General features: G+C 45.5%; 2 non-coding genes across 2 annotated transcripts; both read right to left on the reverse strand.

Moving 5' to 3' along the window:
* Window positions 1-36,642: 36,642 nt before the first annotated feature.
* Window positions 36,643-36,717, reverse strand: TRNAP-UGG (transfer RNA proline (anticodon UGG)). Its single transcript has one exon. It is a non-coding gene; the product is annotated as a tRNA-Pro (tRNA).
* A 13,073-nt stretch (window positions 36,718-49,790) lies between these two features.
* On the reverse strand, window positions 49,791-49,863 carry TRNAK-UUU (transfer RNA lysine (anticodon UUU)). Its single transcript has one exon. It is a non-coding gene; the product is annotated as a tRNA-Lys (tRNA).
* Between the last annotated feature and the right edge of the window lie 18,983 nt (window positions 49,864-68,846).

Genomic DNA, 68,846 nt, shown 5'->3' on the forward strand with positions numbered 1-68,846 from the left:
ACACCTTCTATCATAGATCCGAAGGCAAGATATTCGTTGCTAAGAATGGATCCTTTCTAGAGAAGGAGTTTCTCTTGAAAGAAGTGAGTGGGAGGAAAGTAGAACTTGATGAGGTAATTGTACCTGCTCCCGAATTGGAAAGTAGTTCATCACAGAAATTAGTTCAAGTGATCCCTACACAAATTAGTGAGGAAGCTAATGATGATGATCATGAAACTTTAGATCAAGTTACCACGGAACCTCGTAGGTCAACCAGAATATGGTCCGCACAAGAGTGGTACTGTAATCCTGTTCTGGAAGTCATGTTACTTGACCATGACGAACCTACGAACTATGAGGAAGCAATGATGAGCCCAGATTCCGCGAAATGGCTTTAGGCCATGAAATTTGAGATGGGATCCATGTATGAGAACAAAGTATGGACTTTTGTTGACTTGCCCGATGATCAGCAAGCCATAGAGAATAAAATGGATCTTCAAGAGGAAGACGGACGCTGATAGTAGTGTTACTATATTCAAAGCTCGACTTGTCGAAAAGGGTTTTTGACAAGTTCAAGATGTTGACTATGATGAGATTTTCTCACTCATATCGATGCTTAAGTCTGTCCGAATCATGTTAGCAATTGCCGCATTTTATGATTATGAAATTTGGCAAATGGACGTCAAAACTGCATTCCTGAATGGATTTCTGGAAGAAGAGTTGTATATGATGCAACCAGAAGGTTTTGTCAATCCAGAGGGTGCTAACAAAGTGTGCAAGCTCCAGCGATCCATTTATGGACTGGTGCAAGCATCTCGGAGTTGGAATATACGCTTTAATGAGTTGATCAAAGCATATAGTTTTATACAGACTTGCGGTGAAACCTGTATTTACAAGAAAGTGAGTGGGAGCACTACGACCTTTCTGATAAGTATATGTGAAAGACATATTGTTGATCGGAAATGATGTAGAATTTTCTGGAAAGCATAAAGGAGTGTTTGGAAGGAGTTTTTCAAAGAAAGACCTCGGTGAAGCTGCTTACAGATTGAGCATCAAGATCTATAGAGATAGATCAAAACGCTTGCTAAGTTTTTTCAATGAGTACATACATTGACAAGATTTTGAAGTAGTTCAAAATGGAATAGTGAAAGAAGGAGTTCTTGCCTGTGTTGCAAGCTGTGAAATTGAGTAAAGACTCAAAACCCGACCACGGCAGAAAATAGAAAGAGAATGAAAAGTCATTCCCTATGCCTCAGTCATGGGTTCTATAAAGTATGCTACGCCGTGTACCAGACCTATTGTGTACCTCATCATGAGTTTGGCAAGAGGGTACAATAGTGATCCAGGAGTGGATCACTGGACAGCGGTCAAAATTATCCTTAGTGGAATAAGGAAATGTTTCTCGGTTATGGAGGTGACAAAGAGTTCGTCGTAAAGAGTCATGTCGATGCAAGCTTTGACACCGATCTGGATAACTCTAAGTCTCGATCTAGATACATATTGAAAGTGGGAGCAATTAGCTAGAGTAGCTCCGTGCAGAGTATTGTAGACATAGAAATTTGCAAAATACATATGGATCTGAATGTTGCAGACCCGTAGACTAGAATTTATCTCATAGGCAAAACATGATCATACCTTATTTGTCACGACCGGTTTTCCAATAAAAATATTTATTGAGAAACCGATCCCTTTTACGGACCAGTAGAGAAGAATCCTTCTCACTGGTAGACAAATTCTTGATCACAGAAGAAAAACCAGGAGTACTAAATATAATACAAGGTTGAGCGGAGACTGCTCAATAATTTATTACAAGCATGCCAATAATACATAAAGGCGGATAGGGTGGCATAACTACTAGCTCACAATAAAAGCGGTGGTGGGCATATCACAGTGAAGTGGGTGACATGACTCCTGAATCTAATAGCTCTTCGAGCATCGGAGTGAGGCTCGAGGATACTTATTGTGGGTGGCGGAAGCGTATATAATACAAGTGACCAATATCCAGGATCGCACGGGACTGACTGGGATTCCTCTAGGCATCGGACTCACTATCAAACTCTTCATCCAAGAGATCGCCTTCGTCAACATCTAGCCAAATCAACAAGCCAGGTGAGTACTATGAAAGTACTCGCAAGACAGTTCGGACATAAGATATAACAAATGTAAACATGATGCGTATGAACAGGTTTACAAAGCGCACTCAGAGAATGAGATAGCAATTGCATGGAAAAATAAAAGGGAAGTCGGGCGGTAGTCCTCCCGAAATCCCAATGTAATACTGAAGGCCAATCAAGTGTCTGAATGACTCCTCGAAAGGATACAAAAGAAAATAACAATGCCGCAGTCGGGCATCAAGGCGATACCACATAAAGGGCTTATAATGGAAAATAAATGACAGTGCGTGCCACAGTCGGACATCTGAGCGACATCACATAAAGGGCTTATATTGAAAGTAAATGACAAGAGTGCCACAGTCGGACGTCTGAGCGACATCACATAAAGGGCTTATATTGAAAGTAAATGACAAGAGTGCCACAGTCAGACGTCTAAGCGACATCACATAAAGGGCTTATATTCCATAACTTAATATTTCAGTGGCTCATAAATTAAAATCATTGCAAGGGAATATTCAGGTACGAGATAAGATAAAGGTTAGTCCATCCACATGAATAACAATTCAAACGGGTATACCACTCAAGCTTGTTCACCGGGGATTTTACCACGAGGACTGACATAGATATGGATATGCTGGCCATGGTCCTTGACCATGGACACGATGACTCGGAAGGATTTGACTCTGCAGAGTTTGTACTCTTAACCACAGCCAACGAATTTCAGTAGTCACAAGGGACTAGTTACGTTTACGGTGTTTTAGGAGGAACACATCTAACCAGTACACACCCATTCAACATTCCGATGCCAGGAATCACCCTCGGCAACGTTCAAGAAAAACTTTGAGACGGGGAGGCTACAACCTCGCGTAGCATGGGATCAAATTTATATACGCGCGCTCTAAGGGGTGCCCCCCTCTCGGTCCCAACCGGAAACACCCATGCCCCCTGACCGGATGACTGGCTTTAATCCAGGGCCATGGAACCCTCATCCCGGCCCCTCTATTTGGTGTGTACAAGGAAAGAGGTTAACCACTTACTAAACCGTATTCTTTGCAGAAAACATGTGGCAGCACGAAAGGGGAAGAACGATAACGTGACTCAGTCCACGTTAACGTCGGAGTTTATCGGATGACGTAAGGCTGGCATGCTACAACAATACCACCTTACTGCCTTTCATGTCACCACATGACTAGGCCATCTCTCATCAGAGATCACAGTAACTTCGGGACACCAGGCTAGTTGCCTTGCAATGCAACGCAATACTCACCAATGCTCACATGACATGCATAAACCATTCAAGCAAACATGCAAAACACCTATCATATCAAAGGTTCAAACATGCTTGCCTGGTTCGGAGAAGTCGGAGTCTAGCTCGGCGAAGTTCGCGGCTCCGTCACCTCCTCCGGAACCTACGGTATAACGAAACCGTACACTAACGTGAAAATCATAGCGTGCATAAAAATTGTTCCAATTTTTTTCCAAATAGATACTATAAAAAACTAGACAAAAATACAAGACTGACAGAAAAAGAATCAATCAAAAAACATCTTTCATTAAAAAGATATAAGGGTTTTAGTCCAGGGACTGATCTGTGATGAAACAGAAAAGATCCAGGGACTTGTTTGAGAAAACAGAAAACGGTTCGGAAAGAAATGCGCCAGCCCAAAGAGAAAGCGCATTTTGCCCGAAGGCGCCATTAGAAAACGGTTCGAGGGGGGGGGGAAGAAGAGAGGCTGACGGGGGGGGGGGGGTCCCACCCGTCAGGTTTAAAACTCCAACGGAGCTCGCCGGCGCCCGAAGGCTGCGGTGGTCGCCGGCGTTGAACCACGGCGAGGCAGAGAGATTAGAGGGTACCAATAGGTTCAGGGTTTTCTTCCGCGTCGGTGGGTGGTGGACTTGGCCGTCGGAGAGCACCATGTCGACGGCGACACTTTCTCCGGCGGACGGTGGTTCAGGCGATGGTGGAGTACTCCGGTGGGTGCTGCAAACTCCAAATTGACGCGCGGGTCAGAAGAGTGGATGTACTAGGAGGCTACTGGCAAGAGTTGAGGGGTAGGGGTGCACGCACGGGAGTGAATCGAGCTGGATCCCGTGGCGGCCGAAGTTGGGGAAGAAGACTCCCTCGGGGCTCTTCCAGTGGCTTGGCGTGGTATTGGAGGTGTGTAGAGGTGGTGCGGGTTTGAGTTCAAGCTCGGGGCCCCCTTTTATAGGCGATCCGAGGGGGTGGCCGTGAACGGGATAGCTCCGGCGTGCGATTACGGTGAGGCAGAGGTTGGGCAGGGGATTTAGGAGGCTAGGCACCATCAGGGAGGATCACTGGTGCCGTTCCCCCGCTAAACCTCGGTTGGGCTAGGCGTAATGCGCCGGTCCTCGACGGGGCGGCCGTACGGGCACGGCGGCGGCAGAGAGCCCGCTCCGCGCCTACCAGTTCACGATGACTGACTGCAGCGTGCACGGGTGAGTGGGTGGCCACGCGGCGGCCTCCGGTGGCTTGGGCGGCGCTGGACGGCGCCGTCCAACGCTGCGCCTCTCTCTGGCAGCCGCAAAGCCGCTGCTACCGTCGCTCACGGGGTGGCGCACCTCCTCCTGCTCGTCGCCGATGCCCGCAAACCTCCAGGCGATCGTGCGGTGCAGGGATAAGAAGGAGGGAACAGGGAGCAAGGCGCCACCGAGGCTACTGGCGAGATCGACGAAATGTTCTGAAGAAAACGACATCAGCTCCTGAAACTGTTTACTGAACTTCTGAACTTGACAGAAATAGTGCCCTGCAGGTGTTCGACGAAATGATTTGGCATGAAGAAATTTTTTTCTGGAGCTGGGACTTGGTGAGGTGACCTCTCAATGCATCCAGAGGCTGCCTGAATTTTCTCAGATTTTTAGGAGGAGAAAACAATTGAATTTCATCAAATTCGGCAAATATGGTCCAAACTTGCAGTAAGCACAATTTGAAATTTTTGAACTGGAGACCAGTGGATCATCATGGATCTAGGTTGAGGGCTCTAAGGACTAGACAGGGAAATTTGTTTGGAGGCCAAACTCAAAGTAAAAAAGGTAGCTCCTTTGTAAATCTCCAAGAGCTAAAGTAGAAGGCAGAAAATATTTTTGATAAGAATTGAATGGAAGAAAAATTATGGGGAGGTTCAACTTGCTGGATTTGAAGTATAGCTTGACACAAAGATGAGGAAAGGCTTTTGGGAGGGGATTTCCACTCATGTCATGGCAAGAGGAGATTTTGAACAGGGAAAAGATCACTCCAAAAAGCCATAGGGCTATTTAAAAGATTTTTCAAAAGAAATTTCCCAAATGAAAAGCATTTGGTTTTGAGTCCTCATAAGATGGAAAAACCTCCAAGGCAAAAAATCAAGTCTTGGGTGAATCCAAACAAAACACTTGTCATAAAAGAAAGTTTTTGAGAGGGAGAGTCTTTTAGAAGAAAAAAAAATTTAAATCACCTCCCTCAAATCAAATAAAAGTTTGAAAAAGCCAAATAAAATTTTTTGGGTGTCACATATTCTCTGTCCGTTTTTATCCCATTTGGATTCCGTTTGATATGGGGTTTCTGCGAAACATAAAACATGCAACAAACAGGAACTAGCACTGGGCACTGGATCAATATGTTAGTCCCAAAAAATAATATAAAAAGTTGCCAAAAGTATATGAAAATTGTATAATATTGGCATGGAACAATCAAAAATTATAGATACGACGGAGATGTATCAGCATCCCCAAGCTTAATTCCTGCTCGTCCTCGAGTAGGTAAATGATAAAAAAGATAATTTTTGATGTGGAATGCTACCTAGCATAATCTTGATCATGTAATCTAATCATGGCATGAATATTAAGACACGAGTGATTCAAGGCAATAGTCTATCATTTGACATAAAAAGAAAAATACTTGAAGCCTACTAATAAAGCAATCATGTCTTTTCAAAATAACATGGCCAAAGAAAGTTTTCCCTACAAAATCATATGGTCTGGCTATGCTCCATCTTCACCACACAAAATATTCAAATCATGCACAACCCCGATGACAAGCCGAGCAATTGGTTCATACTTTTTAATGCGCTTCAGCTTTTTCAACCCTCACGCAATACATGAGCGGAAGCCATGGACATAGCACTATAGGTGGAATAGAATATAATGATGGGGGTAATGTGGAGAAGACAAAAAAGGAGAAAGTCTCACATCGACGCGGCTAATCAACAGGCTATGGAGATGCCCATCAATTGATGTCAATGTGAGGAGTAGGGATTTCCATGCAACGGATGCACTAGAGCTATAAGTGTATGAAAGCTCAAACCGGAAACTAAGTGGGTGTGCGTCGAACTTGCTTGCTCATGAAGACCTCGGGCATTTGAGGAAGCCCATCATCGGAGTATACAAGCCAAGTTCTATAATGAAAATTCCCACTAGTATATGAAAGTGATAACTCAAGAGACTCTCTATATGAAGAACATGGTGCTACTCTGAAGCACAAGTGTGGTAAAAGGATAGTTACATTGCCCCTTCTCTCTTTTTCTCTCATTTTTTTTGTTTTTTTGGGCCTTCTCCTTTTTAGCCTTTCTCTTTTTTTTGTCCGAAGTCTCATCCCGACTTGTGGGGGAATCATAGTCTCCATCATCCTTTCCTCACTGGGGCAATGCTCTAATAATGATGATCATCACACTATTATTTACTTACAACTCAATATTACAACTCGATACTAGAACAAAGATATGACTCTATATGAATGCCTCCGGCGGTGTACCGAGATGTGCAATGATCTAGCGTAGCAATGACATCAAAAAAGGACAATCCATGAAAACATCATGCTAGCTATCTTACGATCATGCAAAGCAATATGACAATAAATGCTCAAGTCATGTATATGATGATGATGGAAGTTGCATGGCAATATATCTCGGAATGGCTATGGAAATGCCATAATAGGTTGGTATGGTGGCTGTTTTGAGGAAGATATAATGAGGCTTATGTGTGATAGAGTGTATCGTATCACGGGGTTTGGATGCGCCGGCGAAGTTTTCACCAACTCTCGAGGTCAGAAAGGGCAATGCACGGTACCGAAGAGGCTAGCAATGATGGAAGGGTGAGAGTGCGTATAATCCATGGACTCACATTAGTCATAAAGAACTCATATACTTATTGCAAAAGTTTATTAGCCCTCGAAGCAAAGAACTACTACGCATGCCCCTAGGGGGATAGATTGGTAGGAAAAGACCATCGCTTGTCCCCGACCGCCACTCATAAGGAAGACAATCAATAAATACCTCATGCTCCGACTTCGTTACATAACGGTTCACCATACGTGCATGCTACAGGAATCACAAACCTCAACACAAGTATTTTACTAATCCACAACTACCCACTAGCATGACTCTAATAACACCATCTTTATATCGCAAAACTATTGCAAGGAATCAAACATATCATATTCAGTGATCTACAAGTTTTATGTAGCACTTTATGACTAACCATGTGAATGACCAGTTCCTGTCATCTCTCTAAATAGATATAAGTGAAGCAAGAGAGTTTAATTCTTTCTACAAAAGATATGCCCACGCTCTAACAAATATAAGTGAAGCAAAAGAGCATTCTACAAATGGCGGTTTTCTATGTAAAGAGAAACAGGCAATCCAAACTTCAAAAGATATAAGTGAAGCACATGAAGCATTCTATAAAGCCATACTCAAAAGATATAAGTGAAGTGCATAGAGCATTCTATAAATAAACCAAGGATTATCTCATACCAGCATGGTGCATAAAAGAAAAGTGAAAACTAAATGCAAAAGACGCTCCAAGATTTACACATATCGCATGAACGAAACGAATCCGAAAACATACCGATACTTGTTGAAGAAAGAGGGGATGCCTTCCGGGGCATCCCCAAGCTTAGACGCTTGAGTCTCCTTGAATATTTACTTGGGGTGCCTTGGGCATCCCCAAGCTTGAGCTCTTGCCTCTCCTTCTTCTCCTCACATCGAGACCTTCTCGATCATCGAACACTTCATCCACACAAAACTTCAACAGAAAACTCGGTAAGATCCGTTAGTATAATAAAGCAAAACACTACTCTAAGTACTGTTGCAAACCAATTCATATTTTGTTTTTGCATTATAGCTACTGTAATATAACTTTTTCATGGCTTAATCCACTGATATAAATCGATAGTTTCATCAAAACAAGCAAACTATGCATCAAAAACAGAATCTGTCTAAAATAGAACAGTCTGTAATAATCTAAACATTAACCATACTTATGATACTTGAAAAAATCTGCCAAAATTAGGAAAAATAAATTTTTTTTTATATAAAGACAGTGCAAAAAGAATCAGAACCATTTGACGTTCCAGTAAAAAATGTAAAATCGCGCACTACATCCAAAGTTTCTGTCCTACACCGCACAAACCAACAAGCATTGTAAATATCCTAAAGGCAAACCTTGGCACATTATTTTTACTAGCACACATGCCCGTGCGTTGCAACGGGGTAATAAAGTTACATGCCTCTAGCTCAATATAAGAATGGATCAAGACCCCCACATGTCTGTATTCTCTAGTTCAACATGGCGCCCTTTAATTAGAGCCAAATCAATATATTCTCTTTTATCGGCACGTGCCCACAATTTCTTTCAATTATAATTAACCACCATATTCTCTTTTATTGGCACATGAAAGCTACCACCGTCAATAATTTATGGTGTCCCTTGTTATGAATAATCCGACTTAGCTCGATATCCGGATGCGGAGCAGGCCCAGTATGTGAGTAATCAAACTCATGATCTCAAAGACCTGACCACATGTTGCTAGCCACTCAAACAAACGCGTCATGCTAACCAATGCTCAATGTGAATATTTAAGTATAGGACAACATCAGATTCGAAACATTTCTTCATTTTTTTGACCTTTCCAAAAAATCGTAATGATGAACTACAAAATATACTTGACAATGCGAACAACTTTCCAAATTACAAACAGTTTTTAAAAAATTCCATACATTAAAAAAACAAAACAAAAACAGTTGAACGGTACATTTTTTGGAAATTCACAAACATTTCTTAAAAGCATGAACCTTTTATAAATATGCGAACACTTTTCAAATTTGTGAACATTTTTTGAAAATGGGAACATTTAGAAAATGTATTTGTAATGCAAAAATTATTTACAATTTTTGAACATATCACTAAAACAAGAATATTTTTCAAATTTGTAACATTTTTAAATGCATGTTTAATATCTTGAACACATATGGGAAAGGCCAAACAATTCTTAAAAAATGGGAATATTTTTTAAAATTTTGAAAACAATATCAGAACGATAAAATATTTAAAATTGCAAGCATTTTTTAAATAGGAGCACAATTTTGGAATTCGTAACATGAACTACCTAATATACTTGGCAACGTGATTTTTTTTCCAAATTACGAACAGTTTTTTGAAGATTCCATGCATTTTTGGGAATAGCAAGAACAAAAATTTGAATGGAACATTTCTAAAAATTCACATATATTTCTTTAATAAAATACGAATAATTTTGAAGTTGTTTACAATTTTTTGTGACACCCAAGTTTTTTTATATTTGGATTTATCAAAAGATTTTTATTTGACTTGAGGGGAGTGATTAAAATTTTTCCTTTAAGAGAACTCTCCTTCTCAAATATTTTTTTGATGGCAAAAGTTTTATTTGGATTCACCCAAGATCTGTCTTTGGTCTTGGAGGTGCTTGCTTTTCATTTGGACTCAAGACCAAATGTTTTTCTTTTGGGGAAAACAACTTTTAAACAAATCTTTTTGGAAATGCACTATGGCTTTTGGAAAACTCCTTTGCCACTTTCAACAATTCCTTCTTGCCATGGCCTTAGTGCAAATCCTCTCTCCTAACCCTTCCCTCACCTTTGGATCATGATCTGCATCAAATCCAGCAAGTTGGACATCCCCATGTGATCATTTACATTTGAATCTTATTCAAACAAATTTCTGTCTTCTATCCTACTACTTGGAGATTTACAAAGGAACTCCATTTTCTGTTTTGATTTTTGCCCCCAAACCAACTCTCCTCCCTAGTCCTTTGAACCCTCAACCAAGATCCATGAAGATCCACTGGTCTTCAGTTCAAAATTTTCAAACTACACTTGCTGCAAGTTTGGACCAGATTTGTCAAATTTGGTGAAATTCATTCAAAACCTTCTCCAAAAATTCCAAGTAAAATCAGGCAGCCTCTGGGTGCATTGAGTGGTCATCTCACCAAGTTACAGCTCCAGAAAAATTCATCTCATTGCAAAATCTCTCTGTCGAACACCTGCAGTGCATGGTCATGTCAAGTTCAGAAAGTTCAGAGATTCAGTCAGTGGCCTGCTGTCGTTTTCTTCAGAGAAGGACGTCAATCTCGCCAGTGCCTATGCGTCGCCTTGCTCCTCGTCCCCTCCCCCTTGTTCCTGCACCGCACGAACGCCTGGCGCCTTGCGGGCGTCGGCGACGAGCAGCAGAAGGTGCGCCGCCCCGTGATCGACGCCAGCGGGAGACACGGCGCCGACGACGCCACCCAGCGCCGCCCAGACCACCGGAGCTCGCCGCGTGGCCTTCCACTCCCCCGAACGCGCTGACCACCCTCGTCGTGAACCGCAGGGCGCGGAGCACGCTCTCTGCCGCCGTCGAGCCCGTGCGGTCACCACACCATGGACCGACGCCATTACGCCAAGACCATCTCCGTTTAACTGTAAAACGACTCCAGTAACCTCCACTGATGCTGCCTGGCTGCTCAAACCCCCTGCCAATCCACTGCTCCGCCGTAATCGCTCGCCGGAGATTCTCTATTCACGGCCACCCCGTCGATCCGCCTATAAATAGAGGCCCCGAGCTTCAACTCGAGCACCCACCAGCCCTGCACTCCCCCTAGAGCACGCCTAGCCACTTGAAGAGCCCCGAGGAGGTCTCCTTCCTCGACTCCGGCCGCCGCGACCCGCCACGGGATCCAGCCCGATTCGCCCCCACGTGTGCTCCTCCGCCTCCATTCTCTTACCAGTAGCTTCACCATGCATCCCTCTTTCTGACCCGCACTTCAATTTGAAGCTTGCAGCCCTCCACCGGAGTTCCCCATCCTCACCCGAGCCGCCGCCCGCCGGAGAAAGTGTCGCCGTCGACGTGGTGCTCCCCGTTGGACGAGTCCACCACCCACCGACGCAGAAGAAGACGCTGAAGCTCTTGGTACCCTCCGTTTCTCCTAACTCGCCGTGGTTCGACGCCGGCGTCCACCGCAGTCTTCGGGCGCCGGCGAGCTTTTCAAACCTGACATGTGGACCCCACGTGTCAGCCTCTGTTTTATTCCACCTCGAACCGTTTTCTATTGACGCCTTCGGGCAAATACGTTTTCTCCTTTGCGCTTGCGCATTCCCAATCGAACCGTTTTCTGTTTTCTCAGTTAAAACCCTGGAGCTTTTCTGTTTCATTACAGATAAGTCCCTGGACAGAAACCTTTATAACTTTTTAATAAAAAGGAATTTTTGAGTGATTCTTTTTCTGACAATCTTCAAATTTTGTCTAGTTTTTTATGGGATTTATTTGAAAAATATTTGGAAAAGTTTCTGTGCACCCATTGGTTTTCACGTTAGTACCCATTTCGTGATTGCCGTAGGTTCCGAAAGAGGTGACGGAGCCGCGAACTTCGCCGAGCTAGACTCCGACTTCTCCGAACCAGGCAAGCATGTTTTGAACATTTGATATGACAGGTGTTTTGCATGTTTGCGTGAAAGTTTGTGCGTGGCATATGAGTGTCGGTAAATACCTCGTTGCTTGTAAGGCAACGACCCGGTTGTTCCAAAGTTGGGATGACCTCTGATGAGAGGTGGCCTAATCATGTGGTGACATGAAGGGCAGCAAGGTGGTACTGTTGTAGCATACCAGCCTTGCGTCATCCGACTTTCTTTGACGTTAACGTGGTTGGAGCCACGTTATCGTTCATTTCCGCATGTTGCAAAGTTGCGATGATCTCTGATGAGAGATGGCCTAATCATGTGGTGACATGAAGGGCAGCAAGGTGGTACTGTTGTAGCATACCAGCCTTGCGTCATCCGACTTTCTCCGACGTTAACGTGGTTAGAGCCACGTTATCGTTCTTTCCCCCTTTCGTGCTACCACATGTCTCATTGCCAGGATGCGGTTTAGTAAGTTGGTAACCTCTTTCCGTGTACACACCAAACAGAGAGGCCGGGATGATGGTACCTTGGCCCAGGATTAAAGCCAGTCATCCGGTCAGGGGGCATGGGTGTTTCCGGTTGGGACCGAGAGGGGGGGCACCCCCTTAGAGCACGCGTATAGAAATTTGATCCCATGCTACGCGAGGTTGTAGCCTCCCCGTCTCAAGGTTTTTCTTGAACGTTTCCGAGGGTGATCCCTGGCTTCGGATGGTTAAATTGGGTGTGTACTGGTTAGACGTGTTTCTTCCAAAACACCGTAGACGGAACTAGTCCCCGTGACTACTGAAATCCATTGGCTGTGGTTAAGTACAAACTCTGCAGAGTCAATTCTTTCCAAATCATCGTATCCATGACCAAGTAATGAAAACATTATATCCATATCTATCCGCGTGGATAAAAGACTTGTCCCCGGTGAACAATCTCAAGTGGTAAAATCCAGATTTATTGTTATTCCTGTGGATGGACTAACTTTATTTTTGTCTCATGCTTGTGATAATTTATGTTCCCGAACTGTTGTATTATTGAGTTGTGATATAAGCCCTTTATGTGACGTCGCGCAGACGTCCGACTGTGGCGTGTTCTTGTTCCTTACTTTAAATATAAGCCCTTTTTGTGATGTCGCTCAGACGTCCGACTGTGGCATGCACTGTATTTATTTTTTGTTATAAGCCCTTTATGTGGTGTCGCCCCGACGCCCGACTGTGGCATTATTATTCCGCATTTTCCGCTCGAGGAGTCTTTCAGACACTCGTTTGGCACTAGTATTACTATTCTGCATTTTCCGCTCGAGGAGTCTTTCAGACACTCGTTTGGCACCAGTATTACTATTTTCAATTTTCCGCTCGAGGAGTCTTTCAGACACTCGTTTGGCACCAGTATTACTATTTTGCATTTTCCGCTCGAGGAGTCTTTCAGACACTCGTTTGGCACCAGTATTACTATTCTGCAGTTTCCGCTCGAGGTGTCATTCAGACCCTCGCTTGGCACCCAGTATTTATTACCTCTATGTCTGATCGCACCGGTTAACTTGTTCATGTGCTTCATGTTTACATTTGTTATATCTCATGTCCGAACTGTCTTGCGAGTACTTTCATAGTACTCACCTGGCTTGTTGATTTGGCCAGATGTTGACGAAGGCGATCTCTTGGATGAAGAGTTTGATAGCGCGTCCGATGCCTAGAGGAGTCCCAGTCAGTCCTGCGCGATCCCGGATATTGGTCACTTGTATTGTATACGCTTCCGCCACCCGCAATAAGTCTCCTCGAGCCTCACTCCGACGCTCGAAGAGCTGTAGTCTTCTGGAATCATATCACTCGCTTCGCGGTGATATTTCCACCACCGTTATCATCGTGAGTTAGTAGTTGCCACCCTATCCGCCATATTGTTTTAGCGGCGTGCATGTAATAAATTGTTGGGCAGTCTCTGCTCAACCTTGTATTATATTTAGTACTCCTGGTATTTTTCTTCTGTGACCAAGATATTGTCTACCAGTGAGAAGGAATTCTTCCTCGCTGGTCCGTAAAAGGGATTGGTCTCTCAATAATTATTTTATTGAAAAACCGGTCGTGACAAGCTTGGTATCAGAGCCAGGCTGACTGTAGGAAGCCACTAGGTGCGAGCGCTAATCGGTTATTAGCGTTTTTGTGCTTTTTCAGCATTTTTGCAATTGTAGCTATTTTCTGTTGGTCATCATAAATTTATGACATGACTACTCAGAATTTATGCCTACTTTTGTAGATGGCTGGCAGCAGCTGTGAGAATCGAGTGTTCACCAACGTGCCCGAGGGGTTTGTCAAGCTCCTCGTCTCCATCACCAAGCTCGCGATCGGGCCAGCAGCTCGCCCGGAGTTCACACTCTATCAGCACAAGCTCAGTGACGACGTGTCTATGCACCAAGCTGTGGTGCAGTTCAAGGGAGGACGATCTGCTGCTCGCCACTTCCGTTTCGTGGGAAGGGCCATGCCTACGGAGAGGCATGCCATGCAGATGGCTGCCCGCGAGGCGATAGCTCGCCTTCGGGATATCCTTCCTACAATGAAGACTCATCGCTACCGCTACCTCCCATGCCATGTGCCTTACACCAGCCACTATGCGTTCTCCTGCCATCGGGGAGAACGAGATGAAGCCATCGAGATGGTTGTGGAGTATCTCAAGGCTCTGGAGGAGTCTTTCGACAACCTCGTAGATGATCTTGTGGCTGCCCGCATGGACTTAGTCCGGGGCGGTCCTGCCAGTAGGAAGGAACTTCTCCACACGGCGCCGCCTCTGACATTCGTCTCGTCTTCAGCCTCATATGCACCGGCCGTTTTGGCCACTGCTCGCCGTCTGCCTACCACTGAGGAGTTCGACCGAGTCATCGCCCCTACTCCAGTCAGAGCCGCACCGCCGACCGCACATGCTCTACCACCAGTCGCCCCCGCACCATCACCGCAGCGCAGCGTCGCGCGCCAGGAGCCAGCTAGAGAGGAGGTGGAAGTTGATTCTCCTGGACCGCTGAGCCTTGCCATCGGCAAGGGGAAGGAGATCTTCACCATCTCCGACTGAGAGCACCGAGTAGCCGCATGTTATGCCTGCTTGTATGATGTGTTGTTTTATCTGTACGCTAGTTTGTATTGGTGTGTTTGCTGCCTTCCGGTGTAGTACGCTAGTTTTAAAATAACATGTCAGGATGTGTACACGCATCCTGAGTGATGTATCATGTGTTTGCTTTTCGCATGTAAGATTTATGTTAAGCACTTCTTCTCCGTGAAAAATCATTTGTGTTTCTTTGAAAACCTTGAAGCCTCTTTAATTGTTGCCTTTGCAAGATTTTTCTTGTGCTACACAGTTTTCTCATGGGCTTTGCAAATAATACCCCCAGACTGGAAAAATGTCTCGCCCATGGACTCGCTCTATGCCCAATCAGCCAGAAGAGGTTTATGGGACACAGACCAGCAACAATTTCACTCAGGGTCAGTCCAGCCAACAAGACAGCGAAGCAGCACTGTCTCAAGTATGCCGTCTCTTCGAGCAAAGCCAGCAACAGCACCAAGAGATGATGAATCATGTCATCAATATGGGAAACCACCGTGAACCCTATCAACCACATTCCAAGTTATCTGAGTTACAGAAGACTCGCCCCTCAACTTTTGCTCACACCGATAGACCGCTGGAAGCCGATGATTGGCTTCGTGAGATTGAAAGGAAACTGATTATTGCTCAGTGCTCAGATCATGAGATGGTGCTTTATGCACCACACTACCTTACTGGAGTAGCCGCAACATGGTGGGAAAACTTCCTACACATGCATCCCAGGGAACACAACATCACCTGGGAAGAGTTCAAGGAAGGCTTCCGTGGGGCACACATCCCCAGAAGCATCCTAAAGATCAAGAAGAGAGAGTTTGATGACCTGAAGCAAAGAGGCATGTCCGTCACAGAATACAACGGCCAGTTTACCCAACTGTCTCGTTATGCCTACGACGAACACATGACAGAAAGCAAGAAGATGGAAAAAATTCCTGGACGGCCTGGCACCAGCGTTAAGATGCCAACTGATCGTGCACACCTTTCCAGATTTTAAGACGCTGGTGGACAAGGCCATCACCCTGCAGAATGAGCGCCGTAGTCTGGAAGATATCCACAAGCGAAAGAGGGACAAGACGACTCTTGCTCGCAGCAACCGAGGCAAGACTGAGGTCCCGAGGACAGACGCAAGGAGATCCACGACTACTGAGCCAAGGCCCGTCGGACAATTTCATGCCAGGGATAAGGAGTACACATACCGTCCAGGGGTCACCTGCTATGCTTGTGGTCAACAAGGGCATTATGCTAAACAGTGCCCGAAGCCAAGAGACTCGGCACCCAAGCCGAACAATGGTGGAAACAATCCAGCCCCCAAACGCAACAACTTCAACCCCAGCAACAACCACAGGAAGGGTCACCTGAACCATGTGACCAGGGAAGAAGCGCAGAATGCCCCAGACATCGTGCTCGGTACGTTCCCTGTCAACACAGTACCTGCCACGGTTTTGTTTGATTCTGGAGCTTCCCATTCGTTCGTTTCGAAGAGTTTTGTTTCGCAACATGGTTTTCCGATACTTCCCTTGGAAAAATCTATGATCATCAAGTCCCCCGGAAATAAGCAAATCGCTCAGGGTTACTGCCAAGGAGTGGTCGTTGAGTTCGAAGGACTACAATTCCACGCGAATCTCATCGTGTTGGAAAGTAAAGGACTGGATGTCATTTTAGGGATGGGCTGGTTGACCACCAACAAAGGATTCATCGACTGTTTCAATCGAACAGTGATTCTCACCCACCATCACGGCAAGACGATAAGAGTTTCCGCCCAAGAAAGGCCACGATCACAGCAACCAAAACTGAACAAAATGGACATTGCAGAACTGAGAAAAGTTCCAGTGGTATGCGAGTTTCCTGATGTGTTCCCTGAAGAACTACTAGGCATGCCACCAGACCGAGAGATAGAATTCAGCATTGAACTAGCACCTGGCACCGCTCCCATCTATAAGAAGCCGTATAGAATGGCACCCTCAGAATTGGTGGAGTTGAAGAAGCAGATAAAGGAGTTGTTGGACAAAGGATTTATTCGAGCCAGCTCCTCACCATGGGGTTCGCCAGTGTTGTTCGCCAAGAAGAAGGATGGGACACTGAGACTGTGTATAGACTATCGAGCCCTCAATATGGTCACCATCAAAAACAAATATCCGAGGCCACGGATAAATGATTTGTTTGACCAGCTCGCACAAGCCAAGGTATTTTCAAAGATTGATTTGAGATCGGGATACCATCAACTGAAGGTACGGACAGAGGATATCCCCAAGACAGCATTCACTTCCAGATATGGGTTATACGAGTTTACAGTGATGCCTTTTGGACTAACGGACGCCCCCGCATATTTCGTCCACCTCATGAACAAAGTGTTCATGAAATACATGGACAAATTTGTGGTGGTATTCATTGACGATATTCTGGTTTACTCAAGGACACCAGAAGAGCATGCTGAGCACCTCAGGATTGTTTTGGGAGAATTGAGGAAACATCAGTTGTACGCCAAATTTAGCAAATGCGAATTTTGGCTAAGACAAGTTGGTTTCTTGGGCCATATATTGAACCAAGAAGGCGTGGCCGTAGACCCAGAAAAAGTCAAGGCCATACTAGACTGGAAGCCACCCGCCAATGTTACAGATGTGCGGAGTTTCCTAGGAATGGCCGGATATTACAGGAGATTTATTGAAGGATTCTCCACTGTGGCAAAACCTATGACACAGTTACTCAAGAAGGACAAGAAATTCATATGGACGGAAGCATGTGAGCAGAGCTTCCAAGAACTCAAGAAGAAGCTAACAAACCGCACCAGTCTTAACTGTGCCAGACATACACAAGAGCTTTGAAGTGTATTGTGACGCGTCCCGAAAAGGTCTCGGATGTGTGCTAATGCAGGATGGCAAAGTTGTCGCATATGCCTCCAGGCAGCTGCGAAAACATGAGGAAAATTACCCAACACATGACTTGGAGCTAGCAGCAGTTATACATGCACTCAAGGAGTGGAGGCACTTTCTGATGGGAAATCGCTGTGAAATATATACGGACCATAAGAGCCTCAAATATATTTTCACACAGCCAGAGCTGAATTTACGCCAACGACGCTGGTTGGAACTAGTCAAGGACTATGACGTCGGTATTCACTACCACCCAGGGAAAGCAAATGTAGTGGCCGATGCCCTTAGTCGAAACCCCAGCCCGGACAATGACGGTCAGCAAAATTTGAGGCCTGAGTTTCAGCGAGAGTTCACTAGGCTCAACATGATGTTAGTCTCTGAGGGCACCGTATCGAACCTGGAGATACAACCCACCCTGGTGGAACAAATTAAGAAGGCTCAATAGGGACATCCCAACATCGAAGGCATAAAGAAGAAAATGAATCTTAGTAAGACTTCAGAGTTCGTCACAGACAGTGAAGGAACATTGTGGTACCGAGACAGACTTTGCGTACCTAACATTGAGGAACTCAAGCAACAGATCTTGACGGAAAGCCACACCGCCCCATACTCGATCCATCCTGGAGGAACCAAAATGTACAAGGACATCCAGGAAAGATTTTGGTGGCACGGTATGAAAAGAGATATAGCCACATTCATTGCTTGTTGCGATTCATGTCAGCGCATCAAGGCCGAGCACCAAAAGCCAGCAGGGCTACTCCAGCCTAACAGGATACCGGAGTGGAAATGGGATGAAATAGGAATGGACTTCATTATCGGATTACCCCGATCACAACGCGGAAATGATGCCATTTGGGTCATCACAAACCGACTAACCAAGGTTGCTCATTTCATTCCCGTGAAGACTACCTACTCCACACAAAGACTGGCAAAACTTTATCTCTCCCGTATAGTTTGCTTGCACGGAGTCCCAAAGACTATAATATCAGACCGAGGCACCCAATTCGTCTCCAAATGTTGGGATCACCTACAACAAGCTCTGGGCACGCAACTAGCTTTCAGTACAGCATACCACCCTCAGACCGATGGACAAACAGAACGTGTAAACCAAATCCTAGAGGATATGCTAAGAGCCTGTGTGCTCACCTATGGATCCAGTTGGGAAGAGAGTTTGCCGTATGCCGAATTTGCTTACAACAACAGTTACCAAGCCAGCTTGCAAATGGCACCCTTTGAAGCGTTGTACGGACGAAGGTGTCATACCCCTCTGAATTGGTCAGAAACAGGTGACAGCCGTATCTTCGGCCCAGACATGCTTAAAGAGGCCGAGGAGAAAGTTAAACAAATCAGGGACAGACTCAAGACAGCACAGAGCCGACAAAAGAGCTACTATGATCAGAAGCATCGTGAGGTCAGCTTTGAACCTGGTGATTCCGTATACCTCCGAGTATCTCCTATGAGGGGTCTGCAACGGTTCAAAATTAAGGGGAAGCTAGCCCCAAGATTTATTGGACCATTTTGTGTAAAGGCACGAAGAGGCACGGTGGCCTACCAACTAGACCTACCCAAGGAGCTGTCAGACGTCCATGACGTATTCCACGTCTCGCAGTTGAGGAAATGCGTGAGTAACCCGGAGAAACATGTACCTCATGAGGACATTGATATGCAACCAGATCTCACCTACAGAGAAAGGCCAGTAAAGATTTTAGAAGAGTCTGAACGGAGGACCCGTCAGAAAACGACAAGATTTTTCAGGGTTCAGTGGAGCAACCACACTGAGGACGAAGCCACATGGGAAAGGGAAGATTTCCTCCGAGCAGAGTATCCATATCTATTTGAGGAGCAGCAGAAATCTCAAGGACGAGATTTTTCCTAAGGGGGTAGGTGTTGTGACACCCAAGTTTTTTTTATTTGGATTTTTCAAAAGATTTTTATTTGACTTGAGGGGAGTGATTTAAATTTTTCCTTTAAGAGAACTCTCCCTCTCAAATATTTTTTTATGGCAAAAGTTTTATTTGGATTCACCCAAGATCTGTCTTTGGTCTTGGAGGTGCTTGCTTTTCATTTGGACTCTAGACCAAATGTTTTTCTTTTGGGGAAAACAACTTTTAAACAAATCTTTTTGGAAATGCACTATGGCTTTTGGAAAACTCCTTTGCCACTTTCAACAATTCCTTCTTGCCATGGCCTTAGTGCAAATCCTCTCTCCTAACCCTTCCCTCACCTTTGGATCATGATCTGCATCAAATCCAGCAAGTTGGACCTCCCCATGTGATCATTTCCATTCGAATCTTATTCAAACAAATTTCTGTCTTCTATCCTACTACTTGGAGATTTACAAAGGAACTCCATTTTCTGTTTTGATTTTTGCCCCCAAACCAACTCTCCTCCCTAGTCCTTTGAACCCTCAACCAAGATCCATGAAGATCCACTGGTCTTCAGTTCAAAATTTTCAAACTACACTTGCTGCAAGTTTGGACCAGATTTGTCAAATTTGGTGAAATTCATTCAAAACCTTCTCCAAAAATTCCAAGTAAAATCAGGCAGCCTCTGGGTGCATTGAGTGGTCATCTCACCAAGTTACAGCTCCAGAAAAATTCATCTCATTGCAAAATCTCTCTGTCGAACACCTACAGTGCATGGTTATGTCAAGTTCAGAAAGTTCAGAGATTCAGTCGGTGGCCTGCTGTCGTTTTCTTCAAAGAAGGACGTCGATCTCGCCAGTGCCTCTGCGTCGCCTTGCTCCTCGTCCCCTCCCCCTTGTTCCTGCACCGCACGAACGCCTGGCGCCTTGCGGGCGTCGGCGACGAGCAGCAGAAGGTGCGCCGCCCCGTGACCGACGCCAGCGGGAGACACGGCGCCGACGACGCCACCCAGCGCCGCCCAGACCACCGGAGCTCGCCACGTGGCCTTCCACTCCCCCGAACGCGCTGACCACCCTCGTCGTGAACCGCAGGGCGCGGAGCGCGCTCTCTGCCGCCGTTGAGCCCGTGCGGTCACCACACCGTGGACCGACGCCATTACGCCAAGACCATCTCTGTTTAACTGTAAAACGACTCCAGCCTCCACTGATGCTGCCTGGCCGCTCAAACCCCCTGCCAATCCACTGCTCCGCCGTAATCGCTCGCCGGAGATTCTCCGTTCACGGCCACCCCGTCGATCCGCCTATAAATAGAGGCCCCGAGCTTCAACTCGAGCACCCACCAGCCCTCCACTCCCCCTAGAGCACGCCTAGCCACTGGAAGAGCCCCGAGGAGGTCTCCTTCCTCGACTCCGGCCGCCGCGACCCGCCACGGGATCCAGCCCGATTCGCCCCCGCGTGTGCTCCTCCGCCTCCATTCTCTTACCAGTAGCTTCACCATGCATCCCTCTTTCTAACCCGCACTTTAATTTGAAGCTTGCAGCCCTCCACCGGAGTTCCCCATCCTCACCCGAGCCGCCGCCCGCCGGAGAAAGTGTCGCCGTCGACGTGGTGCTCCCCGTTGGACGAGTCCACCACCCACCGACGCAGAAGAAGACGCTGAAGCTCTTGGTACCCTCCGTTTCTCCTAACTCGCCGTGGTTCGACGCCGGCGTCCACCGCAGTCTTCGGGCGCCGGCGAGCTTTTCAAACCTGACATGTGGACCCCACGTGTCAGCCTCTGTTTTATTCCACCTCGAACCGTTTTCTATTGACGCCTTCGGGCAAATACGTTTTCTCCTTTGCGCTTGCGCATTCCCAATCGAACCGTTTTCTGTTTTCTCAGTTAAAACCCTGGAGCTTTTCTGTTTCATTACAGATAAGTCCCTGGACAGAAACCTTTATAACTTTTTAATAAAAAGGAATTTTTGAGTGATTCTTTTTCTGACAATCTTCAAATTTTGTCTAGTTTTTATGGGATTTATTTGAAAAATATTTGGAAAAGTTTCTGTGCACCCATTGGTTTTCACGTTAGTACCCATTTCGTGATTGCCGTAGGTTCCGAAAGAGGTGACGGAGCCGCGAACTTCGCCGAGCTAGACTCCGACTTCTCCGAACCAGGCAAGCATGTTTTGAACATTTGATATGACAGGTGTTTTGCATGTTTGCGTGAAAGTTTGTGCGTGGCATATGAGTGTCAGTAAATACCTCGTTGCTTGTAAGGCAACGACCCGGTTGTTCCAAAGTTGGGATGACCTCTGATGAGAGGTGGCCTAATCATGTGGTGACATGAAGGGCAGCAAGGTGGTACTGTTGTAGCATACCAGCCTTGCGTCATCCGACTTTCTTCGACGTTAACGTGGTTGGAGCCACGTTATCGTTCATTTCCGCATGTTGCAAAGTTGCGATGATCTCTGATGAGAGATGGCCTAATCATGTGGTGACATGAAGGGCAGCAAGGTGGTACTGTTGTAGCATACCAGCCTTGCGTCATCCGACTTTCTCCGACGTTAACGTGGTTAGAGCCACGTTATCGTTCTTTCCCCCTTCCGTGCTACCACATGTCTCATTGCCAGGATGCGGTTTAGTAAGTTGGTAACCTCTTTCCGTGTACACACCAAACAGAGAGGCCGGGATGATGGTACCTTGGCCCAGGATTAAAGCCAGTCATCCGGTCAGGGGGCATGGGTGTTTCCGGTTGGGACCGAGAGGGGGGGCACCCCCTTAGAGCACGCGTATAGAAATTTGATCCCATGCTACGCGAGGTTGTAGCCTCCCCGTCTCAAGGTTTTTCTTGAACGTTGCCGAGGGTGATCCCTAGCTTCGGATGGTTAAATTGGGTGTGTACTGGTTAGACGTGTTTCTTCCAAAACACCGTAGACGGAACTAGTCCCCGTGACTACTGAAATCCGTTGGCTGTGGTTAAGTACAAACTCTGCAGAGTCAATTCTTTCCAAATCATCGTATCCATGACCAAGTAATGAAAACATTATATCCATATCTATCCGCGTGGATAAAAGACTTGTCCCCGGTGAACAATCTCAAGTGGTAAAATCTAGATTTATTGTTATTCCTGTGGATGGACTAACTTTATTTTTGTCTCATGCTTGTGATAATTTATGTTCCCGAACTGTTGTATTATTGAGTTGTGATATAAGCCCTTTATGTGACGTCGCGCAGACGTCCGACTGTGGCGTGTTCTTGTTCCTTACTTTAAATATAAGCCCTTTTTGTGATGTCGCTCAGACGTCCGACTGTGGCATGCACTGTATTTATTTTTTGTTATAAGCCCTTTATGTGGTGTCGCCCCAACGCCCGACTGTGGCATTATTATTCCGCATTTTCCGCTCGAGGAGTCTTTCAGACACTCGTTTGGCACTAGCATTACTATTCTGCATTTTCCGCTCGAGGAGTCTTTCAGACACTCGTTTGGCACCAGTATTACTATTTTGCATTTTCCGCTCGAGGAGTCTTTCAGACACTCGTTTGGCACCAGTATTACTATTTTGCATTTTCCGCTCGAGGAGTCTTTCAGACACTTGTTTGGCACCAGTATTACTATTCTGCAGTTTCCGCTCGAGGCGTCATTCAGACCCTCGCTTGGCACCCAGTATTTATTACCTCTATGTCTGATCGCACCGGTTAACTTGTTCATGTGCTTCATGTTTACATTTGTTATATCTCATGTCCGAACTGTCTTGCGAGTACTTTCATAGTACTCACCTGGCTTGTTGATTTGGCCAGATGTTGACGAAGGCGATCTCTTGGATGAAGAGTTTGATAGCGCGTCCGATGCCTAGAGGAGTCCCAGTCAGTCCTGCGCGATCCCGGATATTGGTCACTTGTATTGTATATGCTTCCGCCACCCGCAATAAGTCTCCTCGAGCCTCACTCCGACGCTCGAAGAGCTGTAGTTTTCTGGAATCATATCACTCGCTTCGCGGTGATATTTCCACCACCGTTATCATCGTGAGTTAGTAGTTGCCACCCTATCCGCCGTATTGTTTTAGCGGCGTGCATGTAATAAATTGTTGGGCAGTCTCTGCTCAACCCTGTATTATATTTAGTACTCCTGTTATTTTTCTTCTGTGACCAAGATATTGTCTACCAGTGAGAAGGAATTCTTCCTCGCTGGTCCGTAAAAGGGATTGGTCTCTCAATAATTATTTTTTTAAAAAGCCGGTCGTGACATTTTTTAAATGGGAACATGTTTTCAAAATTCAGATTTTTTTGGAAAATGTGTTTCTTTAATGTAAATATTATTTTCAACTTTCAAACATATCGCTAGAACAAGAATATTTTTCGAATTTGGAACATTTTTTTAAATCTTGAACAATAGTGATAAATTTTTAAAAATGTTGAACATATTCTGGATAGACAAAAAGTAAAATTCCAAACAATTTTTAAAATAGGAAAATGTTTTTGGAGTTTGTTACTTTTTAGAAAAATTGATCAAAAATAAAATTCTGAACATTTTTTTAATTTCGAATTTCAGAGAAAAAAACAAAAAATAAACTTGTAATTTGAAAAATAAAAAAGAAATAGGAAACAAAAAGAGAAGGAAACAGAAAAAGAAAAATATAAACATAAACATAACAAGGAAAAAATGGGCGGGCCGAGTCTTGGGCCTCCTGTCCGTAGCTTGAACTATTTGCCGCACTGTGCGGGAAATAGGATATTTTATTGCTGCATAGGCATGAAAAATGGGCTGACCTTACTGGGCCTTAGCACACGCGGCCCACGTACGAAATTCGGGACAGATCATTTTTCCTTGGTAACAGATGCACGTACAAAAGTTTAGTACCACCTCGGATAGAAAGAAAATCTTTTAGCGGTGAACGGATGAAAAAATCGGAGAAACGCACCTTGCTTTATTAGTAGGTATAGATAATACAATGGAATTGTACAAGGGGATATTATTTTTGTTGAAAAGTTTCTGTCATTAAGATTCACAAAGTTTCCATGGGCATGAACAAAGTTCAAGGACGTCCTCCACTTTCACAATGCTCGTCTATCTCACTTTCACTTTTCTTTTTGAAAAGTTTGGGGTTCCCCTCTTTATTTTTTTGTTTTTAAACTATATAAAAGCACTCAACAGAAATAAATTACTCTCTAAAAATTCCGGGTTGTCTCCCTGGCAGCGCTTTCTTTAAAGCCATTAAGCTAGGCATGTAGTGCTCAAGTAATGGATCCACCCGGATCCCAAGGTATATCAAAGCCAATTTTAATTAACAATGATTTGTAATTTAGTAGGGAGCACAAAATAACATATATCAAGCAACAACGAAGTCTAACTCTCTTCCTATGCATCGGCATGTCATACAAGAACAATTCATGCACACATAGTAAAGGCCAATGCATAGTATAAACAGTTTCTTGCAATTTTTTCGTGTTGGAAACATAGAGACGTGGAGATATAGTTCCTCTCTCATAATAATTGCAAGTACGAGCAGCAAGCACATGCATATTATATTCATCAAAATCATCATGTGCAACGGTAAAAGGCAACCCATCAATATAACCCTTTATAAGGGCAAACTTCTCCGATATAGTGTAGTCGGGAGAATTCAAAAAGATAATAGGATTATCATGTGTGGGTGCAATAGCAACAATTTCATGTTTAACATAAGGAACTATAGCGAGTTCATCTCCATAAGCATAATTCATATTGGCATCTTGGCCACAAGCATAGCAAGCATCATCAAAAAGGGATATTTCAAGAGAATCAACGAGATCATAACAATCATCATAGCAATCATCCTTCGGTAAGCACAATGTATGAGTTGAAGAGTTACTCTCATTAGAAGGTAGGCACGGGTAGCTAATCCACTCTTCCTCCTTTTGTTCTTCGCTCTCCTCATCATCTTTTTCATCCAATGAGCTCACAATTTCATCAATTTATTCTTCCATAGACTCCTGCAAAATATTAGTCTCTTCTTGGACAGCGGATGAGTCCTCTATATATGGTTTAACATAGGCATTAGAAGTATAATTATCATAACAATATTCAAGTATGGAAAAAAATTCGGATTTGTAAAGAGTAGCATCATACGTTTCAATCAAAGAAGAAATTTCATAAGCACCCTTAAAAGCAACAAATTCTTCAATTTGTTGAACATCATAGTAATTATAAACACCTTTAGCATATGAAGACATGATTCCATTATTGATAAAGTCACATTGGTAGGGAAGGTGTTTCTTAGGGTTTTCAGAACAACAAGTAACATCATATATTTCACATAAATTCCAGGCATAGCATTGCAAACGATGAATTTGACCCAGTAAAAGTTTCCCTTTTTAGATATGCGGTATCGCACATAACAAGCATGCTCATCTAAAGGTTTGCCCTCAACTAAGCTAGTTGGGGTTTCAGCACGAGCACATAGGGATCGAAGATGATCCAAGTAAAAAGCTTCAGGAGTGTGATAGATTTTGAGTGGTTCTTCAACCATCGGTTCAGTAGGTACAACTAATTTTTTTGGTATTTTGCGTTTCCTACCCATAACTAAAGATAGAAAACAACTAAGAACATCAAATAAAAATTACTTAGTGATAAAGCAAACAAGCACACACGAGAATATTCACCCCACGCTATTGCTCCCCGGCAACGGCGCCAGAAAAAGGTCTTGATAACCCACAAGTATAGGGGATCATTGTAGCCTCTTTCGCTAAGTAAGAGTGTCGAACCCAACGAGGAGCTAAAGGTAGAACAAATATTCCCTCAAGTTCTATCGACCACCGATACAACTCTACGCACGCTTGATGTTTGCTTTACCTAGAACAAGTATGAAACTAGAAGTACTTTGTAGCTGTTGTGGGACAGGTTTTCAAGATAATAAAGAGCGCGCAAATAAAAAGTAGGGGCTGTTTAGATAAAGAAACAATAAAGTAAATATAGCGAGTGTGGAAAAGTGGTGGTAGGAGTTGCGAAATTGTCCCTAAGCAATTGACTACTTTACTAGACCGATAGCAAGTTTTATGTGGGAGAGGCCACTGCTAGCATGCCATCCCTGACTTGGAATTCTATGCACTTATGATTGGAACTATTAGCAAGCATCCGCAACTACTAACGTTCATTAAGGTAAAACCCAACTATAGCATTAAGATATATTGGTCCCCCTTCGATCCCGTATGCATCAATTTCTATGCTAGGTTGAAGCTTCTGTCACTCTTGCCCTCCAATACATAGACCTATCAACATATAACTAACCCTATGGTGCGATCCACGCGCGCGCTCATATGATGGGCACCAAAGGATAGCAACATAAACACAAGCAAATTAAATCAATCATAGCAATTCATCAACCACCGATAGGACAACGAAAATATACTCAGACATCATAGGATGGCAACACATCATTGGATAATAATATGAAGCATAAAGCACCATGTTCAAGTAGAGGGTACAGCGGGTTGAGGGAGAGTGGACCGCTATAGATAGAGGGGGGAAGGTGATGGAGATGTTGGTGAACATGGCGGAGGTGTTGGTGAAGATCGCGGTGATGATGATGGTGGCCACGACAGCGTTCCGGCACCACCGGAAGAGAGGGGGAGAGGGGCCCCCATCTTCTTCTTCTTCCTTGACCTCCTCCCTAGATGGGAGAAGGGTTTCCCCTCTGGTCCTTGGCCTCCATGGCATGGGAAGGGCGAGAGCCCCTCCGAGATTGGATCTGTCTCTCTGTCTCTCTCTGTTTCAGCGTTCTGGTATTCAGCCCTTTCACCATTTCGTATATATATGGAGATCCGTAACTCCGATTGGATTGAAACCTTTGCCCAGATTTTTCTTCGAAAATTAGCTTTCTTGCGGCCAAAGAAGAGCAGCAACCGCCTTACGGGGGGCCCACGAGGGTCAGAGGCGCGCCCAGGGGGGTGGGGCGCACCCCCTGCACGTGCCCCCCTCAGTTACCGTCTCGTGTGGATTCTTCTTCCTATATTTTCCAAATATTCCAAAAATATTCTCCGTCCGTTTTTATCCCGTTTGGATTCCGTTTGATATGGGGTTTCTTCGAAACATAAAACATGCAACAGACAGGAACTGGCACTGGGCACTAGATCAATATGTTAGTCCCAAAAAATAATATAAAAAGTTGCCAAAAGTATATGAAAGTTGTATAATATTTGCATGGAACAATCAAAAATTATAGATACGACGGAGACGTATCATGTACTAACCCATACTATGTGTTGTCTATGTTTTTGAGGGTTAGGTGATTCTCATGGGCTCACATCGAGAGAGAGATTTCAAGTGTCTATGAGAGGATGAAATCAAGTGTTGGTGATCATGGTTAAAAAGGGCAAGTTCAAGATAACCATCCCAAAGGATTACATGCTTGAAGCTTGTGGATGATCACATGATGGACAAGTGAAGATGAATACAAAGCAAAGCTTCCCACATTGTGTATGGGGGAGAGACTTGAAAACTTCACCAATGTCTTGCCTTCATCTTGAGCCAAGAAGAGACATCAACATCAAGCTCAAGTGAACGGCTCGTGTCAAAGGTATTAGTTCCTTTGACGTTAGTGTCGTGGAGTGATGACCACCAAAGAAACACATACACTCAAGAATGGATTCTCGATAGCTATGTAGTGTAGCTCTTTTATGATTCTTGAGTTATAGGGATCCCGCACTATTAAGAGGGGATCAAAGGGGTTTGTGATGGATTTGCTCAAGCCAACATCTTCTATACACAATTCCACTCATATCCTATATACCAAAGAAAAGCCAAAGCCAAATAGTTTCCCAAAATATATGATCTAACCTTTTCATACTTTGCACCCTCCATTTTGGTCTATCTTGGTGTTTATCTATGTGAGGACCTGGAGTTTTTCCATAGCTTCAAAACGAGCCCAAGATCATCAAAATCGGAGTCCGTATGTAGAAGTTATGCTTGTTTCAGTTTCAAGTCGCGTGCTGTTTTCTTACTGGCCGGATCATCTGGGTTCCCTCACGTATCATCCGGGCTCCTCGTCACAGAAGCCTATTCTAGCTAGCCGGATCATCCGGGTACCTACCCGGATCATCCAGGCTTTGCCCGGATCATCCGGGTTGCCCAAAACAATCGTCACAGAACCTTATCCTAGCTAGCCGGATCATCCGGCTACCTATCCGGGTCATCCGGGCATTGTCTGGATCATCCGGCTACGTCCCCGGACATCCGGGTTTCCGCTTCACCACATTGTATATTGACCTTCCCAGACATCCGGACATTGCCCGGATCATCCGGGCAGGTCAACAACTGCGGGAAACGGCTCTATTTTCTTTGGGATATAAATATCCCTCTCTCACTCCGGGAGAGTGTTGACCACTCCATCCAAAATCGCCTCAAGAACACAAGTGACTCCCTCTCACTTCTCCTACACCAAATCTTAGATCCCGGAGAGGTTAGTGAGTGTTCTTGAGAGTGGTTCCAATCAAAAGATAGATGCTCTCCCTCTCCCTCTTGTGACCAAAGCAATTCGTGATTTGAGCAAGTCTTGGGCATTTCCCCCTTGATCTTGTTACTCTTGGAGGTTGGAGACTCCTAGGCGGTAGGAGTGCTCCGGTGAGGAATCAACTTGTGATTTGTCCCCGGAAAGTTTGTAAAGGTTTGGAGGCCGCCTCAAGGTAACATCCACCTCTCTAATGGTGACTAGCTTCCCTCTAAGGAAGTGAACATCGGGATACATCATCCTCTCCGTGACTTCGGTTATCCCTAACCCTAACTCCATACTTGTGATTTACCTTGGTCACTTGACCGTGCATTCACTATTCTTGTTGTCCTCATTATATTGTGTTGGTTACCATATCGTAGAGATTACTTAGGCCAACACTTTACAGTCCGCAATTCATACTTCCTACTATTGTTCTATCTTGTGTTTAGTGTGAATTTCTAGCTTCTAATATTCATTTCCATATCTCGTGATATACATTGAGTAAGTTTGTGTAACTTACTTGCGCTTACTCATTGAAGGAAATATGCCCTAGAGGCAATAATAAAGTTATTATTTATTTCCTCATATCATGATAAATGTTTATTATTCATGCTAGAATTGTATTAACCGGAAACATAATACTTGTGTGAATACATGGACAAACAGAGTGTCACTAGTATGCCTCTACTTGACTAGCTCGTTGATCAAAGATGGTTATGTTTCCTAGCCATAGACATGAGTTGTCATTTGATTAACGGGATCAGATCATTAGGAGAATGATGTGATTGACATGACCCATTCCGTTAGATTAGCACTTGATCGTTTAGTATTCTGCTATTGATTTCTTCATGACTTATACATGTTCCTATAACTATGAGATTATGCAACTCCCGTTTACCGAAGGAACACTTTGTGTGTAACCAAATGTCACAACGTAACTGGGTGATTATAAAGGTGCTCTACAGTTGTCTCCGAAGGTACTTGTTGGGTTGGCGTATTTCGAGATTAGGATTTGTCACTCCGATTGTCGGAGAGGTGTCTCTGGGCGCACTCGGTAATACACATCACTATAAGCTTTGCAAGCATTGTAATTAATGAGTTAGTTACGAGATGATGTATTACGGAACGAGTAAAGAGACTTGTTGGTAACAAGATTGAACTAGGTATTGAGATACCGACGATCGAATCTCGGGCAAGTAGCACACCGATGACAAAGGGAACAACGTATGTTGTTATGCGGTTTGACCGATAAAGATCTTCGTAGAAGATGTAGGAGCCAATATGAGCATCCAGGTTCCGCTATTGGTTATTGACCGGAGACATGTCTCGGTCATGTCTACATAGTTCTCGAACCCGTAGGGTCCGCACACTTAAGTTTCGGTGACGATTGTATTATGAGTTTATGTGTTTTGATGTACCAAAGGTAGTTCGGAGTCCCGGATGTGATCACGAACATGACGAGGAGTCTCGAAATGGTCGAGACGTAAAGATCGATATATTGGACGACTATGTTCGGACACCGTAATGGTTTCGGGGAGTTTCGGACATATACCGAAGTACCGGGGGGGTTACCGGAACCCCCCGGGGAGACTAATGGGCCTATTGGACCCTAGTGGAGAAGAGGAGGGGCGGCCAAGGGCAGCCGCGCGCCCCCTTCCCCCCCAGTCCGAATTGGACAAGGAGGGGGGCAACGCCCCTGTAACATCCCAAAATTCTAAATTTTGGAATGTTATATTAAATAAATTATATGATTGTTTGTTTGATTGATTGACTGAAAGTGATTGGAATTTGAAACTTTTGAAAGTCGAATGAGAGGGAACGAAATGACTTTCCCAAACTTTCATCCTTGCATTTTATCCCAATGAATTCAAATTCATTTCAACACAAAACCCTAGAGTAAAGATGACATGACTTCTTCCATTTGAAATCAAAAGGGTTTTTGAAAAGATTCGAATTCTATTTGGAAATATTTCAAATTATAAAACTTTATGCAACTCAATGATTTTCTTGAGGGAAGATAAAATGACTTCTTCAATTATATGCAATATGAGTTGGAAGTTACAAAGAATCAAATTGAAAGTCATTTGGAAGTATTTTGAAACTCCCTTTCAATTTGGAATTATTTGGATTTTATTCAAATTATTTTTCTCCTAAAAATAAATAAATAGAAACCAGGGTAAAATGATTCCCTTCAATGGAAAATTAGGAGAAAATAAATTTGAAATCATTTTGTTATTTAAAAAATGATTTTTATTGAGTTTTATTGCAATAGCAGTGCTGTTTGAATTTTTTCCGATTTTGTGTGAATTTTGTTTGAACTTTAGAAATAGTCCATGCTATAGGAATTTTTTTTTTGAAAATTTTGATATATTATATGTCTATGTATAATTTCAGTTCTTTTACTTTTTCTATTAGTCTTAGTCTATGCTAAAAAAGGGAAAACCTAGCGCTAGCCAGGGCAGGCGGCCCAGGAGCGAGCCAGCCCAGCCAGCCAGCCACTCGAGCCGCAGCCCAGCCAGCGCCGTCGCCCGAAGCCCCTCTCCTTCGGTCGCCCGCTCCTCTCTCTCTCTCGCCCTTGTGCGACTGACCGCTGGGCCCCACAGCCCGATCGCCCTTGCCCGCTACTTCTTCTTCCTCTCCACGCCAAACCGCGCCGCCGCCACCGCCGAATCCCGCGATCCTCGGGATCCTCTCCACGATCTTCCCCCTCCTCCAAGTCGACCCCGCCCCTATAAATACCCCTCCCCTCACCCCGTTCCGCCCCTTCCCGACCCCCGAACCCCTCCCCGCTCGCCGCCATTTCTTGCCGGAGCCCGAGCTCCGCCGCCCGCCATTGCTGCTGCAGCGCCCGACCTCGACCACCTCATCGTTGCCCGAAACCACCATCGAACTCCACTCACCTTCCCGCATCGCCTGAGATGCTCCTCCGGCGCCAAAGACCCCTGGAGCTGTCGCACCCTTCAACCACCGAACGCCACCCGCCGCCGTCGATCTCGCTCCGCTCGAGTCCGTCTTCCCTCAGCTCACTGCCGACTACCATCGTCATCGCCATCGTCTTCCGCGTCTCCTGGAGCAGCCTACACCGCCGGAGGACCACCGGAGGCCTCACCAGCAACGCCGCCCGAGCGCCACCACCGGCGACACCGTCGCCGGAGTTCCTCGCCACCGCGGTGAGTTTCTCCTCCCTCCGATCTAATTTCAATGGCCCAAATTACTTTACGAGAACAGTTGGGTTTTATTTTATTAGGCGGTTTTTGTGCGGTTTTATTTACGGTTTAGATTGGTTCAGGTCGAACCGGGCCTCCTCCGGTTTTCTGCTTTAGCCGCACAGTCATGGTTTTGTTAAGTTACGACCGAGCGTTGTTTAGTTCAGAGCGCCCACTGCTTAGGCCCAATTGCAGCCCGACGCGTAGCTCCTGCCCGTTTGCTTTTAGTTTATTTTAGTTTCTGTTTTAAAAACAGAAATAGTTTCTGTCTTAGATTGTTAATAACTTTTATGTTTTAGATCCAAATTGAGTGATTCTTTTTGCATTGTGTCACAAATTTGTTGAAGTTTCTGTTTGTGCCATTAGGCTTCAAATTTGAATAGTTTAAAACCGAATCTGATGAAATTTGTTCAAATTAGTAATTTGGCCATAACTTGAGCTTTATAAAATATTTTTGATTGATTCTTTTTGCTCCTGGTCACTAGGACCTTTATCTATCCAGTAGTGTTGAGTATTTTATTTTTAGTTTGTTTTAAAATTAGGTTTTTATCAAAACAGTATGGTTTTAGTTATAGTTTTGTTTTAAGTCTTTTCTTTATTGCTTTTATTAGTTTTAAATTATTTCTTTTTGTCACTCTTGAAAAATTTAGTTTAGTTTCTGTTAGTCAACAAAAGAAAATTTTGTTTTTGTTTTAAAAATTTATTTTACTTAGTTTTGTAGGAAAACTTGTTTAGGTCATAGTTAGTGTTTCATAAAAGCTTTTTATTTGTTTCTTTTTGCAAATAAAATTTTATGAAAAATACCTTCTGTTAACTTTGTATTTTCTGTTAATTTATTAGTTTAGTGTTTTAATTGTTGTTAAGTTTTTACTTAGGACAAAACTGTTTTGTGTTATGTCTGAGAGTTTTTTTTTGTAGTTTTGTTGTGTAGTTTTCCTTTGTTTTTATTTGGTGTCCCTTGTTGATTTGCATTTTATTTGTTGGTTTTATTATGAGTGTTAGAATTGCTTGCTAGTATGTTTGCTTATATGAATGCTATGTTTGACTATATAGATTTTCAACGGAGTGACGAATAGTTCTACCAAGTCATTATTCTGAGAGCGTTATTATCTTCATCAAATATTACCAGGCAAGTTCACTTTGACCATGTTTTTCATACCTATGTTTTTATTGCATCTAGTGTCATCTTCGCAACAATCCCTCCAGTAGTTATATTGAATCCTTGTAGTTGAGTAGTATGCATGAGGTAGGAACCCATCACCCTCTTACCAAGCCCGGGACGTTATTTATTTTAATGCTACGCTATAGTAGACGGGGTTGGTATGAGTGCCCGGGAGTGGTGTGAGAATGGAGGACTCTACGTCAATGACGACAACTCCATGATGGCATCTGCAAGGACTGCTTGAATTGCGTTCGGGTAAATCTACCAAAGCTAGGCAGATAGATAGGCTCCTTTCCCGCTGCTAAGGGAGAGCAAGAAACTAAATCAAATGATTGTTTTTTTTCACCAGCGCCCTTTTTTTGCGGGTACTAAGAGTCCTCTCACTACCAACCAGCAGACATCATCATCTGGCTGGGTCTTGCCGGTATCAACAACAAGAAAGAAGAACCAAATGGAAACAACAACTAACTATGGCTCTTGGCCCAGACAACGTCCTAGGCGTATGGGAGATCAAAACAAGAAGTCACGCCTAGACGACGACGCCCATCCTGGGCTGCAGTAAGTAGATCGAGAGGTCGTTCCGCCCCTTGTCCCCGAAGATGGGTAATATGTTCTCATACAATGTTGCTCCAACTTTTTTCTAGAGGGCCTAGCTGGCGAGCGATCCCAGTCCGCGGCAGAGAACAAGACAGCAAGCGAGCGTACCTTTGTTCGCTTCTTTTCCACCAAGCACAGAAGTTTAAGGAGAACTGTAGGTCGGTGGCTACCTAAGGAAACTCCGATTCGATCCACCCCCGGCTGGGAGGCATCTACCTCATCCCGATCACAAGGAGAGGTTCACCATGATGGGGGGTCAGGTACTTTAATTCTTTGCGTTCCGGAAAGAATGAAATGCATAGGGGACCATCCTTTTTTTTGCGGCATGCTCTCTGATTTACGGATTCGCAGGGGGCTGAGGGCCAACCTTAGTTGACTGACAATGACAAAGGCTTGCGAAACAAAGTAGCGCCTTTGAAATGGAATCTTAATTAACTATTAGTGATGCGAAGCAGCTTAGCCCCGGGGAGCTAAAGGTTATACCTTTGTAAGCGAACTGTGGTTCTTCTATGTAGGGTATTCCTCCTTTACTCTCTTAATTAACGTCGAGCTAAGTGACTTTGTGTAGTGTAGTAGAATGAAGGCTACATACGCACCGACACTCTCTTATCCCTAAGCCTCTTCGCTAACTCGCTCGCCTACAAAAATGAGTAGGCGAGGCTAGGCAAACTCAGCCGCTGACTTTGACTATACTGTAGTAGACTTTCTAGCCTTTTATTTTAGAACCCTTTCTCATGTTCTTTCATCCATCAAGTAGGCGAACCGTCAGGTCCTTAGTAGCGTTGACAAAGAAGAAGAGCCGGTGAAAAAAAAGGAAGCTAGAATTTCCAATAGTGAGAACAGCTTGACAAGCTACCTTTCCTCTTGATATGAGGTGCGAAGAGAAACATCTCTTTTTTATGACTTCCACTTCTCGATCCCGGCCCGGAAAAGTGACCGACCCCTTGATGAATGAAAGAAAGGGTTTATGAGCCCTAGCCCTGTAAGCCCACACCTGTGTAGAGTAGATCGTTCAACACCTGCGGCACAAACCCATTTTTGACCAATTGGTCCATATATCATAGGCGACCGAACGGCCGCCCCCCGTCTTACTAGACCAACCTGCTATAATTATTCCATAAACACCTAGCGAAGATATGGCAAACAAATAAAGTAGCCCTATGTTCGGATCTGACAATACCATACCATAATCAAAAGGTACAACGGCCCAAGCGACCAGACTTAACATAAATGTAGCCACTGGAGCCATTCTAAAAAGGGAGAAATTAGCACTACTTGGTGAAATAGGTTCTTTTAGAATCAATTTCAAACCATCTGCTAGAGGTTGTAACAATCCGAACGATCCCACTACATCAGGACCCTTTCGACGTTGCACAAAAGCCATTACTTTACGTTCAACTAGCACTAAAAAGGCTACTCCTAGTAGAAGTGGTAGAATTAAACAAAGTATTTCCGCTGGAATAGCTATGTACGTTTTCGATTTTCTATTCACTCATGATCGGGCCTGACCTGGTCGACCCGATCAAACTATTTCACTTATGACCTGGCCTGGTTGACCCAATCATGATATTGAAGGATGGGACCTTTTATCGACAAACTCCAGATGCCGAGAAGTTTTGAAGATGGTGCTCCTGTTACGTTACTTCGAATGGAATCCTCACTTGACTAAGCATAAGCGGAAACATGGCTGAGAGTAAGCAATCCCCTTTCCTAGTGGTTGAGTCATGATCAGAAATATTGCGAAAGAAAGTGAAATGTCCTATCGTCGTCCCAATTTGGGTAATCCACGATGTCTCCATTTTATGTATCCATCTTGACTCGTTTTCGGTGTATTGATAGTTCGTTGTATTACACTTTGAACTAACCTAGAGGCCGTGCTTATGCGAAAATCGATATCAGTGAAGTAATCCCGGAACTCTAGAAATCGTGAAGAATTTATTCCATTTTGTTAAATATCGCGAATATAGTGGAAAAAACTCTAGAACATTCCTTTGAATGGAATTGTTCATTGGGTTCGACTTGTTGTTCGACAAAATAGAAAGCTGTCTCTCGTATGTTATTGTAAGGTGATTCATTCATAATATTTCTTATGTGCGGTTTCAAGATGCTAAAAAAGTAGATTTGGTAATCGGCTTTTGAGCTCCATTATGTGGACTTCATCAATTTGTGAATTATGGAATTGGCGGTAGTGGTCAATACTAACTGCACCGTCTAAATGCTCCCTGACCAAGTTTGCGTACTTGTCAGGGTTGAGTTGAGGGGGCAGCCCGTGCGCTAATTGGGCTTCGAGGTTGCTATACGTGAAAAAAGCTCGCTTTCTACTGAGGCCTGTTCTGTCCTAAACTATTCCAGAATGTTATTTGTTTCATAGGAAGATTCCAAAAGCACATTGATGCCGAAAGAATCTTCGGAACCAGTGGAGAGGTTATTCTGATTGAAGGCTAGACAAATAACATGACTGAGGTATGTAAATAAAACCTGTGAAATAGCTATATAATATGATCTAAATATAGAAGAATACCAAAGATAATGGATTGAAAAATAAGCTTTTTAGCTTTCTTTTTCTTTTGTGCATGCTTTTTGCCTGCCTTCCCGACCGCGGATAGGCTACGGGGCTTTGCACTTCGGCCCCATTGTGTGAATACCACATCAAGGTGACAGGATTCGAACCTATGGCCCTCTGTACCCAAAACAGATGCGCTGACCAGACTGCGCTACACCTCGTCTCCCCCTCAGAACATATGGAACTACCCGATCCATAAAGAAAAGAACCACCGCTTTTAGGAAAGAAGCCCACAATTTGATTCTCGTCTCGTTTCACTTGCATTTTCTTTCGTTCAGTCTCGTTCTGAGAGTGGAATCGAACCACTCACTCCATTTGGATTTCGAGTCCAAAGGGACCAGCCAGCGAAAGAGGATTTACAGTCCCACGCAGCCTGCCAGAACCTTTTTCTTGCTTAATTTTTATACGATTTTTTGAGCAACTAGTGCGAACGCCGTTGCGCGTTAGCGCATCCGTTTTCTTGCTTGATTTTTATACGATTTTCTGAAGTGATCTGTCCAACTAAGTAGAAAAGGACACTAGAGTGTGGCTACACGTGGTATAGGGCTGCTCGTCCCGCCTGGTGTTGAGAAATGACATCCAATCTTTCGGTACCTAGAATATATTCTAGGTGGATAAACTTATTTTTGATCAGCATCAATGGGAGACCTGATGTTTTGGAATGACCTTCCCCCGATCAGAGAAGGGGCTTGGTCTGGAACGGATTGAGACGGAAAGCGGTAATCAATCGCCGCGTGGTGGAACGCTTGTTGGAGAAGGGTAAGCGCCTCCATGTCGTAGGGGTGGGTAGGCCAATAGAAGACTAGGGAACTTAGCCTAGCCACTCAGTTCTGCCCCGAGCCAAGTCTATTTAGTGTCAGCGAACACATACCACTATCTATATATAGGTTTTTCTTTTTCGTAGAGGTTGTCGCTTAGGTCCTTGGACCCTTCCTTCATGAATCTTGAGGAAGCACTCACTTTTCTATCCACGGCATTCTTAGTTCTGCACTTAGTCTTGAACCTGTGTTGGTTTGGGACGTCAATCTCATTCGTCAGCGGTGTGTGCCGCATACTATGATTGCTTTCTTCTTGCTTTCAAATCCCAGTCTATCTTTCACTGAGCTTCCTTCGCTTGGAATTCAAAGTCCAAAAAAAAGAAAGAAAGCGTACTGTGAGGTATGAATGATCAAATGTCTAAGGGTGTCATTGAATATCATGGGGTACGAACTTCTAAGGTCATGGCGTAGGGTATTGGATAGGCTGGTCCGCTGGTCGAAGTCATTGCAGGGTGTGCTACGGACAGCTATTGTTCCAGGGCATTTCCTTTCTCTCGTCATCACGCCAACATACACAAGGCTTGCCTTCACAGGGCCCCACCTTGACTTGCCATCATGGCTACACTCTTTTCATCAAGCAACTCTTCTTAAGAAGACCCCTTGGTCCCCACAACGAAGTTCCTCCATAGAGAACCCAACTGCACAGCACCATCGCAAAGGTTTCTTCGTAACTCGATTAGTCTCACTCAAGAGAACTCATCTACACGGAAGGTCTTTTAAGTGCCAGTTGTACCCGCACAGAAGTTCTGCGCCCTCAACTACACCAGGATGCCCCCTGCAGTAGCATCACAACTTTTCTCACCATGGACAGCTCGCCAGTCTTCTTGCATCAGCCACACCTAATTACAAATGACCTTGGCCTCTCCATGCTCGTCATTTACATTTAAACTGCACACCCCCTTGTTGAGGTCTTACTCCAAAGGTACGGCCTCTAGAACATGACCATTCCTCACTCAAGTCATCGACACCCTCGTCGATGTACGTGTTGAAAGAAGAAATTCCACTATCTCTCAAACGAAATGAGGTTTTTGAACTCCTATATAACACAGTTTCATTGATGCCAAAGGGGGTTTTCCTCAAACGATTGGAACAAGAATAAAATAAAATAAAGAATGAAAGAGTCAATCTATCTTAGTCAAGGCGCTCGCTTTGCCACAAAGGGAGGCACTGGCAAAATCTAAATAGAAAAGAGATGTTTCCAATTAAACCATAGATGTCCACTTCATACTTATAGTATTCTATTTCGGCTTGCTTGGGTTCATTCAAGGCATCTTCATATCTATTAAAGAAATCAATCAGCTCCTAATTAGGTCCCCCAAGGCGAGCGAATGACGTTTTTATTTATCTTCCTCCGGTCAGAAAAAAAAGATTTATAGGACCGGATGCATAACAAGAAAAGACAGAATAGTAGTGGTGCCTGCGTGCAAACAATCTTAGAACTGAGCTCTTGTAAAGGTGGGCGTTCCTACGCTCAAAGCCCATATCTCAAATGCATGCCCATTGGAATAGCCCATCACCAGGATGAAATTATCCATTTAGCGCAGTTCCCCTTTCCTCTCTTCTTATATCAACTTCACATCCTAAACACCAAAAGGAAGGGAGAAGCGAACTCGACCTGGTGGTTTTTTATCATTTCATTGACCTTCGAACCGCTCTTGCCCTCCCCTTTCACTTTCTTTCCTAAATGTGTGACTGATACCAATCCCTATGTTGTACACTCTTCCACTAACTAGAGAGAACCATGCTTGAAGTAGAAAGAACCAATTACAAGTGTTCATAGTGGTCTAATAAAATCAACCCTGACCGTGAAGGTTCCTAGTGTTGATACCAGTTGTTGGAGATAATGGAAGGAAGCAACAAAACAGAGAGAGGATCAAGTGTAATCTTAACTACATCTTAGCTCTTATACAAAAGCTTATGTTACAATACATGGTACCCGTCCAATTTATAGAAAATAGCAAACCGACACAAAGTCATTATCGACTCAAGTAACAACTATTTCGATTTTGTTCACAGCTCATTCCTAGCTAAGACATAACGGCGGGTAGGCAAACAACTTGATTCAGGTCAATACAATACTCTTCTTCGAACTTGCAAGCTTGGGACACAAGCGTAAACTGAAAAAGAAGTAAGACCAGGTGCACTGCTAAACATAAGTATAAAGAGGTGGAAGGCTGGCTGTGCTTGTGCTTACCTACAGGTCTGTCCCACCATACAGTATCGAAAAAGACCGTCTCTTATTTTTGATTTGTCTGAATCAGCGTATATTAACTAATACTACTTTATCCAGTCAATAATGAATTGAAAGGTCGTCTTTAATTCAAAAGTGCATAAGCAAGCAAGGAACGGAAGGCATGCTAACTACACTACTAGAGTCAAGAAAAAAAAAACTACACTACAAACCAAACTACTTGAGTAAGAATCAAAGCTTATTGAAGATGCTAGAAAATCTATGAACAAGTACCAGGTTAGTAATTCAATTGTGATATCTTCTGCAGTGTTTTCTCTCTGTTGCTATTCTCAGCACTTTTGAAAGTATCTATGCAAAGGAATTAGTATTAAGAATAGCTTGGTTTGGTGCAAATGTAATATAAAAAAGGCATTCCCCTATATGCTGTTAGATGTACTGCAAAAAGGTCAAGTTAAAGAAATATTAGGAAAATTGTTTCGGCTGTCTGTGCTATCATTTTTCTGGAAGCTTTTAAGCCCGTTGTCCAGATGCTGCTGCCTAAAAGTAGTTCTTTTAAATTGTTTTCTTGTGGTCTTGTTCTCTATATTGTTTTTGGAAACAAAGTACTCTGTATTGTTCATGTGCTGAACTTCATAGTTGGAGGTAGCACAGCAGTAGCAGCTACTCTCACCAGGTGCCTTTCGCCAAGGATACCGTCAACCGATTAAACCTTTGCTAATGGTGGAATTGCCAAACCTTTGCCCATGCCGAAAAAGAAGCCAAGTCCGATTCAATAATTACCTTTCTTTTGTCTCTATCTTTGGACTGAATCAGAATCAGAAGAAAAGCAAGGCTATCCTTTGTTGCACACCTAATGGAAAGCACTGGCTAGATTTCCGATGAAGGAAGCCGTCTACTAACCGGAATACTACAGCAGAGGACAAAACTAGGGACTTCGAAAACGAGGATAGTTTGCCAGGTAGGGATACCGTTGTTCGAATTGAAAAAAGATACCTTTCCCCAGAGAGATAGGATTCGAAAACAAACCATTCATGAAACTCATGCAGGAGCATGCGGTGGTCACATTAATGGACATGCGCTAGCTAAGAGAACTTCTTAAGTTAGGGTACTTACTATTGGCTGGCTTACTATGGGGAAGGGGAGAAGGCAAGCCGCGTATGGATTGATCCCTAATTCAGTTCTTTTTTCGTGGTTTTCTTTCCATCTCACAACTTCCATTTCTTGAGCCGACCTTGCCCGCTGGAGGTATGATTCCGATCTTTGAATCGAATTGGATTTTTTGTCTTAAAGTGAGGGCGATGAGTGGGGAAGGAAGCTGACGATTTTATCAGTGTGTAAGGTGGCCCCGAGAGCTGAACCAAAGCCGGCCGTTTCGAGACCAGGGAGCTTTAACAGTTTCTACTTAAACTATGTGTTCAGTTATGTGTTCAGATTATGCTATTTTATTAGTAGCTTTCGGTCTCGATTCGCCCTTACCTCGGAGGGATCAACTACTTCGCTTAGGCAAAAGATTGAAAAAGTCTGTATCTGTCTACATGTGCCTCCGTCTATGTTACCCCTTCCCCGGAAAGGAGATTATACATTTAGTAAAAAAACGAGAATAAAAAATCAAAAAGAAAGAAGAGAAAGAACTGGGAGTTGGCGCCTACATAACAGGTAGCTTGCTTACCAAGCCGTCCTGGCAAGCTCCTACAGTTCTCTTATTACTCTTGACTTGACTTATTAATAAGAAAACTACTCACTAACAAAATGAAAGACGATCTAGAATCTACCCAAGAAGATAGAGAGTCCCACATACGAGAAAAGGTCACAAATGGAGTTAAACCAAGTAACATTGCAAAGGCATAATGATAGTAGGGTCGGGATATCCCCACCCTCCGAACCGGACGTGAGGGTCTCCCCTCATCCGGATCTCGGCAGGGGAATCTCCACTCACTGCTTCCCCTAATATCCTCCCTTTACCACATCATGGCGGTTTACAGGAGATCCCAGAGACTCGCTCGGAAAGGCTGCTATACCAAACATTATTACTTAACTACAAAGAAAGAAAAGACTATAGTAGTCACTAGACTGACTATAGTAGTCCGTCCGGCTGCTCTTGCTTAAATCACTACTCTTCATTCTCCCATGCTCTAGCAATTGCGCTCCCTAGACCACTACCATTTAGTTAGGTAGGGACAATCAATCCATAGTTACGGGAATAACGGAATGCATGGGGATAAAAAAAAGAGAAATGAAGATTTTCTATGAAATCATTTCTTTCCATAGATGTATCTGGTCTGAGACGGTACAGTACTCTACGAGAGGAATGCAATGGGATGGATGGTAGAGGGCTGCCTGCGCCCAAAAGCGATGATTCACTTGTCCCCTTGTCTATAGGGACCTTGTGGCATACAACTGCCACGACTCCTGCGTTATAGCCGCCCCTTTCTCTCTTTCTTTTGACTGCCTCGTGGACGGATGAAAGAAGGGAAGTTATAGAAGGGGGCAGTGAAGGCTCACCAAGTAGACAACAAGCCCCCACCCCGTCAGTCCTGTGTTGCCGTAGCGTGCCCTACTTCAATAAGGTATTACCTCGCCGATTTTAAAGGGGATGGGATTGGATTCATTCACTTGCATTCCTGCTAGCACTACAAAAAGCTCCGGTCTTAACGCTCCTACAGAAGCTGTGCAGCCTTTCCTCGGGTTCGTAGAGTCGGGTTTCCCGTTTACCCACAACGGAGGAGCCGCCCCCACCAACCAAAGCAGGTAGGCGGCCACGGTTCATAACGCACTCTTCGCACAACAGATCCACTTTGAAGTTGACTTATTCGCTCGGCCAATCGTCGGAATGTGTACGAGATACCATAAGGGCCCAATATCTCAATAGCACCCTTGTCTAAAGCTTCGAATGAGACTGAATATCTGAAACGCAGGAACGATCTGACTAGAAAACTTGATCGAAGAACCAGCGTTTATTGAAGAAGCTATAGAGTCGATTACAAAAAGTACTAGTTTGAAAGGCTCATTGGAATTGATCCGCTACGAGATTTACATTATACGCTAGAGAAGCACCTAAAGTACTAAACATAATAGGTATTAGTTTTGTAATGGTTGGGGCAGCAAACTCGGATTCGGCAAGAATCTCATTTTTTGGTAGTACGAAGGGGGAATTGGCCCAAAAATTGGATAGGGGTAAAGACGCAGCCGGGTGCCGGCGGCTTATTCAAGTGCCCCCCCAAGCGCGCGAAATGGTCGCCTATTACACGGCTCACAAACTCTGCCTGGGGTGGGGCTACCTATTATTCATAGGCGGTACGTACGGCGCACGCAGGGCCTCGGTTTGCTGCGTGGACTGTCTATGCATTTCCTACAGAGTGTAATGGAACCCAGCTCAGCTCCGCCGAGCCAAAAGAAAAGAACAGAACAGCCGGAGGCGAAGAGTAGAGTATAGCCAAGGGGCTTTCGTCGTCCGTAAAGGACCTAACGGAAGACCGTGCTCCGAAGTGTGCACTTCGAGTTTTGTTTTAAGAACACTTGGCCTTACCCCTTCATTTTGAGCCATGTCTAGGTAGAATCGACAAGATTGAACCGAGGCCCGCCCGGGCACCGCCGGGGGACAACCAGACCAACCAGTAGGCTTTCTTTCCGAAGTTTCCTCCCGGGGCCCTTAAATCATTGAATTCATAGGCATAGGGGCGTCCCAAGCAGTGGTTCATTCAATGAGAAAGAAAGACAGGAGGGCAGGATTCGTCGTGTCGGGCTAATTCATTCTGGGAAAAAAGGGGGAAGGGAGTCACCTGAGCTATGCGAAGGGAAGGAAGCCGGAGGTCACTTTTCCCGATCCATCCCGAAGGGTTTTTTCCCTCTCTCGCCACATCATCGTACCCAGTCCTGCTATCGGCTCAGCCCTATCTATTCATCTCTTTTTTTACATGGAGATTTATTGGATCTCTCTTGTTCATAGATCTTGAAAGCGGATCGATAGAAATTTCTCAAAGGATCTATCTATAGAAAGATCTAGATCTCTATCATCATCTATCTCTATATCTAGATATGGAAGAACCCTCGAAGCCTGTCCCCGACGATGATGCCCCCTGGGCGAAAGGGAAGGGGCCGCCATTCTCTTTCTTTCCTCAATCGTTCCGATCATTTCTCTCATTCCCTTTTGTTTGTTTTTTCGGGTTGGTTCGTTTCCTCCTCCTATCTACGCAATTCTCTGTCTTCGTTCGTGATCATCTTAGGCGAAAGGATAGGTATAAATTTGGTGGAGGGGCGGCTGTGAAAGGGCGATTCCCCCTTTTCCATTGAAGTAGGGAAGGGGGTGATTGATCTTTTTTTGAATCAGGCTTTACTGACCAAGTGGTGGTATAAGCTTCATTGCGGATGAAAAGAAGTCCTTGTGAGCAGAGCTACAAAAGGAAGTTCAAGCTCAAGAAATCCTCTCAATAGGGATTGGGCAAGCAAGCTGTTTGTTTATTTGATCTTACCCGGTTGTGAGACGGGACGTGAAGTCAACCAAGTACATGTGTGTTCATAGTGTCCCCGGCACCTTCCTCCTAGCTGAGTATGGATGCTGAAGTTAGCTGGAGTGTGGGGCGAGTGCGTGGTAGATGGAACTCCTATTTACCGCATTTCTTCTTGCACTTCCAACTTGAAGAGGAAGAAGCATCTCTCTTTGCATCTTCAATAGATAGGAAAAAGGATCTCGACCTGAAGCCTTCGACCAAAGAAAGGGAGACTTGGTGAAGTCAGAGGTGGTTTTCCTTCCCTAGATTCATGGAAGGACTTTTTGAAGTTTGAGTGAGGAAGGAAAGTAAGGAAAGCGGGAAAGGTCCGATACAAAGGAAAGGGTTGCGAGGCTTAACGATTTAGAATATAGCTGTTGAGGTGGCACCTGTTCCCCCGGGGCAGGGGTATATGCCCGTAGCTTTCTTCTGTCACTTCTTTCAGCTCAATGAAGTGGAAAAGTAATAGAGTAAGGGACCCTTGTTTACAAAGAAAGCTGTCACTCCAAGAACTCGAAGTCAAACATCTTCGGGAATATCCAGATTAGTCTTCAACTAGAGAAAGGATAGGAATCTCCTTTGCTGAGTTTTCTTCTCCAGCGGATGTAGCGGTAAAAGATTCTATTCTTTCTGCGGTCTAGTTACGTCTTTCCTCTCCCTATCTAAAGAGCTCTATTAACATAGACCCTCTCCTGACTCTCTATCATTTTAAGGAAGCAGCAAATCCTTCTCTCTATTCTACTATCCGATCTCGTCTGTTGAAAATCGATCTGAAATATGGTCATATCTTCGTTATCCCAATAGTAAACCTTCTTACTTCTCTTCGCATCTCGAAAGACGCAAAAGATCTGTTATTAGCTTATTTATAAGTTGTCGAAGGTCCTTAAAAGCCTTGATTTGTGGCTTACGGCTTACTTGCCTTTTTCCTTAAAGCCTATATAGACAGACATAGACTAAGGGCATTCTGGGCATCCATGCTCCTGGCAATGGCAAGATCCGAGATGTCAGTTGCTTGTCTTCAAGCCTCAACCTTATTCTGACTCCTACTAGGGCAATCAGGTTTAAGTTAAGCCCGAACAGCTTAGTTTTCCACTTCTCTTCCGACACAAGCTTCTTTCCCAAGCCTTCCCCATCAACTGGAAATCCAGTAAGAAAGGCAAGGGGCGCAACGGCAAGGCAATCTCAAATCATAATGGGAGTTTTAGGTTTATTTAGATAGATTCGCCTTTGGGGTTGTTACAGAATCGGTTCTTCAAGAAGGAGCTCTTAGTACGGTGGATGCATCGAATGCAAGCTGTAAGGAAGAATAATTCTCTCAGTAGACAAGAATGAAATTCAATTAGTCCCACACTTCCCGCAGGAATCGAAGAGTACGCAAGCACATTCATTTAATGGGAAAGCTTTCCTTGGCTAGGCCCCTATGAAGAAAGATGCCAATTCCCAAAAGCAGTAACAATAGCAATAGCAGTAGGAGTAGCATTAGGAATTAAGACCGTCAGGCCTCATTCACATCTGAAATCATCAACATGAACACAAACGAAATCGTCTGAATTTCGTATAGAAAGAAAAAAAGGAAACAAGTAAAAAAGCGTGGTCCCCGGGGATAGGTACTTCGTCCGGCGTGGTCTCATTGTTGAGCGATCGCTCGCTATCTTGAAATGGAGTGTTAGTTTCAAATAGAGATTGTGTGGGTGTGAAGTGTACTGAAGATCGAGGTTTTTCTTCTTACTAACTTTGTCAAAGAGGCTAAAAAAACAATAAATGACCAACGAAACTTCGAGTGAGTAGGATAAGGAGGAGTAGTCGGAGGATCTGAGAAGGGAATTAGAGAAAAAAGAGCAGCAGCTCAGTAATAACACCTAGGCTTTTGAATTAACTCTGCAATTTGGAAGACGGAGGAAATGAAAGTAGAAGAAGTTATCGAAACTCGGAACCACATGTTCAATCTTTTTTTAGCGGTTTCCCCAGAGATCTTTATCATTAACGCAACCTTCATTTTGCTCATTCATGGAGTTGTATTTAGTACCTCTTAGAAAGATGATTATCCACCGTTAGTTAGTAATGTGGGTTGGCTTGGATTACTTAGTGTTGCATGCCTAGGAGGGCAGCGCGCTTGGGATGCGGAGGAGCTATTATCGCCCAGCTCCCTAACCTAATGCGGCCGGACCGCAGGGAACCTTAGCATGGGCGGATGTCCTAATCCTTTTGCCGCCACAAGGCCGGCTAATCGTACGCAGCAGGAGCAAGGGAACTCCCCTGGTTCAGGAAAGCACATGAGTCCGAACGCTATTATGAATGTGCGACCGACACTACACTACGTAGGTACCTGTGCATGCAGGTGAGGCGTCGGTCGGTCCTAGAAATGGCGGCAGCTAGCGAGGAGTTAACGACCGGACGTGCTGCAAGCTAGGGATCCCCAGGCAGCTCTTTCGCTCTATAGGGATATCGGGGGGGGGGCATAGCACAATTCTTCTTGGAAGAGGGTTTTGGTTTGCCCAGGTGACTGATCCTGCCATAATATACTCCCGCCAATTCTATTGCACCGGCAACCGAAGTCGAACATACATACGACGATCTTCATGCGTGAAGGGACAGGAGGAGAGAAAGGGCGGTAGATGATAATGCGAAAGGGCGCTGCGTCTGGCTTGATAGTAAAGCCAAAGAAAGACGCCCCAAGACAAGATACAACTATTGGGAAGGGGACATGATCAATAGAACCTGGCTGGATCCGGGCTGGGATAGTGGCGCCCATTCCTAACCAGTTATGAAAAGGTTCGCTCATGCTGGAGGTACTAACCACTTAGTGATCGGTCCGCTAGTTCACGCAAATCCGAAGAAGTTATCACGGACGAGCCACATGCAGGGAAACTTGCACGTGTGGTTTTGGCCGGGCTTTCCTTCGGTATCTAATAACCTTGCTTCTGCTCGCCGCTGGCGCACCTCTCCTAACTATTGCCCATTTATTCTGGAATAATTTTTTTAGGAGGGACAATTTTACATATTTCTGCCAAATCCTTCTATTATTAAGTACGGCTGGTACCATTTCGATGTGTTTCGATTTTTTTGAAAAAGAGAGGTTTGATGCTTCTGAATTCATTGTATTAATTCCACTTCCTACTCGCAGTATGCTCTTAATGATCCTGGCTCATGATTTAATTGCCATGTATTTAGCTATTGAGCTTCAAAGTTTATGTTTTTATGTGATCGCAGCATCAAAAAGAAAGTCTGAATTTTCCACGGAAGCCGACTCAAAATATTTGATCTTAGGTGCATTTCCCTCTGGAATATTATTGTTCGGGTGCGACCGGACTACTACCGATCAATTTTTTGGAACTTATTTATCGACTTGTAGAGACCCTCTACGTAGTTGTAATTCTAGGGCAATCGATCCACTTTCCCCATAGCCCTAAGGCTGTGTCTCGATCTCCTACGCGCGAAAGATAAGATACGGGAGACGGGGTCCTATGGTATGGGTCTTCGACCCTTGGTATAATTCCACGACGGCGAGTCGGCGTGGCGTAAAGTGAAGATTGGGGGGAATAGAGCGAAATCCCCGTCTGGGGTATTCCGAAGGTGTAACCTAGGCAACGAAAAAGGGGCCCGATACTTCAACTAAAGGAGCGACCTGTTGGTTCACCAAACCCCGACCCAGTGTCACACGTTCTCCAGGTCCGAAGGGATCCAGTGCCCAACTACCGACTCCTCCCGGAATTGCGTTATCGGAGCCGAGCCAGGAATAGCCGTTAGTGGACACCTACCACTTTTCACCGGTTAGAGAGGCCCTCTTTAATACATTAAGAAAATATGTTCACAGGGGCCAGAAAGACTCGGTCATAGGAACTTAGACCACCTACGCGCTGGTAAACGAAAACCACCTCGACCGGATCTACCGAACGAAGAAGGCCGCCCCGTCGAAAGAATTAACACGCCAAAAGGGCCACTAGCTTTCCCCCAAAAAGGGGAGATCCGCTGCTTACTGCTCACGGAAACATCCGACCTTATGGTCAAGTCGTCCGCCTATCTTTCTGATTTCATTCGTTTTCCGATCGCATAAAAAGTCATGAGATCAAAAAGGAAATGTGAGAATGTAGTTACAGATGTAAAAAAAGTCAATATCTCATTCTCTTGGTCCATAGATGGGGCGTCCTATCCGATGGATGAATGAGGAGCCTTTGTCGAGTAGTGAAATGATAGGATTCTTCTTTTCGGTTAAACCGAAACACAAGTCGGCGATTCAAGCCAAGAGTGCGGGCACCTTAAGAGCGGTCAAAGCTAGAAGCTATATCATGACTGCCGGAACGAAAGACCCGATGAGTATTTTCGTACCACCTTCCAATCTTCTTAGTCAATTGTGTACTTTTCCACTAGGCGAGACATAAGTTATCGGAATCCGAGGCCTGTTTTTCCCTATTTCCCAAGGGGAATGTCAAATTGTGTGGTTTCACAGTCTTATGAGACAGAAAGTTTTGGAAAATGGAGCTGCCGTTTTCACTACTTTGGTCCCTAGCGATATTGTTGCTTAAACTAACATGGAAAGTGGGTTCAATCACTTTAAAGTGCCCTCTCAAGTGTCACCTCATAATGGTAATCTCCTTATGGTATAGTAATTTGGCTTAGAATAAGAAACCTATCTCTTCCCCCTAATGGCTTTTCACTACCCCTTGCGGGAATGCGTATCGTTGCTGCATCGCCACCGTATTCCTAACTTGCTTTTCCGAACTGCTTGTTTTCTCGGGGCTGCAGTCCAGTTGCTTAGTGGTTTGCTTCTCGGTCTACCCAATCAAGGTTAGACCTCGCTCTATCAACCATTGCTTTAAATAGTATCATGTTATTTCATCTTTCATTGATACCATCATTACAATCGAGGGCCTACAATCCATGGAAATCCCTATTCCGATCACTGGGAAAGAAGAGCAAGTAAGTAATGAATGAATGAATGAATTTAGATGGTATATAAACATCTCCCCATGAAGGGAAGGTGCTATAGTATCTAACTAAGAAAAAAAGTAGGTTGTGAAATGATAGGAAATATGCCATGCAGAAAATCAAGGAAATATTTCCTGGATTTTCGGATGACCCGGCTTATCTTTGCAGTTATCCTTATTTAGCAGAATCTAGTGAGTGTTCCATTAAAAGGAAAGAGAGCTATTCGTTGTAGGATTGATCCAGACAACCCAACCTAAGTCACCTATTGCGCCTAACCTAAGTATAGTGCCAGTGGTCGGTGAGGAGAAGTTCATTCCTGTAGAGAAGAGAGGGGATCCTATTTCCTTTCCCCCTTTCCCAGTATGGAAACCTTATCTTCCAGCATGAAAGTTGGTATCAGAATGAAACAATCCAATCCATACTTGTGGAGTGCTCAGTTCAGTTCCTGATTTCTCTCAAGCCTAAACCGGAAAAGGAAACCTATTACCCGGGGTCCCCCCTTTCGGCTATCTCATCTGCTGTTCCTCGACTCTCAGGAAGGTAAGATCATCAATCAATAGTAGGCTGCTGCTGCTCTGTGCAGTTAAAGATGGGATCCAACCTGTTCTGTTTGCTTGTTTCCTATAATCTGTGCTCGATTCCATATTTCTGTATCCTTCGATTCCTGGGACAGATCTGATCTCCTTTATAGTTACCTCAAACAACGAGCGAAGTCGAGATGTTGATGAGAAAGGGGCTTTTCTCAAGGCCAAAGAGTGCTCTTTGAAGGCTACTATGCATCCTTACGAATACAAGAGTGGTTTTTTTTGTTTTGGGTATACCAGGACTTGAACATGCGACGATTAGGTTAAAAGCCCAATGCTCTACCAACTGAGCTATACACCCGATTTTACAAGAAGGCTTGGTGCGGAAAAGAAAAGAGGGCCGCCTGGCCCCTTTTCTTCTTATCATATCACAAGGGCGCGGCTCTGTATGGTATAGTACTGTGGAGCAAGTCTGGGAGTCCTTTCCACTCATTGAGGATTCTATCTAAAAAAGAAGGTCAACGGGGGAGACTACAGTAGCTCGAACTCAGACTATCTACGAAAAAGGTAAAGTCGTCTTTCCTAGGGTTCGACCGAAAGGAGCTGTGTTCTATGGTTTGACGTTGTGGAGGTCCAGCACTCTTCTAAACGAAGAAAGAGGGGATTCGCGCTACCTCCTACTCCTACAGAAGATCGATTGGCGCGAACTTCCGATCGATTCCTTATTCATTGTTGCCGACCCTTACATCATCATAAAGAGAATCAAGATATCCCAAGAACCCAGCTAGGGATGAATGACTAGCGCTCAAGAACAAGCAAGGGATGAGCGCACGGGAGCGGCGTTGCTTGTTGCTTTATTATCACATTAGAGAAGTGGAACCTCCAAGCTCAGACATCTCGAACTCAGAAACTACCCTTCTATCCCACCTTGCTCCTCCGGCATCGGAAGCAGAACTACCTGACTGTCGTGGAATTGTCACGGCAGATGTCCTCGTGCAAGGACTTAGTCATGGAGCCATCGCAGCTAGGAAGCTTAAAGGGGTTAAACGGGACAAAGGATACGAGGATTATACTGGTTCGGCCCCTTACAGTGAAGGTAAAAGCCTACGTCCAGTTGAGGTGGTATTACTTAGGGTTTCGATGACCAGGAGCTAAACCGCTCTGCTTGGCTATCGATCTGATCTTTCTTGTCCTGAACCGCCGCCACGTCGTCCCTTTAAATAGAGAGGTTGACGCCCAATGGCTCTCAGAGTCCCAGCCGGCTTATAACAGTGTCCGGCTCGGACTCTTAACTATTCTTGCCTTACACTACAAGCCTAGCCATAACGGCGGTTTATCACTACGGGCCTTGAGCCGCCTCCGGGTCTGAAGCCCACTACTGAACCGTCATCCTCAAGCTTGGTACTGGGCTTGATGTGATGATCATTATGACGTAACTTGGCTCCTCCTGGGCGGGTGACTCTAATGGTTATATCCTCAACATTAGGCCCCAGATTGATTTGAACCGGTTCATGTCTATGTTCAATACCTTTAAGAAAAATCTTCCGGCTTCTGCTTGTGCGAAGGTTATAACCCGCCGTGACGTCATCTTCTGGATTCTTGGTAACCCGCCATGATGTCATCTTCCATTAAATTCATTTTTTATTCTGTCATATCCCAACGGATCTTATCTTAATGACCATCCCGAGAATCGAGGCGTTTCTGCGGCAAGATAATCATGTCTTCAGCCTCCTCGTTTCTCGCGCCCATTTACCAGCCACCCCTTATAAATAGGCCCGGCCCATAAGCCTTCGTCACTCTTCTCGATCCATCGTCTTCCTCCTCTGACGCCCTAGAGCCCGAGCTCTGCCGCCGCCGCCGCGTACCTCGTCTTCACCGACCAAGGCCGCTGCATCAACCTATCTTGACCAGAAACCTGCGGCGCGCCTCTGCTGCTCATCAGCACCAGTAAGTCCTCGCCGTCCCGTACCTTAGATCCGCATTAGGGCTCGCAAGTTCTCTGTGTTCTTCATAGTTCATCGCGATTTCTTCACAGTTCCGCCACCGAGGTTCCTTTTGATCCAAAACGGTACAGACTCCCTGCGGTAGTAGTTTCTCACCCATTTTTATGCTAGTAGATCCCTTTTGTTCGCAAAAAGACCTCGTTTAGAGCTTATGAACTTCTCTGTATCAGTTTTTTAGGTCTAGAAATTTTTCCTTTCTGGACGATCGTTTGATCCAAAATAATCCCTGCAATCTGTGAAACTTGTTTATGCAACACTTAGACAAAAACTGCATCTGTGAGCCATGGCGGCTCATATCGCCGGCTTAAAAGAAGCCATGCTTTGTGAAATTTCCGGCTTACTCATAATAGAGTTAAATAACTTAAATTGCTTATAATACCCATGGCGGCTTAAATAACCTGACACAATTAGTCATATATCATTAGGCCCCTTCGTAAACCGCCGTCCTGAGTACTCAACTGAAATCTTTCTCCGGCTTAAATTTGAACCAGAAATTTTCCTTTGTCATAGGCTTCCATTTTCCACAATGCCGCCCAAGGCTCCCAAGGCGCCCATTACGTGCAACTGGGTTAGGTCCAACGTTACTGAAAGCACCTTAGATGACTTCGTAAAATCGGGTTACCTGCATAAAAAGGAGGTCATGTCCTACCGTGCGCCTGACCCGTCTGAAGAGAGACCTCAACCAAAAGACGGAGAGGTTGTTATATTTGCTGACCACATGAGCCGGGGCTTTGCTCCTCCTGGCTCAAAATTCTTCAGAGATGTTCTGAACTTTTTCGATCTGCGACCTCAAGACATTGGACCCAATTCCGTGTCGAACATTTGTAACTTTCAAGTGTTCTGTGAGGTATACCTTGGAGAAGAACCCAGCCTGCTACTCTTTAGGGAGTTATTTTACCTGAACCGCCAGAATGAATGCGCCAACGGGCCTAGCTTGGAACTTGGTGGAATCTCAATTCAACGACGGGAGATTGTCTCTTTCCTTATGCTGAGCCGCCAAGCCACCCAAAGGATTGGTACCAGACATGGTTCTACTGCCAGGATACTTCTCCGGCTGATGAGAACCCTCTGCCCGGCTTTCGCGCCCTGCGTCTGGAGTCAAATCACCCCCTGCCAGACAAATTATCTCAAGCTGAGCATCAACCACTTATCCCCACCATCAACAAAATAAAAGCTCTTCTGGGGAACGGCCTTAACAGCGTTGATCTGGTCCGGGTCTGGATTGCTTGGCGGGTGATTCCTCTAAGCCGCCGCCCCGGCTTAATGTGTGATTACACGGGCCGGAAGGATGATCCTCTTCGGCACAGCCCCAACGACTTACCCGAGGACGTCGTTGATGACATGACCAAGTCCCTTCTGAACGAGAGCTTAGCAGATTGCGGGAGGACAGGCTTAAGTCCCTTCTGCAAAGCTAACCCGGCTCCGGCGGTAAGCTACTAATCTGAACACCTTACTTTCCATTTTAACAATTTTTGTCGTAACTTCAAGAAACCTTTGTTGTATTTTTCAGGCTAATGATAAGTTCTGGAAGGTCAGGTATGACCATGAGGCTGCTAAAAAAGCCAGGAAGGTTAAAAAAGCCGCCAGGAGAGCCGCTCCCCGCAAGAAGGGGAGTAAGCCTAGCGCCTCAGACCTGCTTCACCTGGACGACACCTCCGAGTTAGAGGTAGCCCTTGATTCTTTAGGCTCTTCTTTTGTTTTTTTGTTTGTTTTTAACCACCTTATTGACACTGATGATCAGCAGGAGGATACCGGAGCGAGTAACCCGGTGATTGAAGAGGTAACTATACTTTCCTCCAACTCGGAGCCCTTGCCAAGGCTGAAAGTCCGAAGAGTAACCCGGAAAGTAAGATTTTCACATCCTTTAGCTTATCAAGATCCTCAATTTCTTTTGAAGCGACAGATTCATGAGAGCCGGAGGCAAACCCGGACCAACAAGGATGCAGACCTCTCCTCCGGCTTACCTGAGGCATCAAGGAAGCGCCGGACCGAGGTTATCTCCAACTTATATCCTTTTCATCCTTTGGCGGGCGTCACTCGTCAACCACTCAATTCTTCTGATTCAAACTATCAGGAAACTTCACCTTCCTCCGGTGACTCCATGCAATCTAACTTGCCGGCTTTCAAGACCGCACCCGGGTAATGATGATCAGCTTATTTTGTGCTTATCTTACTCATGTTTTTGCACTAACCTTTTGACTTTCAGTGCACAAGCAAAGCCCAGCAAGAGGGCAAAGAAAAGTAAACCGGTCGAAGAGCCGGTCTTGACTGAACCCAACGCCTCTGCCTCTGAGCCGCCGTCTGCACCAGCTCCAGAAACCACCACCACCCCATCTGACGAGCAAGTTATGGAGGGTTCTGATAACCCAGAGATCCCCAGCCCGGCTCACCCGGATGACCCGGATGTGGTGATTACCCGGACCGAATTTGTTGAACCGGGAAGACCCACCGTGCTGGCTAAGTGCTCTGCTAAGGAGGAACTTCTGGAACGCCGCAGAGCCAGGCTGGACATTACTAACTATGCCAATCTGAGCATTGGAGATATTGTCGCTGGTTATATTGGTCAAGTGCACAATAGCCGGGACCTGGAAATTGACATGGTGAAGCAGATACAGCAAAAATCTGAGGTACAACTCTCTTGCTTACTCCATAGTCATCCTTACCATGCTAGCCCCCAAGTCTATTACTTATGATAAAATATGTTGTAGACTTAATACCGGCTTAACAATTACTGCAAGAAAACCGGCTTACCTGGTAACACTCAAGGGCCGGGTTAAACAGCCTAGGTGAACCGGTCTTTTACCTTATGTTTTAATCACGTAGTTGAGCAACTTTGCACATTAGCCCCCAAGTGCCAAGTACCTTTGTCTGCAAAGTGCTTGGGACTTATTTTCATGAACCGACACTGTAAATAGAGCTTCTCAGCATACATTAGCCCCCATGTGCCAAGTGTCTTTGCTTGCAAAGTGCTTGGGACTTTAATGTTGCATGATAATCACCCAAACTGTAACCCGGAAATTGTACAGGCCGCCTGTCAGAAATTTGAATCGGAAATCTCTGATCTGAAGAACCGCTTGAAGACTCAGGAAAGTGAGACCCAAAAGGCCAATGCCAAATTTGAAGCCAGTGTTTCTACACAAGAGAAATTGAAGAAAAAAATTTAAGCAGAAAGAAAAGCCTGGGCGGATGAGAAGACTGCCTTGCTCAGCCGGACCGAACAAGCGGAGGCCACTCTTACTGAGAGAACCGCCGAGCTGTCCGGCTTAAAACGCCATGTCTCTCAGATGGTCTCCGCAATCTTTGGTAAATTTCTAATCAGTTTACATCATTTAGTTCCCAAAAACATTTCAATTGCCAACAGCTCACTTGACTTTGTAATGCAGGTCCCAGGAGTTCCAACCTCAACCCGAGCGTGCTGACCAAGCTGAAGGCGGTTTACACTTTGGTGGAGCAACTTTACACCGGGTCACAACGTGCTTTAGCCGTTGTGGCTCTGTCCAATGAAGTTCCCACTCACCTGGCAGATGTACTCAGGCGGCTTGCCGTACTTCCTCAGCGCTTCCAAGAGCTGAGACGGGCTTCTGCAAGAGCCGGAGCTATAGCTGCTCTGAGTCGGGCCAAGGCGTTTCTACCGGAGCTAGACCCGGCCGACATCGCTCTTGGATACCCCAGCCTGAAGGAAGACGGCACCCCCTTTGACCAGAAAGACTTCGCCGCCTGTGTGAAGAGCGTGCGCCCGATGGCCACCTTGATTGGGAATGACACAGACCTTACCAAGTATCAACCGGGCTGTGACGCGGAAAATCAGAGGATCCCAACTCCACGCTGTGAAGCAGTCAGCCTGATCCCTCCGACTCGTAAGCATACCTTCACCCCAGAAGTTGACCCGGCCGGGTTAATTGATGATGAGGCTCAATTTGAAGCCTTGAGTGGCATTGACTGGAAATCATCAACCTCCCAGGTCATGGAAACAGCCGGAGGAGCGGAGAGGGATGAGCCGGGAGCTTCAACCCAACAAGCACCTTGATTTCTTAGGCGGCTCATGGTTATGCCTTAAAAACAATGCCTCACCTTTTGGACTCGGGGAGTCCTGTAATAGAGTAGGACAAACACTTAATTTTGTCGTGCCATCGTGCACATGTGCAGCGCTTAACTCCGTTGAAGCTGCTCTTTTATATTCCTCCGGGTTATGTTTGATCATTTACTTTCCTTAAGCTTAAAGAACTGTCTTTAATTGTCCTGCATAGAAAAACAAATCACAAGTCTCTAGGCGGCTTACCGCATGGAGAGTCATACATTTTACATATAACCCGGAATATGAACCAAGGTCATAAAAGACCGGCTCTCAATCATAGCTTCGAGATAACCATAATAGCATACCTGCAAGCCTTCAAGTACACTTCCGGTTCATGTAACCCAAATAAGGAGGCTGAGAACTCAACTCCGGTTCACTAGCACCTATAATGCTTATTGTGTGCTATCAGCATTGTTAATCAAAGTTAAGCTGGTGGAGTAAGAACCACCCGTGCACACTTTTGATATGATCAAAAGAACTTGTTGCAAACCAAAAGATCAAAAAACTTAGGGGCTTCTGATTCGAATACGACCAGAGAACCGTCCCAAAGGGGTTAAGCTAAGATTCGAATGTGATCATATAGCCCCCAGTGGCTTTGGCGTTGCCGATCAAGAGGGTACTGACAGCTATGTTCTCTTAGGTTCGAATACGACCTATGTTTGAACAGGAAGCCCCCAAATGATCTTGAGAGTTGTTTAACGACGCTGATTCGAATACGATCCACGTCAGTTCTCAAAGGGGGTTGCGCTATGATTCAAATATGATTAAGAAAAAACTCCCCAGTGAGCTCGACAATTTGCCAATCAAGTGGGTATCGACAGCTATGTTCTCTTTGGTTCGAATACGACCTATGTTTGAACAGGAAGCCCCCAAGTTATCATATTGTTAACCGCTAGACTCGAATACGATCATAAGCCAGATCAACCTCCAAGTGACCATGTAATGTTGTAATGGAAATAACAATAATACATTTACCTTTGGAGGAAAAAGGACAGAGGTCCTGCTTTATTATTTATCATAATATATACATGGCTATAGAAATATGTACATTATGAGAGCCGGTGGCTCAAATGTAATAAGGCCGGAGCTGAGCTATGTTCCACGGCCTACGGGTCTCTTCCTCCGACTTACGTGAATCTTTGTGCTCCCGAACATCGATAAGGTAGTATGACCCGTTGTGCAAGTTCTTGCTGACCACAAAGGGCCCTTCCCAAGGCGGGGATAACTTGTGTGCATCTGTTTGATCTTGGATGAGCCGGAGCACCAGATCACCTTCCTGAAAGACCCTGGACTTAACCCGGCGGCTGTGATAGCGGCGCAGGTGTTGTTGGTAAATCGCCGAGCGAGCTGCTGCCACATCACGCTGTTCGTCCAACAGTCAAGAGCATCTTGACGCGCCTGCTCATTATCCGCCTCAACATAAGCCGCCACTCGAGGCGAGTCATGACGGATGTCGCTAGGGAGGACCGCCTCCGCTCCATAAACCATGAAGAAAGGCGTGTAACCCGTAGACCTGTTAGGAGTAGTATTGATGCTCCATAATACGGAGGGTAACTCCTCCACCCAACAACCCGGCGTCCGTTGCAAAGGGACCAAAAGCCGGGGCTTGATGCCCTTCAAGATTTCCTGATTGGCTCTCTCAGCTTGACCATTGGACTGAGGCTGAGCCACTGATGAAACATCAAGCCGAATATGCTCTTCTTGACAAAACTCCTCCATGGCGCCTTTAGACAGATTGGTACCATTGTCAGTTATAATGCTGTGTGGAAAACCAAAGCCAAATATCACCCTTTTCATGAACTGAACCGCTGTGGCTGCGTCACACTTACTAACTGGCTCTGCTTCAACCCACTTTGTGAACTTGTCGACCGCCACCAAGAGGTGGGTCTTCTTATCCTTGGACCTTTTAAAAGGCTCAACCATATCAAGCCCCCAGACCACAAATGGCCAAGTGATTGGAATCATCCTCAACTCTTGAGCCGGCACATGAGCCCATCGCGAGAACCTCTAACAACCGTCACATTTACTGACCAAGTCCTCTGCATCAGCATGAGCCGTCAGCCAATAAAAACCATGACGAAAAGCCTTGGCCACAAGGGATTTTGAGCCGGCATGATGGCCACAATCCCCCTCGTGGATCTCACGTAAAATTTCTTGACCTTCCTCAGGGGAAACACAACGCTGGAAAGTTCCAGTGACACTACGATGATGCAGCTCGCCATTGATAATTATCATTGACTTAGACCGCCGGGTTATTTGTCTGGCCAAAGTTTCATCCTCAGGCAACTCTCCCCGGGCCATGTAAGCCAAATATGGTACTGTCCAGTCTGGGGTGATGTGGAGAGCCGCCACCAACTGTGCTTCCGGGTCAGGGATAGCCAAGTCTTCCTCTGTAGGTAACTTAACAGAAGGGTTATGCAAGATGTCCAAGAAAGTATTAGGCGGCACCGGCTTTCGCTGAGAGCCCAGCTGGCTTAATGCATCAGCCGCCTTGTTCTTCCTGCGATCGATGTGCTCTACTTGGTAACCCTGAAAGTGTCCAGCAATGGCATCAACTTCACGGCGATAAGCCGCCATGAGAGGGTCCTTGGGATCCCACTTTCCTGATACTTGTTGAGCCACTAAATCTGAGTCGCCAAAGCACCTTACCTGGCTCAAGCTCATCTCCTTCGCCATCCGAAGACCATGGAGCAAGGCCTCGTACTCAGCTGCATTGTTAGTACAGGGAAACATCAACCGTAGCACATAGCAAAACTTGTCACCTCGAGGGGAAGCTAATACAACTCCAGCCCCCGAGCCCTCCAACTGCCTGGACCCGTCAAAGTGAATAGTCCAGTATGTATTATCCGGTTTCTCTTCAGGCACCTGCAACTCTGTCCAATCGTTGATGAAATCCACCAATGCTTGAGACTTGATGGCAGTGCGTGGTACGTATTTCAGACCATGAGGCCCAAGTTCTATAGCCCACTTAGCCACTCTTCCTGTGGCTTCTTTGTTTTGGATGATATTTCCTAGGGGAGCAGAACTAACCACAGTGATAGGGTGACCCTGGAAATAGTGCTTAAGCTTCCGGCTTGCCATGAACACCCCATAAACAAGCTTCTGCCAATGTGGATACCGTTGTTTGGACTCAATGAGTACTTCGCTGACGTAGTAAACCGGCCGCTGAACCGGATACTCCTTACCCGCTTCCTTATGCTCCACCACCACAGCTACACTGACGGCTCGTGTGTTAGCGGCTGCATACAGCAATAAGGGCTCCTTGTCAACAGGAGCAGCAAGGACTGGGGGCTCAGCCAACTGTCTCTTCAAATCCTCAAAAGCAGCATTAGCAGCATCATTCCAGATAAAGTCATCTGTTTTCTTCATCATCTGGTACAGTGGCATGGCCTTTTCACCCAACCGGCTTATAAACCGGCTCAAAGGAGCGATGTGACCCGCCAGACGCTGGACGTCGTTTATGCACGCCGGCTTAGCCAGAGAGGTGATTGCCTTGATCTTTTCCGGGTTAGCTTCAATGCCTCTGTGAGAAACCAGAAAACCCAAGAGCTTGCCTGCTGGAACACCAAAAACACACTTGGCCGGGTTAAGCATCATCTTGTAGACCCGGAGATTAGCAAAGGTCTCTCTCAGATCATCTATCAAGGTCTCCTTCTCCCTGGATTTAACCACGATATCATCCACATAGGCATGAACGTTGCGCCCCATCTGGTTATGAAGACAATTCTGCACGCAACGCTGGGAAGTCGCCTGTGCACTCTTGAGCCCAAAAGGCATAGATACATAACAGAAGGCTCCAAAGGGAGTGATGAACGCTGTCTTCTCCTGGTCCTTAACTGCCATTTTAATCAGATGGTATCCAGAATAAGCATCCAAAAAACTTCAGCGCTCACAACCCGCCGTAGCATCAATAATTTGGTCAATACGGGGGAGAGCAAAAGGATCAGCCGGACAAGCTTTGTTTAAATCCGTGTAGTCCACACACATCCGCCAGGTGCCGTTCTTTTTGAGCACGAGCACCGGGTTAGCTAACCATTCTGGATGAAAAACTTCAACAATAAACCCGGCCGCCAAGAGCCGGGCTACCTCCTCACCAATTGCTTTCCGCCTCTCCTCATTAAACCGCCGGAGGAATTGCCTGACCGGCTTAAATTTCGGATCAACATTGAGAGTGTGCTCAGCGAGTTCTCTAGGTACACCCGGCATGTCAGAAGGTTTCCATGCAAAGATGTCCCTGTTCTCACGGATGAACTCGATGAGCGCGCCTTCCTATTTTGGATCCAGATTGGCACTGATGCTGAACTGCTGAGATGAGTCACCAGGAACAAAATCAACAAGTTTAGTCTCATCGGCTGACTTAAATTTCATTACCGGCTCATGCTCCGTAGTTGGCTTTTTCAAAGACGTCATATCTGCCGGGTCAACATTGTCCTTGTAAAACCTCAACTCCTCTGTTGCACAAATAGATTCCGCGTAAGCCGCGTCACCTTCCTCACACTGCAAGGCTATCTTTCGGCTGCCGTGAACCATAATGGTCCCATTGTGACCCGGCATCTTGAGCTGCAAATGCACGTAACACGGCCGTGCCATGAACTTGGCGTAAGCCGGCCGCCCAAATAAAGCATGGTACGGACTTCTTATCTTAACCACCTCAAAGGTTAGTTTTTCCGCCCTATAGTTGTACTCATCTCCAAAGGCCACTTCCAGCTCGATCTTATCGACTGGATATGCCGACTTACCGGGCACCACCCCATGGAAAACAGTATTAGACCGGCTGAGGTTCTTATCAGTTAATCCCATACGACGGAAGGTCTCATAATAGAGGATGTTGATGCTACTGCCTCCGTCCATGAGCACCTTAGTGAATTTATACCCCCCAACCTGAGGGGCCACCACCAAGGCCAGGTGACCCGGATTATCGACCCGAGGACGGTGATCTTCCCTACTCCATATGATAGGCTGCTCAGACCATCTTAAATAGCGTGGAACCGCCGGCTCAACAGCATTCACAGCCCTTTTATGAAGCTTCTGATCTCGCTTGCACAGACTGGTAGTAAACACATGATACTGTCCACCATTGAGCTGCTTTGGATTGGTCTGGTACCCCCCTGCTGCTGCGGAAGATTACCCTGGCCAGATTGCTGATTAAAACCTCCTTGGAAATTCTGAGAATTGGGATTTGAGCCGCCGCCCGGGCCGTGAAAACCACCGGCCCCTGAGCCGCCGCCCGGGCCATTGTTGCTATTGAAAGCATTGGAATTTTTAAAGGCCTTCATGATTGCGCAGTCCTTCCATAGATGAGTGGCCGGCTTTTCCCTAGAGCCATGCCTTGGACAAGGCTCATTCAACAACTGCTCAAGCGTCGGGCCTGACCCGTCGACTCGGGGAGGTGGTCTCCCCTTACGCTGGTGGTTGTTACCCTGTGAATTGGCGTTGGCCACAAACTCCATACTGCCATCAGCCTTACGCTTGTTACCTTCCTGGTTCGCCGGGTTATGCTGGGGGCCCTTGCCATTGCCGTTCCGTTTTCCCTTCCCTGTCCTTTCATCATCCGACGCGGGATCCTTGGTACTATCAGAGTCGGCGTACTTGACCAGAGTTGCCACCAGCGTACCCATATCATTGCAATCGCGCTTGAGCCGCCCGAGCTTCATCTTCAGGGGCGCAAAACGACAATTCTGCTCCAACATTAAGACTGGAGAGCCGGCACCCATCTTATCAGATGAATGTATTATCTCTTTCACCCGGCGAACCCAATGGGTTGTAGACTCACCCTCCTTCTGCTTGCAGTTAGTCAAATCCAGAATCGACATAGATTGCCTACATGTATCTTTGAAGTTTTGGATGAACCGGGCTTTTAGCTCAGCCCAAGACCCGATAGAGTTAGGCGGCAGTCCTTTCAACCAAGTGCGGGCAGTCCCATCTAACATCATGGTGAAGCACTTGGCCATTGCCGCTTCACTGACCTCCAGCAACTCCATAGCCATCTCGTAACTCTCGATCCATGCTCCGGGTTGTAAATCAGCCATGTAATTAGGTACCTTCCTAGGCCCTTTGAAATCCTTGGGCAGACGTTCATTACGGAGAGCCGGCACCAGACAAGGAACACCTCCAGTCCTCGTAGGTATACCTGCGTCGATAGAAGCCGTCGGATAAGCCGGGAGTGGCTGGTAAGCCGTCAACTGAGCCGCCTGCTCCGCCTCTTGTCGTGCTCTGTCATGGTCTACCATGTTAACAGCTTCATTATGCGCCGGGCCGTGGCCAGCTGGTAAGTTGCGGCGCCGGACGTTGCTTGAGCCGGTCGCTGATTCCATGTGCCTGCTATAACTTGGGCTCTGGTTTGGACGAGGGGTTGAATGAATCCTGTCCCGGCTATATGAGTATGCCTCTTGCTGCGCCAGAGCCGTCTGAAGAAGTTCTCTGACCCGGCGGGTTTCGACCGCCGTTGGAGAGTCGCCCTCGATTGGAAGAGCCGCCAGTCGCGCAAACGCGGCGATCATGTTTTCCAATGGGTTGGCATAATGACCCGGCGGTATTGGTACGTACTGAGGCGGGGTAGTGCTCACACGGGGAGGCCCCATCACTTGTGGCTGAATCGGCGTTCCAGCCCTGGGTGCCATGATCTCCGGCGGGTTACTGGGTCCTGCACCAGGCGTGTTGAAGAGGTTTCGAGGGTCGTAAACCAGAGGGAGTCGAGATTGAGCCTTCTGATGCCTCCTTCTCATGATCTCATTGGATGCGTTCTGATCCATCGTGAGCCAGAAAGATTGCGCCTGAATCAGCTGAGTCTGGGCGTCGAGAGCCGCCCGTTCCGCAGCCATCCTGATCCCTTCCGCTGCCAGGTCTTCCTTGGCTCTTGCTATGTCCAGCTTTAACTGTGCTATCTCCGCATCATGTTGAGCCTGATCCGCTGGGGCGACCGTAGCAGTTAACAGTGCCGTCATCTTGTCTGTGAGATCCATCAGCACCTGAGCCGACGAGTGCATAGGGCCTCCTGCCCCAGTGGCGGAGTTTTGAACAGGTTGTGCGCCGGCCATGAAGATTCCAACCTGGCTGGGCGGCTCAAAGGGATCCGGAATACTGTCGCCATCGGAACAACCCCTGAGCCTGCCATCTTGAAGCTGGTATAACGAGTCGGTCTCATCCGTGGACGACTCGCCGTCAGAGCGAGCGGCCGCCTCATTGCCAGATCCAGATCCTTCGGAGAGTCCCCCATGGACGCATCCCACGAAAGCACGCTTCAAGGCAGGCAGAGTCCGGGCGGGTTTCGCATGCTGAGCCGTCTCGATGAGGTCGGCGCAGAGGTCCGGCTCAGGGCCCGGCTCGCCAATCTTGCCAATGAAAACGTGAATTCCGTCGAAGGGGACCCGGTACCCATACTCGATTGAGCCGGCGTCGGGTCCCCAGCCTGCATCGTCGATGTAGAGCTTGCCGCGACGACTCTTGGTCATCCGGCCCACAGCGTATCCCTTGAGCCCTTCGAAGCTGCCCTTCAAGAACTCAAATCCACCGTGCGCTGGCCCCACGGTGGGCGCCAACTGTCGTGGAATTGTCACGGCAGATGTCCTCGTGCAAGGACTTAGTCGTGGAGCCATCGCAGCTAGGAAGCTTAAAGGGGTTAAACGGGACAAAGGATACGAGGATTATACTGGTTCGGCCCCTTACGGTGAAGGTAAAAGCCTACGTCCAGTTGAGGTGGTATTACTTAGGGTTTCGATGACCAGGAGCTAAACCGCTCTACTTGGCTATCGATCTGATCTTTCTTGTCCTGAACCGCTGCCGGGTCGTCCCTTTAAATAGAGAGGTTGACGCCCAGCGGCTCTCAGAGTCCCAGCCGGCTTATAACAGTGTCCGGCTCGGACTCTTAACTATTCTCGCCTTACACTACAAGCCTTGCCATAACGGCGGTTTATCACTACGGGCCTTGAGCCGCCTCCGGGTCTGAAGCCCACTACTGAACCGTCATCCTCAAGCTTGGTACTAGGCTTCACGTGATGATCATTATGACGTAACCCGGCTCCTCCTGGGCGGGTGACTCTAATGGTTATATCCTCAACACTGACCGAAGGAGATAGACAGGAAGGGAAGACGGTTGTACAAAGGCCGAATAAAGCTCTCTTGAAGCTGCATCTGAATAGACCTAGAGTCACTCAGTACATACGAACCCTTGAATAAATAAGAATTGAGAAGTATGAAATGTGGGCATCATAACAAAAAAAGAAAAAGACCGAACCAGTAAGACTAATGTCTACTTATTTATACCTTTGAGAGGTCCACTTAGACTATTATGATTTTCTCTTTAGCTACGTAGGTTATATAAGATTCAATTCAATCTAACAAGCGGACTGGACTACCTTCGGCTACTACAAGATATTTAGAAACCTAAGAAGCTGAGCCTACTTTACGCACTTAAGGCAGCAGCAGATGATGAAGAAATGGGCAGTAGATGATAATGAGAAAGGGCGCCCCTTGGCATTTCTTGTGGGGGAGTCTCATTGATCCAATCACGACGAATGATGTCAACCCCCTCTTTTGTGCCTAACTCGACTCTGATTCTCCCACTATGAGAGCTGACCCAGGGGCTAGTTCAGCCACCAAATGGAATTTACGAAAGCCCCCCGTCTTTCCGACTCAATGTATTGCCCTTTGGGACCAGGATCTGACGAGGAAGTGAGAGAGGGGACACCAAACATAGGTGCGTACCATTGCCCCAATCCAATGGACTATGTCATACAGGGAGGAACCCTTGGAGGTTGGGACAGAAAGAAAGCAGGTTTTGCTTCTGCTTCCTTCGAGCTACCAAACTCTTTCGTCAGGTGTGGGTCAAGTTCCCTCATTATTGCTTGACTTCCCCTTTGGGGCACGAAAAGATGGACTAGGACTTAAGTAAGGGAGAGGACAACCCCTGTTTCTGGCTTACCTTCAACGAGTGAGTGCTATTCCCATTCCTTACTTTGATCCGACCCTGTTCCCCGACCAGTTTGCTTGCTCACTAGAAGAGTCAAGCGAGAGCAGCTAGTTTAGAAGGAAAAGGACACATGGGGCTATTCGGCCTCACTTGTCGGAGACTGAACTACCGCTCGCTTACTTGCTGATCAAGGAGGTCATTTCCACTTACTCTAAGCATAGAAGGAAGAAGATTGAAAAACTAACAAACAAATTGTCTTCAGCCCTACTTACTTATAGGCTGACTTGGCCCAGGAAACAAGGTTCTATTAGGCTTGCAGGGCTTAAAAAAGAATGAGCTAGATCGCAGGTATTTGGATACGAGGTAGTAGCGGGGTCTAGTCGAAGCGGTGCGCAAAGTGTACAAAGGAGAGTCTCACGGGCAGCGGCACGTGAGGGGTCTCCCGAACTTCATGGAAGACGCAGTTAGGGAGTTGGAAGATGCACTTTGGACTCCTGCACCAGTAAGAATGGAACTGGAATAAAAACTCGGGGTAGCTAGTCACTCCGTTACTGAGGAAAGAGATGATGGCATTTCCATAAGTAGACTCTCCTTCTTACTGAATGCTTATCCTGCCCTCTCTACTCGGGAACAATTCATTCTTAACTCGTACATAAGTTCTGGGCGTCGACAAGAGAGTTAACGATCTACAGCTGGTTCGATGGACTGGTGGTGACACGGGCGAGCCCTCTACTTTATTTGCCGAATCCAATCGATCATGGGCGACCCTCTTCGTTCACAGTCTTTCTTTCCTTTCGAATCCAATTTTTCCAATCTAACCAAATAGCAATTCATTGAAATCATTCGGGTCACCTCTTTTTTAAGCACTTGACCAAGCCTATTTCAATAGAAAAGGACAGGAATCTATTGACTTTGAGTCTGTCTCCTACTACGAAATTGGAACTGAAAACAGGATGGCAATAGTGAGAAAAAAATCCCCTCGTACTACGTCATTATTTATTCGATTTTCCCTGGTAAGTGCTTCAGATGCAGTTGCTTTAGTTGACGTAGTGAGTGGAACCTAATTATCTGTTTCCTTGAATACCAGAGTTGCCTTTTGTAGATGAGAAAGCCAACAATTTTGCAAGGAGTTGATAATTGCACTTGAAGTAGTAAGTTTAAAGACAATTGAAACTTAATGGCACCGTTTAACCAAGCACTCTTGTAGCTTCGGAAACTCCGTGTTCAGATCGGTGAGGCAAGAGACCAATTCATCGTCAGTTACCTCCACGATATCCAAAATACCCTCAAGACCATGAAGACAGATAATGAGAGTCAGGTTGAAACAATTCAAGGATTGTAAATACCATAACAGCAAAGTAGAATGCACCAAATTTGTCCTATTACCGGTTCCAGGAAGAGCACACCAAATGAAAGAAACTATTACTCAAAAAGCGAATCACATCTCGATCCACAAACTGCCAAAATCCTTTGTTATTCCATTCCCAGTGGAACGTCAACCTGTTTAACAACAATTTTCTAGGAAACTTGCTGAATTCTAAATGAAACAACCTTATTTTCAAGTGACACGCAATATCCATTTCAACCAATTATTAAAGATAAAAGGGCTAACTGCACAGCTAATTGAATTCCTTTTCGAGGTTGAGTTCATCTTGAAACCGCATTTGCTTCCTAATTAAACTGAGAAAAAAAAAGAATATTAAAAGAAAGACTTCACAGAACATGAATGAATTCAGGTACATCACATCAGGCTGATATGTGCCGGTATCATACCTGTTTCAAGATTCTGGCTAAGCCCTTCTTGTTGCCACATATCCAGTTTCTTCTAAGGTTTGTGGAATTGCTCAAGTTCCTGCTCAACGCTTCTTGTCTAGCTCCAGTCTAGCACTTGTACCAGTCGCCTACCAGATCACGGCTTTGCTCCAATTCTACTCTCCAATTATGCAATCCTCTCCAAAATTGGGGCTTTTCTTCACTTCAGCACTTCCCCTCGTAGTGGATTCCACTAGGTTCTTAACCTCTTCCCAATTCTTAAACTAAAACCTGCGATGTCTAATCCAACTCGGCACCTAACCAGCTTGTCAGCATTGTAAGTTTGCCTCGACATTCCCCCTAGAAATACAAAAATAATGTAAATCTACTTTCATTTATTTATTAGGGATGAGACTTTCTTTTTCTTTTTCTATTTTCTAGAATAAGTATGCTCTGGAGTAAAAGGATTCGAACCTTTGCATGCCGGTACCAAAAACCGATGCCTTACCACTTGGCTATACTCCAAATGGGGGGAAGGCTCGATGAAAACGAGCTGGGATATAGATTTTTCAGAAGGAAGAGTTAGTTACCCTCGGTCTTCCTTCTTTCCCGGGAATCAAGGAAGTAGTAGCGGGACAGTCCTTTATTTCCCCCTTTAGACCAACTACAACAAGCTCGCTCCTTAGGTTAGCTCTCTGCTCTACCTATTTGTTTGCAATGCCTTGCTTATCAAAATAGGCCTTTCTGTAACCTGACCTTACGCTGAAAAACTACACTTGTTGGCTCTGCGTCCACTGAAACTTATGAAAAAGAAATGTTATTCTATCGATATCTTCAAGAGTTCCCTAACCCCCTGACTGAGAGTGCTATGATGGGCTATTGAAGTTCGTCCATGCGGCACGGTGGGGCAGTGCAAATCCTTTCATTAATGAAGTTCCGCCCTGACACTCCCATTATTGGCTTCCTTCCCTGGGGACCGCTCGGGCGAAGGCAGAGCATGGAATGATCGTAGGGGCATCCTTCCTAGGTGGAAAAGACATGTGTGACTAAAACCAGGAGGAGAAATCCATTTTGGAATGGCGACAGAAATAAAGGAATCACGAAATAGAAGAAAAAGTGCACTATGCTGGCAAATGTGGAGAATAGCCATCCATCTTTCATCAATGAAATTGTTCCGTATGGGTAGCAAATACACATATCAGAAGAGCCAACCCGAAAGCACTTGCTTCAAAGAAGCAGCAGTTACCAAGAAATTCCTGTTTCAAGTCAGTATATCTCGATAGAACCAATTCCAATCCAGGTAGTGTGAACAGAGGATGTGGAAGTTCTGTTTCCTTGCCTTGTCAAGCATTTCATCTGACACTCTATCTATACTATAGCTAGATCAATTCCTATTCTTTCTTCCAGGTGACTTTACTCCAAAGAATTTTTCCTTCTTATCTTGACTCGATCTCACGAAATTGGATTGATTGGCACACCGCGCATCTGGCATTCGCTTCTTCTATCTATCTCTTCCAACTAAGCTGATCACTGGAAAATATGAAATCCTGCAAGCAATCATTCCAGAGCCAACTACGAAGATACCTGGTCTTCCACTCTGTTCACTGGAGGAAAGACAAGAAAGTAAACAATTCTTCAAAGGAATTGGCTCTACCGAAACAGAGGAATTGGCTCGCTCCTTCGCTCGCTGGGTAAGCATAGAATGCACACCAGTCTGGTATCAAAGCGTATCTACTTGAAAAGGAGACTACTTGAACAGATGAAATGGAAGGAAGAAATGAAAGTTCGATCTACCAACGTAGAGTCCGCCCCTCCCAGGAAGAAGAAATTTGCTACTTTGGCTCATCAGTTGGTAAGTCTGTCTATGAAGTTCAGTGCCCAGAAAAGAGAAAAAAAGACCAAAACAAGCTTTTTCAACCTCTACAAGTCCTATATATATAGTGTTCCACTAGATAACCGTGTTAAACTAGTCCAGTCTTGCCGAGTGGCCTTATCTTCTGGTTACCTGGTTCGGTACTTCTACTTCGAGAGTGAGTTAGTAAACAGGATCAACTTTATGATCCATTTTGAGAAATTGCAATCACAGAATCAGAACGAGTGGGTCTAGAGTCCATCCTCACACAGTTGAAATGCTGCTTCTCCCTTCTCCTTTCCAAAAGAAAGTGAATCTCATAGCCTCTGACAATTCGAAAAGTAGGTCTCAGTCTCATTTTCAGATGCAATTTTCCACCGGAAAGAGAATCCCATATTCTTTAAGCCAAGCCGCCAATCCTAGGGTCAATGCGGAACAGGAAACCATTGCTATTTGAGCAGTTAGAGAATCGAAATTCCACTCATTTAGAAATCAATCGGCGAATGCCAGAGGAAGGATAAGGGGAGCCTACACCAACGTAGTCTTAGCCCTAGAACACATGGAGCTTGGAGCACTGATAATAAGTCTGTTTGATTTTCAAGGAGTTTATGAACAATCACCACATCCATATTGAGGAGAAAGCTCACTTAGGCTACTGAACTTGTAAATACAGTTGCGCTCATGATAGGGATTCCGTTTATGGCGTGAGGTGAAGTTAGAAGCATACCTGGATATATACTCATAGTGGATTCCA

Source organism: Aegilops tauschii, chromosome 3, assembly GCF_002575655.3.
Source record: "Aegilops tauschii subsp. strangulata cultivar AL8/78 chromosome 3, Aet v6.0, whole genome shotgun sequence".
Lineage (NCBI taxonomy): Eukaryota > Viridiplantae > Streptophyta > Magnoliopsida > Poales > Poaceae > Aegilops > Aegilops tauschii.